Source organism: Phocoena sinus, chromosome X (genome assembly GCF_008692025.1).
Source record: "Phocoena sinus isolate mPhoSin1 chromosome X, mPhoSin1.pri, whole genome shotgun sequence".
NCBI classification, from domain to species: domain Eukaryota; kingdom Metazoa; phylum Chordata; class Mammalia; order Artiodactyla; family Phocoenidae; genus Phocoena; species Phocoena sinus.
Window position 1 is genome coordinate 101,088,544 of NC_045784.1, and position 71,433 is coordinate 101,159,976.

The window sequence follows — 71,433 nt, forward strand, 5'->3', positions numbered from 1 at the left end:
CCATCCCTCCTGCTGAGGAGATGCTGCAGCCCTGCCGGATCCTGGTCCCGGCTGAGCTGGCACCGACAAAGGCCCCTTTTCACTCACAGGCTCCCCTAGCTTGTGGGGTTTGAAGCAAGTATAATTTTGTCATCTCACGGTTGGGGTGCAGGGCCCTGCCACTCACAGACACTGCTCCTTTACCGTGTCCTCCATGCCTCAGGATAGGCATAGTGCATGGTGGGCTTTTTCCATAAACTGTAAATTCACCACCTTCATTCATTTTCCCTCTTCCTGCTGGTTTTATAACAGAAAATCGCACCTCCCCCCACCAAAAAAAAAGTCTTAGCAGTACAAGTGTCTGAGAGAAAACCAAACATACCCGTGCATTTTAGTCGGCAGTTTAAGTCCCTAATACCTATGAGCATCATATGGGGTCAGAAACTCACTTTACCAAACAGATTGACGAGAGAGTGGCTTTTCACAATTTGAATCCGAGTGACTATGCATTTGTTCGTTCTCTTCCCCTGAGTTTTCAGATATGAGTTTGTAGAAAGTGACTTGTTCTATCGCACAGCTAATAAGTGGCCAAGCCTAGGACTTGGGCTCACTCTTTCTGAGCCCCGGACTCTTCATTTGAGCCTCCCTGGGATGGAAAGGTTTGCTTCCAGATTGCTGTTTAAACACTAAGTGGAAGGGGAAGGGTAAACTGGGACAAAGTGAGAGAGTGGCATGGTCATATATACACTACCAAATGTAAAATAGATAGTGGGAAGCAGCCGCATAGCACAGGGAGATCAGCTCGGTGCTTTGTGACCACCTAGAGGGGTGGGATACGGAGGGTGGCAGGGAGACGCAAGAGGGAGGAGGTATGGGGACATATGTATATGTATAGCTGATTCACTTTGTTATACAGCAGAAACTAACACACCATTGTAAAGCAATTATACTCCAACAAAGATATTTAAAAAATAAATAAATAAAAGATCTGTGCAGAAAAAAAAAACACTAAGTGGAATGGAAGGAAAAGAATATCTTTTTTTTCCCTTTTTTTGGGAAAAGAATATCTTGAAGCTCAAAGGTGTAAAGCCTTAGGACAATGACAACCAATTAAAACTCAGATAAACTAAGGCTTCACACCTTTACATGCTGCAAAGCAGTCAATGGAGAAACAGGATTTGAATTCCTGAAAGGGGATTTACACATAAAGATCAAGGAACTCAGCTAACAGCATACTCGGGAGGAGTGAACAGGAGATGTCAGGGTGGAAAGACAGAGTCCTGATCAGATTCTTTCCGGCTCTGGGACCTCGTACAAATCATTTAACCTTCTTCAGCCTCTGTGGCTCATCTCAAATGAAGGAATGATGCTAATACCTGAGTTATTCCCAAATAGTCAACTGAGGTCATCCGATCAGTCCCCATATCTGTTCCATTTTATCCTAAATGTCTCTTGAACCCTCCACTTCTCTCTGTCCTCATGGTTCCTTCTTTAGTTCATCTTTCTACCTCATCTGCCCCAGGCTGTGTCCTTCTCATTCCACTCTACACATTGATCCAAAGAGATCTTTCTAGAAGGCAAAGCCGGTTACATGGTGAATCTGCTTAAAACCCTTCAATAGCTTCTCATTACTCTCAGGATAAGATCCAAACCCTTGCCCTGGTGTACAAGGCCCTTCATGGTCTGGCACCTGTCTGCCTCTCCAGGCTTATCTCACTCTGCTCCTCTCTCAGGTTCCAGCCATAATAAACTAGTAGCTGTTCCCCAATGAGCCAGCCTCTCTCACCTCCAGCCTTTGCAGTAGCTTTTTCCTCTAGCTAGAACACTCAGCCCCTCCCCACACCCCATCCTCCCCCTAACCCTGTAATCCTGTAGACGAAGTGGTCCTGGAGTCTGACCTCCTCCTCTTCAGTGCACCCCAGCATCCCATGCTTCTGACATCTTAGCACTCATCACCCTGATTGAAATGGCCTTTTGCCTTGTTGGTTTCTCCCACTCAGTTCTGCAGAACTGTCTTACTCATCATTATGTTTCCAGCGGAGCCTGTTGAATGAATGGTGAATGTTTAAATCATCAAGAAAAAAAGGGAGAGGATGCAAATCATTAAAGTTAGAAATGAAAAAGGAGACATCACAACTGACACTGCAGAAATACAAAGGATTATAAGAGACTACTACAAACAACTATATGCCAGTAAAATGGACAACCACAAAGAAATGGACAAATTCTTGGAAAGGTACAATTTTCCAAGACTAAACCAGGAAGAATTAGAAAATATAGAAAATATAAATAGACCTGTTTAGAAAATATAAACAGACCGTCCCCCTAAAGGACCTGTGCTTTTCTAAGGGAGCCAAACAATGTCCAGATGGCTTCACAGGCGAATTCTATCAAACATTTAGAGTAGAGCTAACACCAGTCCTTCTCAAACTCTTCCAAAAAATTGCAGAGGGAGAGACACTCCCAAATTCATTCTACGAAGCCACCATCACCCTGATACCAAAACCAGACAAAGGACGTCACAAAGAAAGAAAACTACAGGTCAATATCACTGATGAACATAGATGCAAAAATCCTGAACAAAATACTGGCAAACAGAATCCAACAGCACATTTAAAGGATCATACACTATGATTAAGTGGGATTTATCCCAGGGATGCAAGGATTCTTCAATATATGCAAATCAATCAATGTGATACACCATATTAACAAATTGAAGAAGAAAAACCATATGATCATCTCAACAGATGCAGAAAAAGCTTTTGACAAAATTCAACACCCATTTATGATAAAAACTCTCCAGAAAATGGGCATAGAGGGAACCTACCTCAACATAATAAAGGCCATATATGACAAACCCACAGCAAACATCATTCTCAATGGTGAAAAACTGAAAGCATTTCCACTAAGATAAGGAACAAGACAAGGATGTCCACTTTCGCCACTCTTATTCAACATAGTTTTGGACGTCCTAGCCACGGCAATCAGAGAAGAAAAAGAAATAAAAGGAATACAAATTGGAAAAGAAGAAGTAAAACTGTCACTCTTTGCAGATGGCATGATGCTATGCATAGAAAATCCTAAAGATGCCACCAGAAAACTATTAGAACTAATCAAAGAATTTGGTAAGTTTGCAGGATACAAAATTAATGCACAGAAATCTCTGGCATTCCTATACACCAACAATGAAAAATCAGAAAGAGAAATTAAGGAAGCACTCCCATTTACCATTGCAACAAAAAGAATAAAATACCTAGGAATAAACCTGCCTAAGGAGGAGAAAGACTTGTATTCAGAAAACTATAAAACACTAATGAAAGAAATCAAAGATGACAAACAGATGGAGAAATATACCATGTTCTTGGATTGGAAGAATCAATACTGTGAAAATGACTATACTACCCAAAGCAATCTACAGATTCAATGCAATCCCTATCAAACTACCAATGGCATTCTTCACAGAATTAGAACAAAAAATTTCACAATTCATATGGAAACACAGAAGACCCTGAATAGCCAAAGCAATCTTGAGAAAGAAAAACGGAGTTGGAGGAATCAGGCTCCCTGACTTCAAACTATACCACAAAGCTATAGTAATCAAGACAGTATGGTACTGGCATAAAAACAGAAATATAGATCAATGGAACAGGATAGAAAGCCCAGAGATAAACCCACGCACATGTGGTCACCTTATCTTTGATAAAGGAGGCAGGAATGTACAGTGGAGAAAAAACAGCCTCTTCAATAAGTGGTGCTGGGAAAACTGGACAGCTACATGTAAAAGAATGAAATTAGAACACTACCTAACACCATACACAAAAATAAACTCTTAGAGGAAAACACAGGAAAAACACTCTTTGACATAAACCACAGCAAGATCTTTTTTGACCCACCTCCTAGAGTAATGGAAATAAAAACAAAAATAAACAAATTGGACTTAATTAAACTTAAAAGCTTTTGAACAGCAAAGGAAACCATAAATAAGGCCAAAAGACAACCCTCAGGCAAAGGATTAATCTCCAAAATATACAGACAGCACATGGAGCTCAATATCAAAAAAACAAACAATCCAGTCAAAAAATGGGCAGAAGACCTAAATAGCCATTTCACCAAAGAAGACATACAGATGGCCAAGAGGCACATGAAAAGATGCTCAACATCACTAAGTATTAGAGAAATGCAAATCAAAACTACAGTGAGGTATCACCTCACACTGGTCAGAATGGCCATTATCAAAAAATCTACAAACAATAAATGCTGGAGAGGGTGTGGAGAAAAGGGAACGCTCTTGCACTGTTGGTTGGAATGTAAATTGATACAGCCACTATGGAGAACAGTATGGAGGTTCCTCAAACAACTAAAAAGAGAACTACCATACAACCCAGCAGTCCCACTACTGGGCATATACCCTGAGAAAACCATAATTCAAAAAGAGTCATGGACCACAATGTTCACTGCACCTCTATTTACAATAGCCAGGACATGGAAGCAACCTAAGTGTCCATTGACAGATGAATGGATAAAGAAGATGTGGCACATATATACAATGGAATATTACTCAGCCATAAAAAGAAACGAAATTGAGTTATTTATAGTGAGGTGGATGGACCTAGAGTCTGTCATACAGAGTGAAGTAAGTCAGAAAGACAAAAACAAATACTGTATGCTAATGCATATATATGGAATCTAAAAAAACAATGGTACTGATGAACCTAGTTGCAGGACAGGAATAAAGATGTAGACATAGAGAATGGACTTGAGGACACCAGGTGGGAGGGGGGAGCTGGGGCAAAGTGAGAGTAGCATCGACATATATACACTACCGAATGTAAAATAGTTAGCTAGTGGGAAGCAGCCGCATAGCACAGGGAGATCAGCTCGGTGCTTTGTGACCACCTGGAGGGGTGGGATAGGGAGGGTGGGAGGGAGACACAAGAGGGAGGGGATATGGGGACATGTGTATGCATATGGCTGATTCACTTTGTTGTACAACAGAAACTAACACAGTATTGTGAAGCAATTATACTCCAATAAAGATCTATTTTTAAAAAAAGCAAAAGGGAAAAAAAATAAATGCTTTGTAAACTGTAACTTGTTACACCAGCGTTAATAAGTATTATGTAATATTACTGTGCTCAGGTCGGTTATTTAATATTGTTGGCCTACTCACCCATTTGATCATAACTAATATCACATTTCAATTACATCATTCTGGTTCCTTATTATGCCCAATACTAATAAAGGCTACCACTTATTGAGCATTTAACCTGGGCTAGATTCTGTGGTGAGATTTTACATGTGTGATCTCATTTATTCCTCATTATAGCAAGCTAGGTATTATTATAAGCATTATCCCCATTTTTCAGATGAAAAAAGTAAGGCAAGCTCAAAGAGGTTAATTAGCTTTCCCAATAGCAAATAGCCAGATTTTGAATCCAGAAACTTCGAGTTTATGATCCAAACCCTGATTCTAATCATCTCCCACTTCTGCCAGAGTCTTCAGATAAGGACACTATCAACAGAGTGAAAAGCAACACACAGAATGGGAGAAAATATTTGCAAATCACATATTTGATAGGGTATTAATATCCAGAATATATAGAAAACTCAACAAAAAAACAACAAACAACCCGATTTTTAAAATTTTTGTTTATTGAAATATAACTGATGTACAATATTATATGTTACAGGTGTACAATATAGTGATTCACAAGTTTTAAAGGTTATTCTCCATTTATAATTATTATAAAATATTGGCTATATTTCCTGTGTTGTACTATATATGTTCTTGTAGCTTATTTTATACCTAATAGTTTGTGCCTCTTAGTCCCCTACCCGTATGTTGCCCCTCCTCCCTTCCCTTTCCCCACTGGAAAGGGAGCTAGTTTGTTCTCTATATCTGTGAGTCTGCTTTTTTTGGTTAAATTCACTAGTTTGTTGTATTTTTTAGATTCCACATAGAAGTGAGATCATACAGTACTTGTCTTTCTCTGTCTGACTTATTTCACTTAGCATAATATCCTCCAAGTCCATCCATGCTGTTGCAGATGGAAAAATTTCATTCAGCCACAAACAATCCTTTTTTTAAATGGGCAAAAGACTTTCTCCTAAGAAGATGTACAGGGCTTCCCTGGTGGCACAGTGGTTGAGAGTCCGCCTGCAGAAGCAGGGGACACGGGTTCGTGCCCCAGTCCGGGAAAATGGCACATGCCGCAGAGCAGCTGGCCCCGTGAGCCATGGCCGCTGAGCCTGCGTGTCCGGACCCTGTGCTCCACAGTGGGAGAGGCCACAGCAGTGAGGGCCCACGTACCACAAAAAAAAAAAGAAGATGTACAAATGGCCAATAAGCATATGAAAAGATGCTCAAATCACTAGTCACTAGGTAAATGCAAATCAAAACCGCAATGGTATGCCACCTCACACCCATTAGGATGGCTATTATAAAAAGAAACAACAGAAAATAACAAGTGTTGGCAAGGCTGTGGAGCAATTGGAACCCTTATGCATTGCTGGTAGGAATGTAAATTGGTGCAGCCACTGTGGAAAACAGTATGGTGGTTCCTCAACATTAAAAATAGAATTACCAGGGCTTCCCTGGTGGCGCAGTGGTTGAGAGTCCGCCTGCCGATGCAGGGGACGCGGGTTCATGCCCCAGTCCGGGAAGATCCCACGTGCCACGGAGCAGCTGGGCCCGTGAGCCATGGCTGCTGAGCCTGCGCCTCCGGAGCCTGTGCTCCGCAACGGGAGAGGCCACAACAGTGAGAGGCCCGCGTACCGCAAAAACAAACAAACAAACAAAAACAAAAATAGAATTACCAGGACTTCCCTAGTGGTCCAGTGGTTAAGACTCCATGCTCCCAATACCCAGGGCCCGGGTTCGATATCTGGTCAGAGAACTAGATCCCACATGCATGCCGCAACTGAGGAGCCCGTGAGCCGCAACTAAGGAGCCCGCCTACTGCAACTAAGACTCAGTGCAACCTAATTAATTAATTAATTAATAGAATTACCATATATCTAGCAATTCCACTTCTGGGTATATATCCAAAGGAAGTAAAAGCAGGGTCTAGAAGAGATATTTGTATACTCATGTTTATAGCAGTATTATTTACAATAGCCAAAACGTGGAAGCAATCCAAGTGTCCACTGATGGATAAATGGATATGCCTACAAGAGAATATTATTCCGCCTTCAAAAGGAAAAAGTTTTGGCACATGCTACAACATGAATGAACATTTGAGGTCATTATACTAAGTGAAATACGCCAGTCACCAAAGGACAAATACCATATGATTCCACTTATTTGAGATGCCAATAGTTGTCAGATTCACAGAGACAGAAAATAGAAGGGTGATTGGCCAGGGCTGGAGTGGGTGAGGAACGGGGAGTTGTCATTTAATGGGTTCAGAGTTTCGGTTTTGCAAAATGAAAAGAAGTTCTGGAGATGGGTGGTGGTAATGGTTGCATAATAATGTGAATGACCTTAAGAGTAAACTGTACGCCTAAAAATAGCTAAAATGGTAAATTTTACATTTCGTATATTTTACCACAATTTATAAAAGAAGATCCAAGCCTTGATTTTACCCATTTCCCAGTCCTGCCAAAGTCTTCAGATAATTTCCTTCTGATGAATGTTTGCTGCTTTCCCTCCAGATAACCTGCCTTTTCTTTCTTTTTCCTCCTAAGACCAGACTGCTCTCTGCCAGGATCTCTAGAGCCTCGCATTGGTCAATGCCCCTGAAGAGGGCAGAGTCCAGCCTCAGGCCTCTAGCCCACCCTCTTCCTGGGAAGAAAATGCCTCTGCTCCGAAGGCAGCCAGCACATATTTTACTCACAACAGTTGGCAGATGGCTGTGGATCCCTTCTGTTCCCAGGAATCACATCGGAACTAACCGCGCTGTGCATTTTCCATCACTGGTAGCTATCCCAACGTGACGTGGGACATCGTTATTAATAGGTGAAGGACAAAGAGAGAGGGGAAGTGGCTTGGGCTGAGTCACACAGCAAAGTTAGAACTCTGATCTCCCAGCAACTAACGTCGCCCTGGGCTCTGTCCCACACACCTGGCAGCTCCAGAGACTGGGTCTCTAGCTAACCAAGCGGGTCTGACTTGTCTTACAGAGAAATGAAGCAAAATCTTCTTCGGGATGGTGTATTATGATCTTTCTGTTTCTACTGGTTGGCAAGAAACCGAGTCCCCACTACTTACTGAATGACCTGGAACACATCATCGAAAGTTTCTGGACCCTCAGTTTTCCCTTCAGTAAAACGTAGACAAGATTTATTGGTGCCTACCCCCAGAGAAGCTGGGTGAGCTAGGGAGAGGAGTGGGGTGCCCTTATCCAATCTATTCTGCATTACCCTTTACACGGATAAACTTCAAACCTGGCTGAGCATGACAATCACATGGTGGCCTTTAAAAATACAAATTCCTGGGCCTTGCCCAGCCTGGCTTACTTGGATTTCTTCTCCTTTCTCCCGGCCAAGTGGCCCCCAGGGTGAAGGGAACCCCCTTGATTTGAGCATCGGGGTGGTCTTTAACTTTTCTATGTAAATCCTCTCCAACTCAGCTTAAAGGAACCTTTGCTACGAGATGGGAAGCATTGTGTTCTATCTCCTTTGAGCTCTCCCTTGGACTCACTGTTCCCCCAATTTTGGCACTTCTCACATACTGCTTGTTATTTTTACTTAACTGTTTCAAATCTTTGCCTCTTGTTTCCTCAGTTAGCTACTGGAGGGTAAAAACCATGACCTACCCTTCTCTTATTGCCCCACAAATGCCAGCTCCATTAGCACCTAGTATCTCTTCAGTAAATATTTGTTGAATGGCAAATCTTGTAATTTGGAAATCTGAAATAATTTCTTATTTATTTGGGAGACGCTCTGTGTCCTTTGGAAGCTTTCTGGTCACATGGAAAGAACTTTAAACAAAGAGGCAAGAGCCCTAGCTTCCAATCTTGGCTCTGTCACAAACTCCCATTGTGACCTGCAGCAAGTCGCTTGCCTTCTCTAGCCCTCGGTTCCCTCACTTGTGAAACCGGGGCTGATCTGTAAAGTTTCTTTTAGCTTTGGATTTTTTGGCTACTCTAGATAGCAAGGGCAGCCTTTTTCATGTCAATGTCTTTAACGCCCACCATGCCTAATTTTTTTTCCTGTAAGGACTACATAATCGATGGATCACCTCCAGTTTATAAAATGAGAAACTCAAGTAAAGAACAAGTAAATGCTTTGGCCAAGCTTCCATGCTTAGTGTGAGTGTGTGTGTGTGTGTGTGTGTGTGTGTGTGTGTGTGTGAGAGAGAGAGAGAGAGAGAGAGAGTGGCGGTGTCGCTCATTCCTCACTGCAGCTCCCTGGCTTTGACTGGATTCTTCCATCCCAGAGCTGTTACCAGTCCTTCCCAAGTGTAGGACTGTTAACCCTTAATTATCTGCATGCCCTCTCTCTCTGTGAACAACCCAGGGCAAAGGTATGACATATTCTAGCTGGGTTTCCTCTTGTCCCTCTGCACACTCCCATGTAGGGTCAGAATGTCCACTGCAGTGTTCAGTACGGTCTGTTCAAATACTGTCCCCTGAGGAGGAAATGAAAGACATAAGACACTAGTCCTTGCCCTCTAGTTGGCCTGGGAGGCCGGGACAAGAATGTGTGGGGAAAAGCTGCCACCATATATAAGGGAGGACCTGGGAGCGAAGTGCTGCTTTGATATATCTCCAATACCTAGAACAGTGCCTGGTACATAGAAGATGCTCAGCAAATATGTTAAAAGAGGTGAAAACTGCCACAGTTTTCAAACTTTTTAATTTTAAGGAAGGGAAAGCCTTTCTTCAATGAAATCATCCCCAAAGCTCACTACATGAAACAGGTGGACGCAAGGTTGCCCTGGTTGAGGGGAGCTAGAGTCAAACCCTGCCTGCTCTCTCCTCTGGGCCCCAGAGAGAATCCTCAGGGCCCAGTTGGAAAACTTGCTGTAAGTCAGTTGAAAAGGAGGAGCGGATCAACTCTTGCTCTTTTTCTTGGTTAACCTTAGCCAGGAGGGGATGCTGGCAAAAGTAGTGGAGGTTTGAAGGACCCAGCCCTTTAAGGGGAATATTTGCATCTGAAAAAGCGTTCTCAATTTCTCCTCTCCCCTCAGCGTCAAGTTCTAGGGAACTTCAATCATTAAGGGCAGAGGAGAAGAAGTTTTGAGTAGGAGATTTGTGAGTTGGTCCACAAATGAATACCAATGGAATGTTTGTTTAAAGAAAGAAGGAAAGACAAGCATTGTGGTAATGTTCTCCAGTATTCAATAGAAACCCACTGGGTGTTATCCTACAGGCAGTCCTGATTTGAAAATGCAATGTAAAACTCTCACGTGGCCTGGTCAGTGAGTGGATGGTGCTGCCTTTTGCACCATTGCACCCTGCAACACCCTGGCAGCTTTCAACCTTCCTAAGTTCCTGGTTAGCCATGGCACACACAGCTGTCCGGAGGGGCTACCTGATGAGAGCAACTCTACTCGAAGTCTGCAGGACTGAATGAAACCCGCTGCCTGACTTGGCCTTCTCCTTGCCTCCTTGCCATGGCGGGTAAGGGAGGGAAGCCAACCCAGGGAATGCTTACTTGTCAAGGTGGTCCAGGGAGCAAAGGCACAGCCCAAATCTGCATCTGGAAGACAATTTTGGATAACCAATATCTATTTTTACAACTTGTCAAAGGGATAAAATTTTTGAATTAAGAGGTCATTATTTTCCATCTCATGGCCCTTTCATATAAATCTCTTTACCTGCCCCACAGATTATCCCTCCTCACAGGCGCCAGAAGGGACAGGCAGATAATTAATGCCTGGAACCCTGCTACAGACTGTGTCCCCCCCCCCCCGCCAAAATTCATATGTTGAAACCTAACCCCAATGTGATGGTATTTGGAGGTGGGGCCTTTGGGAGGTGATTAAGTCATGAGGGTTCCCTCATGAATGGGATTCATGCCTTTATAAAAGACCTCACAGAGATCCCTTGCCCCTTTCCACCATGTGAGGCTACAGAAAAGAGACAGCTGTCTTGAGCCAGGAAGAGGGTTCTTACCAGACACTGGATCTGCCAGCACTTTGATCTTGGACTTCCCAGTCTCCAGAAATAAATTTCTCTGTAAGAAATAAATGTTTGTTGTTTATAAGCCACCCAGTCTATGATGTTTTGTTATAGCAGCCTGAACGGACTGATAGACCCCATTCAATTAACAGGGGAAACTGAAGGTGAAAGGAGCTCCCCTTAGACAGCAAGTCAACAGGAGCTCCAGCTTCTCCCCAACTGCCCAGCATAGTCTTCTCCTCCACCTCTTGGCCTCCTGACTCCCCCAGCTTCAAACTCTAGCTCAAGCCTGACCTTGAAGAAGAGGACAGCCATCTAGCCAACCCTGCCCTTCCACTACTACTGCTGACCTCACCCCCTTGTCCAAGACACCATCTCCCACAGCATCTGGACTAGACTTTTGTACTTAAGTAGTTGAGTTGGGTATCATGACATCTAGTCTTAGGATAGAAGGCTGTCAAGGTTCAAGCTGGAGGGAACCTTGGGCATTAGGACAAGACCTTGTCAAACTAAGACCTTGTGGGAGGACTCGCCCAAAGTCTCACAGCAAGTTATGACAAAGCCAGGGCTGCAAGCCAGGTTTTCCGATGTGTGCCTTCTTCCCTACATCCTGAGTTCCTCTGGTTTCTTTTCTTGGTCCCTTTCCCCTATGTGCCCGTGTCCCTTCTCCCTTCTGACCCTCCCCCCATCCTGTCTCAGAGGGAGGCTCTAAGGATAGCTGCACAGTACCTGTTCTCTGGGACCTTGGCGTTGACTCAAGGGGGATTAATGACCTAAAGAGACAGCCCGGATGGAGCCTGTGGTTCCCAGCTCTGAAACATAACAAGTCATCCTTGACACTGGTTCAGAAGCCAAAACGATGGCTCCCAGAGTTTTAGATCACTTGCCCAAGGTCACTCAGCTAAGAAATGGCCAGAGCAGGCGCCCATTGTAGGTCCTCAGGCCTCTGCGGCGGCATTCCACCTCGGCCGTGGCTCCAGGCAGTACCGAGAACCTGCCGACTCCGCAGGCCCACTGAGCCGGAGACAAGTCCAGACCCCACCGCCCTGCTTGGAGCAGCAGGACCCTTATTTGAGCGAGTGGCTCCCGTCCGAAGTGTGGGGGTGGGAGGGAGACGTGGGGTGGGCGGTTCACTCTGGCCTTCTGGAAGTAAGCGGGGCACCCTTGAGACCCCTAGCCGTTGTGAGCCAAGTATCGCGGCTTGGGCGCAGCCCCCCACTGTGACACGCCGGCGTCGGAAGTCTCCGCTCTGGAGCGGCGGACCGGCAGAAGGCGGGGCCGGCCGCTGGAGTGCGCAGGGACTCGCAGACTTTCTCCCGAGCAGCGCTCTGGGTTCCCGCCTTCCGCCCGCCGTTCTCCCACGCCCCCGGAGTGCCCACGGACCCCAGCAGGCCTTGTGCTCACGGCCGCGCCCATCCTGCCAGTGGCCCCCGGGGCCGGGGCGCCGGCCTCCCGCCCCAGCGCAGGTTCCAGCGTTGGAGGAGAGAGAGGTGAGGAGGCGGGGCACGCGGGGGGCCTCCTCCGGGCGCTAGCCGGCGAGCGCATCTTCTCCGCATGTCCCTCTCCGCTCAGCGAGCGCCGCCAAACTGCTGAGCCCGCCGGGCCCGCTGCTCCGAGTCTCCCGGCACAGGAGATCAAGCGCCCTCAGATAACCGCACTCACTACCTTTGGGGGACTCCTTGGGGAAGGTGGCCAGGGACCCCGGGTGTGAGGAGCCGGGGCCGGTACCCGAGTAGGGGCTGCCCGGGGACCCTCCCAACCCGCTTCCCTTCGCAGACAGCCGCCGTCGCCCCTGGGAGGGCAAGCCTCCGGCGTCCCTGAAGACCTGGCGGACTGCGTGCCTCGAGGTACCGGCCTCTTGAGGGGAGAGGGGACCGCTAGCAGGCGGCTGGCAGAGAGGACCTGTTTGCTGACGGGTTTGGAGGAGGGATGGGGTAGGGTTTGGAGACGGAGAAGCCCAGGAGAAGACGCTGGGGTTTTTCTTTCTCTCCCCGTCTTCCGAAAAGGAACCACATTGCGAGGGGGAACTAAGACAGAGTGTAAACACAAACAACAGCAAAAAGAAGCCAAGAAAAGGTAAGCCCACAGAAGCAAGCACAACACTGTTACAAAACTGTCTGGTTTTGTAACAATCGCCCCGCCGCCGGCCAATGAGCGGCTTGGCGGCGCGTCACGTGGTGTCGTTTTATATAACACTTTGCTGAGACAAGACAGTTATTAGGCGGCGCGGGGCGGCCGGCATGGAGCTCGCGGAGGCATTGCAGGGACCGGCGAGCGGCAGAGCGGCGGCCGTGGCAGCCCCGATTCCCTCCAGCCGCCGCTCCCTGCTCCGCGTCCCCGGCCCCTAGACGCCTCTTCCCCACGCATGTCCCTCTCCCTATGGATTCATTTCAGACTGAACAGATGCTGAGCTTGCCCGCCGAGCTCTGCAGCAACAACTTAGAGCTGGCGGAGCCGGCGGCATCACCGGCCCGCGGAGACACGGGCCCCCACCCAGAGGCGGCTACAGAAGGCCCCGCACCTCTACCGACTCGGCCGCCGCCGCAGGAGCGTCCTCCGAGGGCTTCGACGCCGGAGTGCAAAGTCCTGCTCACGCAGGCTGACGCCCTGGCGTCTGGGGGGCGCCTCCGTGAAGCCCTCGAGGTGTACCGACAGCTCTCGGAGCGGCAGCAGCTGGTGGCCGAGCAGCTGGAACAGCTGGTGCGCTGCCTGGCCGAGAAAGTCCCTCAAGGCGAGGAGCCGGCGCCGGAGCCCCCGGACGGGAGCCGCGGGGCGAGCTGCGCGCTGGCGGCGGAAGAGGCAGGGGCGGCGACGGCCGCCGAGGCCACCGAGGTGTGGGACGGCTTCAAGTGCCGGAAGTGCCATGGATTTCTCTCAGACCCCGTGTCCTTGTCCTGCGGACACACCTTTTGTAAACTGTGCCTGGAACGCGGGCGGGCAGCCGACCGGCGCTGTGCGCTGTGCGGGGTCAAACTCTCCGCTTTGATGGTGGCCACCGGGCGGGCGCGCGGGGCTCGGCGAGCTGGGCAGCAGGCGCCGCCGCCACTGCGGGTCAACGTGGTGCTCAGCGGCCTCCTCGGGAAGTTGTTCCCGGGCCCGGCAAGGGCGTCGCAACTCCGGCACGAGGGCAACCGGCTGTACCGCGAGCGCCAGGTGGAGGCGGCGCTGCTCAAGTACAACGAGGCAGTTAGGCTGGGTAAGGCCACCGTGCCGCCGGGGCCGGGGCGGGTGGGGGCACGAGCCCGGCGGGGAGCTGCGGGGTGGACCCGGGCGGAGGAGGGCGCGCGGACCTTGGGATGGACCGCGACCGGAGTGGGGGAGGGGGGCTCTGGAGTTCCGTCTCCGACTTTTTCTCTGTCTCTACTGGTTCATGGCCCTTTCTCTGGGTCTCTGTCTACCTCCTTGCTCTTTGTCTTCTTCTATGTCTCCTGTTAGCTTGTGTGTTTCTGCGTGTCTCAGTCCCTGCTTCTGTTTGTGTCGCTCTGTTTCTCCGTCTTTTTCTTTCCGTATCTTTGTCACTCTGGCTCTTGCTCGGTGTCACCGTCTGTTTCTCGGGCTCGCCTTCTCCTTCTGTCGTTGCGCGCACGGGCCCCTCTTAACACCTGTCCGTAGCTTTCGGGCCAGCAGGGGAACTTCGCACCCTTCCCACTCGCGCGCCGGGGCCTCTGGGCTCCCGCCAGCCTGGGATGTTCGGTCGGCGCCTGCGTCTGCCGCTCCCTCCCGGCCTGGGGCCGCCGTGGCTGCCGGGAGTTGTCCCTTCCGGGGCCGCGGCTCCCGGTGGGGTGGGTCCGGCGTGGAATTAGGTCAGGAGAGCACTGGTTGCATAAGGGCCGCGAGCGGCCGGGGCCGGGCGGCCCCTCCTCCGCGCGGGCGGGCGGGATTGTGTAACGGCTGAGGTAGCTGAAGTGGGCCACGCTCGCCTCGGAAACCATCCCGGGAGCGTGTGCGGGCGGGGTGGGGGGAGCGCTCGCGCCCCGTCGCCCTGTGACTCATTGTCACCGCTTCCTATCACACGATCCTCGGCTGAAATAGATGCCCCCCCCCCGCGCCCGACCGCCCGCAGCCTGCGCTCTCGCCTCGAACACCAGCCCGACAGACCAGAGGGCGACCGGCCAGGCGACGGCTCGGGGATCCTCGGGGACCGTGGGCTGGCTGCCAAGGGGGCCTCCTCTGTCCCGCTTTCCCGTTCCGCCTGAGGAGGGATGGGTGGTCTTTGCGGCCTCAAGGGCGATGTGGGCAGTCCCGCGCCTCGGGCCGCACTAGGGCGCCCGAGTTCCCTCAGGGAACGACTCCCCCCTCCCCGACCCCCCGCGTCTGGACCCAGGAAGTGGACGCCAAGCCGCGGGTATTGCCCAGCTCAGGCCGGCTGCCAGGAGCTCGGCGGCGGGGCGCGGTGTCTGGCGAAGCGTGCCGGGGAGGAGGCGACAGGGCTGGGCAGACAGGGCTCTGGGATCCCAGGGTGCCCTGAGCCCCGCTCGGATGGGTGGAGGAGGGGGTGGGCTGGCGCCTCCACGTGTTGCATCTCCACCCGAGCTTGCAACAGGTAGTGGGGGAGGGGGAGGAACGAGACCCCGTGTGCCCAAGCAAAGCACAGTGTGTGCTGCAAGGAAAGGGACAGAGGAGACTGCAAACTCTTGACTGATGTCTTAAGAGCAAGTAATGGGCACCCAGGCGAACCCTCTGCACACCCCTGGGGGAAAAACCCCAACAAAGCCTGTTCCCGCAGCAGAAGGTGGAGCCCAGTCCCTGGGGAAGAGCAGGGCAGTATGACGTAGACAGGTGGCAGCCGCTTAAGCCCAGGTCTCCAAGGGAGGTTCCATTCCTTTCAGCCGACCCCCAAGGGCCACGAAAGCCCCTTCCTGCCCCCCTCCTCCTCCCCCTTTGTTGCTGTCACCACTTTCCCCTGGGGGTTCTTCCTTGCACCACTAGAGGAGTCAAAGTGAAAAATGTCAAGACCTCTTCACCCTTCTAAGAGGAAAGGGACCTCCGCAACAAAGAGTATCTTGGTGCCGGAAGATGGCCAGTCTCTCTTCCTTACTATTCGAAGTACTACACTCCCCTTCGGAAAAAAAGGAACCTGTCTCCCACCCCAGATTCAAAGTCTGGCAAGTTAGTAATGAGTCTGGCCAGCTAGCTAGACTTGAGCAGGTGCCTTCCCCTCTCTGGGCTTGATTTTCCTTGAAGAATGGGTTGATTGAGCCAGATGATCTCTAAAGGCCTTTCCATCCCTGGCATCTAGTGGTTCAGAGTATTGATGAGAGACAACCTCACTTTATTCCCAGAAGTCTTGTCCATTCACATCTGCCTATCTGTAATGAGAGGATGGAGGCTTGCAGATGCATTTCTGTTTTCTTCAGAAGAACTTCATGTATGCTGGGGTTTGTAGACAGAGATATCGCTGATATCACCGGGAGACTAACTTGGACTTGTCTTCCTGGTGGCAAGGATGGGGGTCACATCTGGCCATCCCCTTCTCCTTCCTCCCTGGCCTGTTTCCTTGTGGGCAATACCTCACCCAGAAGCCAGGCTGCCAGTTGCTAGCCACGGCCATGAAGCAGGGTGCGAGAGTTCCAGGGTGCGAGAGTCAAAGTTGCTAATGCATCACTGACACCACAGGCCCTCTAAGGAACTGCTTGAGAGAAGGGGAAAAATGACTTCTTTACAGTTGGGGAAGCTCAGACCCAGAGTGGCTGGGGGGTGTGGTAGGCAGGGCAATATTAGGGCTGGAGATCCAGCTTACCCCTTTGGGTCTCTAGCAGAAAAGTCCTAGATAACTTGCCATTTTGCTCAAGGTTTTTTTGTTGTTTGTTTGTTTTTTCTCATTTTGGCAGCTCCAAATGACCACTTGCTTTACAGCAACCGGTCTCAAATTTATTTCACCTTGGAGTCTCATGAGGATGCACTGCATGATGCGGAAATAGCATGTAAGCTCCGCCCCATGGGTTTTAAGGTGAGTGTGGGATGGGAGGGACGGGAAGGAATTGTACTGTGGACACAAACTGGCAGGAAGGACTGCCTCCCTCACTCAGAGCAGGGAGAAGGCTCTTCAGAGGAGCCGGGGGGTCCCTTGACAAAGGGTGACTTAGGGATCTGCAAGGGAGCTGGATTCCTCCCCAACCTGATCTTCCACTGATGACCCGCACGCAGAGCAGCCTGGGCCTTGTGACTCTCTAGAGCATGGACTTGGGAGCCAGACTGCCTGAGTTTATGTCCCAGCTCTGCTACTTTTACTAGCTGTGCGGCCTTGGCAAATTACCTAACCTCCCTGTACCTCATCTCCTCATCTATAAAATGAGGATATTCAAAGCATCTACTTCACAGGGTTTGTTGTGAGGATTACATGAGCTAATGCATGCAGATACTTAGAACAGTGCCTGGCACATAGCGTTGTATGTGTCTGCCATCAACAGCGTCGTTCTTTTCCCAGGACAGTAGAAACAGGAGGGAGAGAGAAGTATTGCTGGCTTGTTCTGCCATCTCAAGTCCTTAATGTAGTCAGTCAGCCTGCCGGTTCCCCTAAACATGTGGGTCACATGGAGGGGTGGGGAGAAAGACAGGTTCAGCATCTCTCAAGATGCCAGGGTGCGAAGTGTCACTTTCTGCATCTCTGTCAGGCCTCAGGACTGGCCCTCAGCCACATTTCAATATTTTGTTTAGAAGATTAGATTTGAGCCTGGTCTCTACTACCCGCAAGCTAAGTGACCATGCGGAAGTCGCTTTACTCTCTGAACCCTAAGTGTCCTAGTTTGCAAAAGGAAGATCTTGCTGTCTGCCCTGATCGCCTCACAGGGATGCAGTGAGGGTTACAGGTGAGCATGGCCAAGAGACCATTCTGTGAGCTGTAACGCTGGCTCTTGGTGTGGTGCTCTCTCTACACAACCCCAACTCATCCAAGGCTGGGATCCCTTATCTGAATCCCGTGGGGCCAGATATGTTCAGAATCCAGAATGTTCCCAACCTCACAAAGCCCAGGTTTGAGCTCTGGACAGCGCCCCATAGTCACACACGCTATTTCTGCAGGATATTACACGAAAATACACACGAAGTGGGACAAAGACTGTAACACACATCGTTTTAGGTCAGGTTTTGCCACCTGATGATTCTGATGTCAAGCTTATGAAAATACTGGATTATCAGACTGTTTTCAAGATCTGGGAACTTCAGATAAAACATTGTGGAGCTGCATACTGGGCCATTAATGTCAGAGTGAATCTCGTATGTTCTTTCATGAGAAGGTTTTCATGAATGATGACGGATTAGTATATTCTCTTTCCCAAGGAGCACAATTACAGTTTATTCAAAGTCACCAAAGTCTTAACCCACAGGAGCTTCAGTGGGAGCTATTTCAGGCCTTGTAGTGGTGCAGGCCAGTGAGCTGCCTGGGCGTAAGAGGACTTCTCTTGCAACTCTTTCTGCTTAGGCCCCCTAAGGGTTGGGGCCTCGACAGTGCAGTGGGAAACAAGGCTGAGTAAGCAGTGGACCATCTTGGATGAAACAGGAAAAGTGACTTCCCCAGTGAAGGAAGAGTTGGTGGAAATATTAAACAGGAGTTCATTTCCCCAAAGTGCTGGCGTAAGCAGAGAGGCAGTGATGAGAGAACTCTGCTGACTTGGGGGTCGAGAGAAGACTTGAACGTTGCTTCTGATTCAGAGCCGCCTCACACCCTGATTTGCATATTTCCCACCGTTTCCATATGAAACGCCCTTGTGGGAGGAGTTCACCGCGTGCAGCCCTATTCCAGCCACGTGGCACCAGCCACGTGCTTCTCAAATTCTCCTGCAGGCGGTGCAGCTCCAGGAGGGTGAGCTGGCGGCCCTGAGCAGCTGGAGTATATACGGGTGGCTGCTTGGTATGATTGGTCAGATCCAAAAGCCTCTCGAGGCTGCCAGCACTTATCCCCTCTAGCCGCCCTGAAATGTCACACAAGCCTTTCTCCTGAGGGCCCCCGGAGCACTGCTGGGAAGATGCAACAAGCCATGCATCCGGCTCCAGAAGGAGGGGGAGTTCTTGGGGAGGCCCCCAAGAGGCTTGGAGCAGGGGCCACTGTTCAGGAAGGCAGATCCCGGCTGGCCCTTGTAGCCAGGCCCGAGCCGGAGGGCACCGCGGCCTGCAGAGGCGTGTCGGAAGGGGAGGCCCCGCATATTAGAGTGCCCAGCAGCTGCACCCTGCATTATTTCCTTCACTAAGTTACACTCGGGCTCAGCCGTGGAGCTGAGGGAGTGGGGAGCAGGCCCCTGAGGGGCAGCCTCCAAGCCAAGCTGCCAGGAGCACCTGTCCTAAGGCACGGAGAGGAGGCAGCCCTCCTCCCACCTCTTTTCGTTTTCCTCCCTCTTCCCCAGGATGCACCTCTCCTACCCCTTAGGGTTTCTCTCCCAGGGCAGTTGGGCTTGGACCCTGAGGAGCCCTAAAACTTCTTATGCTGTTTCAAGACGTGGCGAGGGGGCTGAGCCCACCGGAGCCAAAGCGTTTGCGCAGGCCCTGGTTAGCCCTCCAAAGGGCGGTCTGCTTCGCGGGGAGGGGCACGGTTCTAGTTCCAGCTTTGCTACTAGCTACCTTTGAGGTCTTGGAGAGATCACATGCCTTGGCTCACTTGGGCCTCTTCTGATGAATGATCAGTGAGTGTAGGTGGTCGCTCAGCAGGTAAGATGGACTAGGTCTCTGCTTGACAGGCCAGTTACCAGGAAGGTCCATCCAGGCAGGTCCTGAAACCTGGTTAGTATGTGCTCAAATGGGGGTTCTTGCTACATTTGGTACCTCCTCCAATACAGTGGTGGGGCTGGGAGAGAGGGAGGCAGAGGCACAGTGGTTGAGAATTTGGGCTTCGGTATCAGTCAGTCCCAGGCTCAAAACTTGATTCCACAATCTCTTATTATTTTGGGCGAGTCATTTCTCTGGATCTCAGTTTTATCTCCTTGAAAATGGGCTTCAGAACAGTTGCCTACCTAGTAGGGCTATAGATAAGATAGTCCTTTTAAAACCCTTCACACGACAATGAAAACCCACGAAGCAGTTAGCTGGTGTTACGAACGATAGCAGCATCAAGAGGTGGATAAGAATGGGATTGAATGCTCATGTTTTCTTCCAGGCACACTTCAGAAAAGCGCAAGCCTTAGCCACCCTAGGCAAGGTGGAGGAAGCACTAAGGGAGTTTCTATATTGTGTGTCCCTCGATGGAAAGAACAAAAGAGCAAGAGCTGAAGCCCAGAGGGTGAGTTGAGATGACGTCAGGTCCAGCTGCCCAGTGGGCCCCCACCCCTCTGTCTTCTCCGGGGTGGGGGGAGTGAGGGAACTGCCCTTCCTGGGATTGGGGGTCCTGAGTGGGTGGCTCCCTGGGTTGAGGGGACAGGAGCGAGACACAAGTGCCAACTGATGGCCCGGAAGCACCATCCTTTTGGCGTGTACAATCAGATCGAGCGGTTCCTGCATTTCCATAGGAGCTGGTGAGGGATGTTCTTGCTTCTTTGACTCGGGGTTTGGGTTGTCAGTGGGAAACAAACAAAACAAAATAAAACCAAATAAGTTAACATGGGGATGGAGGCCCCCTGAGGAGATTCTGGCTGTTGGCAAGAGGTCCTGTGTGTGAGGCTGCCCGCAGTTGTAGAACTTTTCTTTAGCTAAGTCACAGCTTCACCAGTCACACAGGGCAGCCAGCTCCTCAGAAGGGATGTTGGGTCCCATCTGCCCTGCCGTATGCAGAACTCCAACCTTCAGCTCCTTTGCTAGAAATAAAACACATACAGAATATAAGTCAAGGGCTATTACAATACATGCGAACAGTCATTCCAACTCTCGAGTCCTGGGAGAATGTGGATGTTACTGTTTAAATACTGGGCGCATTAGTGAAGGCTCAAGCATCCTCAATTCGTGGACTTCGTTGCTTACTGTTCTGCAATGTATTCTCATGGTCTGGCTAACTGGCCTGGAAGTTGGATGTTAACAATCAGTGGTGGCCTCTGCTCTCCCACTCCCTATTCACCGCCACGCCCCAAGTGCCTCTGTCCCGGTACAGTTTGGCAGAGCTGTGGATGAAGAAAGGGCGCAAGACACAGGAGTGGTTTCCGAAGGCCCCAGAAAGGAATCTTTAGCAAAATCAATGAACTAGGGGAAGCTGAGCTCTGGACGCTATGCCTGTCACAGAAGGTTTCTTTTCCGGGAAGTTGCTTTGGCCTGGTTAGTCAGAGCGCTGGTGGCAGAGAATTGCTCCAAGCTGTGGACCCTTTCCCAAATCTTAACTGCACTCCATAGTGTGAGTAATAATAATAATAGTAGCTAACATTTATTGAGCATTTCCTGTGCACCCCACACTGTGCTATGGGCTTTATGGGGAAGATATAATTTAATTTCCCCAATGGCCCTATGAGGGTAGGTACTATTATTTATGCCCATGTTACAGATGAGACAGATGAGGAAGCTGAGGCTTGGTGACTTTCCTGAGGTCACACACCTAGTGATTGGTGAAAGAGCAAGGAGGCCTTGTCAGGAGTCTCAGCACCCACTGCTGGGGCTGGGGGGAGAGCAGCAATGGGATTATCCGGGTCTGGGATGGATGGACAAAGGCGATTAGAAGAGCCTTGACTTTTGGGGACAGAGTGTGCAAAGGCCAAAAGAGGCAGGTGTTGGGCTCAGGAGTGAGTGGTTCCTTTATTCTCATTTGTCCATTTCCCAGTTGGCCTGAGAGGCTCTGGTATCATCAGTTGGGTTGATCTCTCCTTACAGCCCGATTTTACAGACCACCTAGTGTCATTTCCACAGCTGCCTTAGCGGGGCAGGGGAACACACTGTGCTAAGCTCTGAGACCCAAAGAGGCATAAGCCACAGTGTCAGTCCTCAAGGACCTACCTTACAATCTTGCACTTGTTATATAGTGTAATATAAATTTCAGACAATACAAGCGAGCATTTGCCTGTGACGAGTGTTCCAGAGTTCTGAAGCTGGGGTGAGTATTTAGAGGCGAATTTCCGCTGAGTGTGGCGAGGGCATGGCAGTTACTTAAGAACACTGAGGACCTCCGCTGTGCTTATTTACTGGATTGTTCCCATTCCAGGGATAAAGGTATGACAGAGATGGTCCAGGCTCACTTGGGATTAATTAGCTGCCTTAGCCACTCACAGGCCTGGGTTTCTTTTTAATGTTTGTATTTACCTCAGATTCTTTTTTGCCTTCTTGAGCCATTTGGGCCTTTCACAGGCAGACACCGAAGTGTCTTTGTTTTCCAAAGCCACTGAGAAGGCCTAGTCTATCTTAGGTATTAAAGGAAGAAGGTCAGAGCTGCTGTTACTTCTGCTTTGTTTCCTTCGAGTTCCCCCTCCGCCTCTCTTTCCCTCTCACCGCACTCTATACCCTTTTATCCCTGTACCTTGGGATGCCCTATGGCTGATACTGTTCTTTTTGGGAGAATTCCAGGGAGATTGCTTCAGAAGTGGGTTGGTCCTGGTGGGCCACTCGGGAGGAGCCTCTGAAAGGTGGCATTTATGGCCCTGGTCGCTGTGAGTACCTCCCCACCTCATTCCTTTACCAACTCCTAGCTGGGAGGAGATAGAGGCATCTGTCTGAAGACCTTGGGTCTGAACCCTAGGCCTCTCCCTGGGCCCTGGGATGGCTAGTGTCTTAATTCAGTTCCATCCAGTGTGATGAGTATTTATTGGACATCTGTCACGTGCCCTCCAGAAGGTGACCATCTGGTTAGAGAGAAAGACTTACATCTGCAACGCATTTTGAGGCTAACACAAGACTGTGTAGTGTAAGGTGCTATCTTATAGTGCAGTCGAGAACACGGAAGGACAGGAGAGATCAGGGAGGCTGGGGGAGTAGGGGAAGGTAGTGCTGGAGCTGAGCCTTGAGGGATGAGCAGGGCTTGGCTATGTGGAAAGTGCTGGCAGAGAGAGTTTGGTCAGAGTTTCGGTCAGATTCTTCTGATGAGTTAATACCCTATTACCCAGAACAAAGGGTGGAGCGCCCTTTAGTGGGTCTCAGTGGCAAACTTGTGAATATGCTTTAGAAGTGAGTGACCTGCCTTCCTGTGTTGTGTTACACATGATAGATACATATGTATGCTGATAATTGGCGCTTTCACAGGGGAGAACTGAAACAAGGATGTGGGCAGCTGATGGCGCAGCGTCCGCGCGACCGCACATCTTTGTCTCGCGGTCCCTTCTGGGTCTTCTACCTGCCCCCGCACCACTGCCCCCAGCTTATCCATTGCAAAGGAAGCCAGCCATAGACTGGAACCGGCCTGCCCCCGGTCCTTGAAGATACCTGACATTCTCTGGAAAGTGAAGGCCAGAAACGGGGAGGAGAGACTAGGAGAAGAGGAAGGAAGGTTGGGTTCTGCTTTTCCGGACATTTCACTGTCGAAGGGATTCATGATCCGGGGCTGATGGAGGAGGGAGCAAAACGGGCAGGGTGGGAAGAAGTAGCGAGGAACCTCGATGACATTTGTCACCTTCTACCCATGGGGGTGTCGCCGACACGACTCCAGGTCCCCCAGCTGATGTTTCTCTCCCGTCTTCACCTCTGCCTCTTTCCTCCTAGGTAGGTTTTGAAATCCCCCTGCAGATATTTCTATGGAATGGCAGCAGCGGAGTGGTGGTTTGTACCTCTGGCTAGGGTGACAAAGGCATCTGTAGTACCTTTTCAACATCCAGATTCTCGGGCCACACTTCAGACCTGGGGGAGCCGGGCATGGGAACTTAGAACCTGGACTTTCCCTAAGCTCCCCAGGCAATTCCGATGCGCTGAAGTGAGGACCCCTACCCCACTGTGTCGGGGTCTCTGGTCCAAGGCTTCCTCCCTAGAGTTTGGCCCTGCAAGCTGTGCCCTTTGCCCCTTCCTCCCCCCACCCTTCACCCAAGCACCTGTAGAAACTTAAGTAGTGAAGTCTTCTGTTTTATGTCACAGCTTCTCCTTAGTTTCTTTTCACCATCATTCCCGGGGGCTTCTCAGGAACATTCTCCCGATATCCTGAAGCTGTTGGCACCTCACCCTAGATTAAAGGAACACGTAGAGTCATTGGCTACTGAAGGCACCAGCCATAATCTACCAAAGTTGTCACAGGTAAAACTCCACTCACCCAGCTCGCTCGTGACTCTTCGTTTGGCTGTTTTGTGGGCAAACATGGGGAGTGAGCCCTCACTCTCCTACCTCATTCGGTTCCCGAGAAAGAAGAAATGGAGTCGCTCATGGCTGCGTTCTGTGCTAGAAGGCTATTTCCTAAAGATGAAATTGGATTTTAGGCGGGGGCCCGGGGTTGATGATTTATTACGTTCAGTTTTCAGTTCTTGGTCGGATCCAGCTGAAAGAGAGAGTTGACAGAACTAGAAAGGATCTGGCCCACTTCCCCTGGAACCCTTCAGTCGGGGTGGCTTTATCAGCTTAGGGGCGGAGCCTGGGAAGAGGGCCTGACAGCCCCTCCTTTCCTGCTTTTTGTTTGTGCAAGCTGCTCCCAGCTAAGTTCCTTGTGCAAAGACAACTCCATTTGATCCCCAAGGGGAGGTAATTTCATATTCCTGCACCGTGTCTTACACGTAAGTAGACTTCCAGTACATATTTGGAGCGGGGGAGAGGGAAGCGACCTAGGAAGTCGCAGGTATTTGAGTCTTTGAAAACGATGGTCTCCAGGCCCTAGCTTTCCCAGCAGAGGGCGAGTGGGCAGAGGCTGGGACTCAGAAGGGCAGACGTGAAGGCAGAGTTGAGCTCCGAAGGTCTAGGCACCGCGGGACCTCTGCCTGCCCACCATCTGTGATCCGTGTTCCTCCCCTGTATGTGAGCCCTGGGGTCTCCGTGGCTTCTTGGATTCTCTGACCGGTGAGAATCTCACATCTCCCTGACTTCTTTCCCCACTCTGGAGAATGAATAAAATGCAGGTGCACCTGACTCAAAAAAGGGTGGGGGCAGAACTTAGGGTATCTCCTGAAATCAAGGCACCCCTAGTGCATCTCAGTACGTGTTTGAGATCATCACTACAGGATTGAGAGCCCTAACGCTGAACCAAAGTCCCTGGAGTGACTTCTAATGGCAGCTCAATCTGAAATGAAGAAAAGTAGCACCCCTGGCTTTCCCATGTGAGCCCGCTGGGGAGCAGGGATTGGGCTTCCACCCAAACTTTGCCTTGCAAAGCGGTGTACCGTGTAGACTATGCCTGGGGCTCGTGGAAAGGATGCGGCAGTGCCATAGTGCTGAAAAAACCCCTGAACTCCCCAGGTTAGGGACTCAGAAAACCCACATCCTTTTTCTCCGTACCTCATCATTTTCTCCCAGCTGTGCACTGCCCATTTTTCATCTATCTACCAATTTTTTTGGTTGGAGTTGGAGGGGAGAAAACAGCATGAGCGTTTTGACCCATGTGCTGTGGCTGTGGAGTAGAGAGGGGTTCTCCAGGTAAACCTGCATGAACACCTTGTCATTGGATTTGTTTTTTTCTAGATCCTTCTCCTGGACAAAAATTCTTTAAAAGTCTAGAGACATTATGGATCGTTTTGCCAAATGATCTTGTCTCTTTTTCAGACTTCTCACCCAAAATCTAGTGAAAAGACTAATTTGTCCCTAGTTTGTTTGAGCAGTATAACACATAGCTCTGGAGCGTGAGGGCACTCGGCAGGCCTGTGAACACACCTGTGCCAGAGCCTTCCCGAAAGTTCTTTGGGAGCTGGGTGTGGGGCTCGAGGAGGGCCCGGAATGGCAGTGAGGGTGAGAGGAAGTACTGAGTGGCTGGATGTACCCTGGCTGTACTGCATGCCTTGGTTTCCCCCAGGTAGTGACTGGGGACTGATTTGGAGGGGAGCAGGGCCTGGCACTGCACTTGCCATTCCCCCCTTCAGCGCGGCCCAAAGACTCTCTCCCCACACGCCTTTCTGTCCTTGCCTCGGACAGAGGTTCCTCCGCTCCGCCCCAGCTGGGCCTGCCTGTGCCCTGTGACCGCCCATCAGTTAAGCTACACGTCCTCTAGATGATCAACACTGTGCGGTATCTTCTCATTGTGCCCCTGGGGAGAAGTATCAGAGGATGACGTTGGTCGTGAGTAGATCCTGATGTTCGGCTCTTCCTTTCCAGGAAACGCTGGAGCGCCCACATTGTTCTGGTCAGGAGACGGCAGCAGCCGGGGGGCACAGAGGCAGCCCGGTGAACCTCGTGCCGGTGCAAGGGGACAGGCAGCAACACGGCCCCGAAGACCAGGACGGAGCGGAGGAGGCGGGGGCCACTGCCTCTGCCCGAGCTGCCTCCAGCAAGACCGGCAAATGCCAGGGGAAGAAAAGGAAGCGCTGCCAAATCGAACCCCAAGACCCCGAGGTGCCTAGGAAAGCGTCTAAGGCAGGTGCGGACTCTCCCCGGGGGGCAAGCGGCTTGGAGGAGGGCCCGGCTCACCAGTATGTGGAGGTCCCTCACCCTCCACGGGAGGGCTCCGCGGCTCTGCACGGGGCCCAGCTCTCAGCTCTGCCGCCTCCGGGGTGCCTGTGGGGCTTCTGTGAGAGCACAGCGTCCAGTAGTGACATCTCATGCCCTCGATGGTGTCACCTCCTTCCAGGCCAGCCTCTGGCTACCCCCATCCCCATTCCGGGAACGTAGGACGAGGGCAGCGCGATCAGGCCTCACTCCGCTCCTTCCCAGTCGTGTTCCCGTAGGCAGGCATCTGAGAAGCGGCAGCCACAGCTTGATACCTTTCCCAGAGCGGCTGGCAGTGCCAAGATTCAGTGTCAGCTCTGAAGGCCTGGCTCAGTCCGCGGAGTTGCTGCCGCCGCCGCTTGTTGAGTGAGGCACCTGTTGCATTTGAAGGAAGCCCGCAGGGCTCCGGACGGTCCCTGACTTGCGCGTCTCTTTATGGGACTGTTGGAAGCCCGTGAGCGCCTGTTTCAGGGGACCCCATTCTCAGTGGCTCACGTGGCCACTAAATCAATTCTCTGGGAGGTGGTGAGAGTGGCAGGCTGAAAAAATAATTGGGTTCTTTTGCCTCAGAAGTGCTGTTTGTGAAACCAAGGTTGGTTCAGCTCTGACTTCTGCTCTCTAAACCACAGATCCTCCCACTGCTCCAGGGGCCAAACCTGCTCTCAGTGTTCCACTCGCATCTTTTGACGCCTCTGACCTTGAATGCTCCCTCTGTATGAGGTATGTGATGTGTACTGTCACTGCCTGAGTGTTCTTCCCCTCTGGTGTCGGGACTTGTCTGCTAGTGAACTACTGCTTGGTCGGTTAGCACGGAAAAGCGTGGTTCTAACAAAATGGAAGTCACGCCGTTAACTGTCACACGGGCTAGCTTGTGTCCCTTGCTTACAGAATGCATTCCCCGCACTCCTGACTTGGAAACACCTAGAGAGTGGGAAGGAAACGGTCTACTCAGAGGTCACAGACTGATGGCACACAGGCTGGATGTCTTTTGTTCGGCCTTCACGGGATTTGGGGGCTTGTGAATGTTTTGAGACAGGACACGCACTCCAGTTGGTCACGGCCCCCCTCCCATGGCCACTGCCTTATACCTGCCTTCCTCTCACATTTGCTTTGCTTTCCGGGCGCCTTGTAGGCGTTTAAGTTTGTGACCCTGGAACTAATCTCAACTGGCTACTTGATCAAGGTCTCAAAGCTCAAGGGCCAGTGTCAGCACCACAGGCCTATTGTTTGGAAGCCAAGAGAGGGCCTGACTAGTTTTTGTTCTGTGCCCTGCACAGCAGTCAGTAGTGGGCATGTACCACTTGGCCAAGCGTCTCTCCTCCACCCACTGCCACGTCATCTCTACTTTCTCAGACCTCTGGACACACAAATTATCCACATGCCTGCCCACCCTCCAACATACACAAAAAGGAAACTGCAACAGTAGTGGTCTGTGCAAAGAAATGACTTTCACTTGTTTCATTTCACAGCTGTGGCTTTGTGGCTAAGAGGAGCTGCTCCAAAGCCAGGGTGCCTGGGTTTCAACCGAGGCTCTGCCACTTACTGGCTGTTTGACCTGGAGCAGGTGACTTTCTCTGCCACTGTTTTCTCATGAGTAAAATAGAGAACAGTAGTACCTGCTCTATGGGCTTGTTATGATTGAGAAAATCTATTTAAGACACTTAGAATAGTGCTTGACATATAGTAAGTACTCAATAAACGTTAACTTTTTTTCCTAGACCAGAGGTTCTTTAACTTTAGGTCCATGGGCCCCTGAGGGGGTTCTATCTATGGATTCTAATAGATCTAAGAATTCCCTGCAGTTATATGTAAAAGTGTGTGTGTGTGTGTGTGTCTGTGTGCGTGTGTGTGAGTTTTCCAGGACGAGGTCCACAGCTTTCAGTAGATTCTCAAGTGTGCCTTATTCCCCCCAAAAGAGCTTTAAAAGGAGGCTGAGATATTTGCACAAAAGTTGTTAAAATGGTTGAACCAAGAGAAGAGAGGTCAAGAAAAATCTTTCGGTCCACCACACAGATGGATCCAGCCAGCGGAGGCTCCTCAGAGGTTTTCTTGCCCTTTACAAGCACATATGCCTTCCATGTCAATCCCAGGCATACTCGGAATGACTTTTCTTGTCCTCTGGATAAAAATGAGTAAGGTAGCCATTACCCGAATACATACTTTTTCTCTCTCTTAAAAAAATTAGAGTTGTCAGATTTGCTCATAAGCTCAGACAGACTCGATAAAGAAGGTAGCAGCAAGCCTTCCATATACTGTCTGAGTTTAGGTGGAGTGGGCGAGGGTAGGATGGGCTGTATAACCAGTTCCCCCTCCCCCTCACAACAACATAGCAGGTGGGTCGTGCCATTTGTCTGCTTGTCTTCCAAGCAGACAAATGGGCCTCCACAGGTAATAACGCCTTTGTGGCTCTCAGCCCGCGATGTGAGCCGTGGTCCTTCAGATGTCAGACTTTGATAGACTTGATTCAGCTCACTCAGAAAGCCTGGGTCTTTGGTGTACTTATCCTCCTTAACACTCCTCCCGGCATCCCGGGGACGCAGAATCAAACACGCAGACTCATCCTGTTTGTGTTTTCCCTGAGGGCTAAGACCTGAGGTTGAAGTTCTTTTGTTCCCTTTCCTCTGCTTTTCTCCCTTTCATCTTGTTTGTCCCTGATCTCAACAGGGAGCTTCAGAGAAGGGTTAGAAATTTGGTCCAAGAAATAAACACCAAGAGGATAAGACCCCCTTCTAGTTGGCTCGCTCTGAGTTTAAAAGCCATTATTTCCCTTATCCTGCCCCTCTGTTCTAAATGAGACTTCAAAGCAAAAACCCATCTTTGCCTGGAGAAGTTATTGTATGGGCTGGTAAGTTACCGCGGCCGGGGGTGGGGTGGGTGGGACTCTAGCTGCTTTATGGTGAAAAGAAGCCTGCCAGGTCTAGAGAACGTTTCTGATCGCAAGGCTCTTACAACTGTAGCCCTAGTTCAAAAGCATGTAGATCCCCTTCCAACAGGGCTTGTCTCCAAGTCAGAAATCACATATTGACAGAGGCCATTTCAAATATATGCTTTAGCTTGAATTATTGCAGTCTTGGAAAAGCTCCTGTTTCTATCTCTCTTCAGTGTTTTTCTTTTTTAAATTGTTATTAGGATTATTATTACGTTCCGTTATGACCCTCATGTGTCTTTGGTGGAGAGGGTTTAAGGGTAGATATTTTCAAACAATCTGCCGGGTCATGAAACTATAGACATTTGTACCTCCTGTGCAGGTTTCTAGAATGAAATCCAGTGGCCGTGGTGCTGCGTTGGTAGAAGACAAGTTAGAGTGTGAATTTATTTGTTCTGATTCTAGAGGGAAAGTCCAGAGGGGCTTATAAATTCCTCAGGGAGAATGGTGGAGAGAGTGAATGGAACAGCTGTTGGAGGGTGAGCTAATGAGAAACTTTCCAGTCTCCATTCCGAGTTTCCCTTGCTGGATCCCTTGCTGGACGGGGAGAGCTGTGCTGAGGGAAGTCACTCTCTCTGCCCCTCAGTCTTTAGTGAGTGCAGATCCTCCCTTGGGATTTACCTGCTCCAGATATCCTAGCCCTGGGGGCCACCTCTGGGGCTGCTGTGGAGCAGGACTTTTGGGGTGACAAGGATATTTTGAGATGTGGAGCAAGAATGTTTGATATTTGAACCAGTTACCTAATGGCCCAGTGACCTCTTTGTCAATTGAAATGAAAAGCTTTATATTTAACCTAGTTTTAGCTGCTCAGTTCACTTTCTCTCTCTCTCTCTCTCTCTCTCTCTCTCTCTCTCTCTCTCTCTCTCTCTCTCTCTCCCTCCCCCTCCCCCTGCCCCTCCCTCCTCCTCATTCCCTCTTTGCTCTCATTTGATAGCAGCAAAAGAGCACAATACAAGGATGTAACTGGTGGGAAAAGATAGCTATTTCCAGACAAGCCAAACATCTTATCCGGGCTGACATCTAACTGAAAGCATTTATTATTACTGTTGTTTACTCCATCACTGTGACAATGTAAAATGCTTTCTTGTGAGAAAATCTGGCCCTACTCTGATTTATAAATGCCCCCCTGAAGTGTTTTCCGAAATCATTACCTAAACTGGTAAATAAAAGGGAGAGGGATTTGAGTATATATCTATTTCTAGCTCTATCTACACAGAGAGAGTTTCTCTCTCTCTGGCAGTGGGGAGAAGGAAGGGAGAGAGACAGAGGGAGAGAGGAAAGGGTGTGTGTGTGAGTGTGTACATCTACATGTACATGGATGGTATGTGTTCTAGATATAGATGAACACAACAGTTGTGGCTGTGTCAGGTAGTGGAGAAGGAAGATGGGCTTGTGACTCACATGTGACTTAGAATCCCAAGCCCTGCTGCTTATTAGCTAGCTGTGTGACCTTGCGCAAGTTCTTTAACTTGTCTGAGTCCTAATTTCCTCAACAGTAAAACGGAGCTAGTCCAATTATTGCCTGTGACTGTATAAAGTTAATTTATGTGAAAAACAGTATTGTACACATCCAGGATAGCGAGAGAAATATATTCCATCTGTCCCCAGTCACTTTACTCAGTCAGCCTGAATATAGAAGTGGGTTGAGTATTGAAAGATGATATATTCTAAGCATCTGAACCTTGAATTATTTCAAAGCAATAATTATGCAGCATCTGTGGCAGCATTCTTGTTTGTGACCACTGAGATCAGAAGCATTTTAATCATAGCTCTTGCTCAGAGTTGCTGTATCCTTCTGTGTCTGTTTCATTCATCTGCTCATTAATTGTCAGTATTTATTGCAATTAATTGGCCAGCTATATCATTATTATTTGTATGTGGATTACATTCTTCAATGAACAAAAGGCTTGAAATTCTCAAGAAAAATAGTTTTGCAGATACAGATTCATCAGTCAGTCTTCATCGTTAGCGTCGTCAAGTAATGTATAAAAAGCATTCAGATTCATAGGTCTCAAATTACTGAGGAAATGAGATCATCTGCTTTGGCTGCTTCTAGGAGTTAGATCACCGCAGTAGTTCCCAAAATCAGCCTGCAAATCTCAATTTTGAAAAACACTTTAAATTGTGAAATAGACACAGTGGGAAAGTATGTAAAAATATGAATATATTCTCTTAACAAAATATTGTAAAGAGGATACTCATGGAACCCCTCTCAGCCCAAGAAATAAAACATTGCCAGGACTCCAGAAGCTGCCCGTGTGCCCCTTCCAAATCATGACACCCCCCCGACACTGAAACCACTATCTTGACACCCTTGTATGTATCTCTAAACTGTGTAATTTCGTTTTTCCTATTTTTAAAAAAACTTCATATAAGTTGAATTATCCAGAACGGATTCTTTTTTTGTGGCTTCTTTTCCTCAGGATGAAGATTTATCCATGTTATTCCATGTAGGTGAAGTTCGTTCATTTTCATTAGTGTATAGTGTCCCATTGTATGAATCAACCAAAATCAGTTATATTCTGGATGGATATTTGGGTTGTTTCTAGTTTAGGACTATTATGGACAACGTTACTATGAAGAGTTTTTATGTCTGCTGGTGCGTATATAACTCTTTGCCCAGTTTTGATTGGGTTATCTCCCTTTTTCTTACTGACTTGTAGGAGCTCTATGTATGTTCTACATATAAGTCCTTTGTTAGTCACGTGTGCTGCAAATATCTTCTCCCGCTCTGGCTTGCCTTTTTGCTCTCTTAATGGCACCTTTCGACGTGCTAACAAGTTCTTAAGTTTAATGCAGTAACAATGATCAATCTTTTCATTTACAGTTAGCTTTCTCGTGTGTGTGTCCTGTTTAAGAAATCTTTTTTCCCCCCCCGAGGTCAGAAAGATGTTCTATCTTGTCTTCTAAAAGCTGTACTGTTTGCCTTTCACATTTATTTTTACAGCCCACATGGAATTGCTTTTTGTGTATGGTGTGAGAGGCAGTCCAACTTCTTTGCCCCCTATGGATAGCCAACTATCCCGGATAGCATTATTGAGAATGCTATTTATGTATTGAAAATCCTCCCTCTGCTTTGAAGTGCCACACTTGTCATAAATCAAGAATCTGGGTCTCGGTCTATTTCTGGGTTTTCTTTTCTATTCCACGGATCTATTTGTCCTTGTGCTAGTCTTACTCTGTTTTAATCACTATATAGTAAGTTCTGATGTCTGGTAGAGCATGTCCTCCTACATTGCTGCTATTCAAAAGTGTCTCAGCTCTTCTTGGCCCTTTGCCTTGCCTTATAAAGTTTAGAAATCAACTTGCCAAGTTCCACAAAAACAAACAAACAAGTAAAATAACCCATTGGGGTTTTTATTGGGACTCAGTTAGGTCTTCTTTACTTTCTTTCAATGAAATGTTTACAGTTTCTTTCAATAGACGTCTCATAAACTTTTGTTAGATTTATTCCTGGGCACTCAATTTTCAAAAGCAATTGTAAATGTCATCTTTTCAAAAATGTATTCTCTCATGCTTGTTGCTGGTATATAGAGCTACAATTGAATGGTGTGTGTGTGTGTGTGTGTGTGTGTGTGTGTGTGTATTTCTCTAGCTTCTTTGCTAATTCTATCAATTCTTATTAATTCTAATAATCATTCTATCGATTCTTTTAGATTTTCTAAGTTCATCATCATACCATTTGTGAATAACAACAGATTTGTTTTTTCCCCTTTTAAGTCCTCAAACTTTTTTCTCCTTGCCTTAGTACACTGGTTAGGACCTTCATCAAAGAGGTTTTCTGAAAATTAATTTTACTTTTTGACCAATTTAGTAACTAAAATTTATTAACTCGGTTAAACAAATTAACTGCTTTTTAAACAGGTTGATAACATTTTAAAAGTAGAAAACAGTAAATATATGAAAAATCTCTCTCCTAGCCCAGACCTTCATTGGCTTGTTAAAAATATCAAATCTCTGCTCCTCCCCTTGACCGCCTGAATTGTAAACTTTATCCAGTGAGACTTTGCCACGTCTGCGTTTTTAAAGTTCCACCTGGGACTCTGCTAATTAGGTTTGGAGACCGATAGACTAGATTCACCTACGCAGAGGTTAGTAGGATTGTGTAATACAGTGATTCCCAACCCTGGCTACACGTTAAAACCACCCCAGGAGCTCGACAAATCCTGATGCCTGGCCCTTACCCTAGACCAACTGATCTGCGTCTCTGTAGGCGAGATCCTGGGCCTCTGTAGTTTTTTAAAGTTCCCCAGGTGATGGTGGGAGGGCGGTGGTCTGGGGAGGAGCAAGAGGGAGGGTTTACTCAGGGGCACAAGGAGACACTTGGGGGTGACAAGCATGTTCATTATCTTGGTTGTGGAGGTGGCCCCGTGGGTGTGTACGTGTGTCAGAACTTCTCAAGCTGTACGCTTAAAGTATGTGCAGTCTATACCTCTATGTCAATAATACATCTATAAAGCTATTTAAAGAAAAAGCAACACACGTTGTTCTCACACACAGCCGGGGTTGAGAATCACTGTTCTGACAGAAAAGGCACACTACTGGAAGGGGAAGTCGTGTACCTTTTCTTTTTCCATGTCATCTGCCAACAGTTGGCTGTGTACTCTTAGATCAACCACTTCATCCCCTCTGGATCTCAGTTTCATTCTGATGGGCGGGTTCGATTTTTTTCTCAAGCACTTTTCAGCTCTGACGCTGTGATTCCTCTGTTCAGCCTGGCTGTGCGGGCCAGGCTGCTGATGCACCTCCTGGCCACACGAGGGGGCTGCGCAGCCTGCAGCCTCTTCCTCTCGACTGAACACTCTTGTGAGGTCAAAATAGGCTGGTCAGGCGTCTTTCCCTTCTTTCTGTCCTCTTGGTGAGTGCGAGCTCCGCTTCTGAAGCATCATCTTCAGCTGCCCCCATCCAGTGGTCCTGCTGCAGGTGAGCCTTTCTTTAAGCAAAATAAATCCATGAATCTCTGAATGTACAGAACCGCTTTTTTTTTTTTTTTTTTTTTTTTTTTTTTTTTTTTTTTTTTTTTTTTTTGTGGTACGCGGGCCTCTCACTATTGTGGCCTCTCCCGTTGCGGAGCACAAGCTCCGGACGCACAGGCTCAGCGGCCATGGCTCACAGGCCCAGCCGCTCCGCGGCATGTGGGATCTTCCCGGACCGGGGCAAGAACCTGTGTCCTCTGCATCGGCAGGCGGACTCTCAACCACTGCGCCACCAGGGAAGCCCCCAGAACCGCTTTTTAAGAGCTCCTCAGATTGCTTTGAAAAAATAGCTCCTGCAAAACAATTAAAATAGGATCTAATTAAAGTATGTGTATACATACACATGTATATATGTATGTGTCTGTCTGTCTATCCATCAGTAAGCACGTTAATAATATTACTCTGTTGTCCCTAGGAAAATGATCCATCCATGTAAAAGGCAGTTATGTTTGTTACAGGTGCAATTTTGAGATCCTTCAGGCTGTAAACATTGCTTAGGTGAAAAATGGAATCACGGTTAGCAAATAAGCCTAGTCTTTGTCCAGTGTAATATGATAGAAAGTACTTAAATATGGGAGTGTGTGTTTGTTTATCTATGTGTTTACATATATTCGGGTGAACAGGTTGGCTAAGTATTTCAGAATGGAATCTATTCAAGACACTCTGGGCATTCATCTTCATTTCTCTAGGACCTGACAGGGAAAAAAGTGCGGATGCCCTGGAAGAGACTGACTAGAACTAATGTTACAAAATGATCTAGCTATGTCCTAAATTTTAATAAATGCGTAATTTAATGCATTTAAATCCAGCTCAGAAATAAAAAGCAAATGCTTTTCTGAACTGCAACAACAGCAGGGTTTTTTTTTTTTTTAAAAAAAAGGAAAAAGAACCCCCTCCCACCCCGGCACATAGAATTTCCCAAATAATACTATAACACCTGAACATTGAATAGCTCTGTCTTTCATGTTTGGTCTGATTGCAGTTTTCTTGCCTTCTGATTCCTAAATTTCAGATTATTCTATGAGCCAGTCACAACACCTTGTGGACACACCTTTTGCTTAAAATGCCTTGAAAGATGCCTAGATCACAATGCGAAATGCCCACTGTGCAAAGATGGTCTTTCACAGGTAAAACGTTCTTTCTTTCTTGATTGGGTTAGCTTATTGGGAATTGGGTACGAAGATAGCATCCTATTGGATCCCAAGCCACTGCACTGTGCTAGAGCAAAACACCCCCTCAGACCATTTATTTCTCCTGTCTTAGAGCCACCCCTCCCCTCTCCACAAAGTCCTCCAGGGAAATGAGGCAACATCTAGCTTTATATGAACTGTCAGTAGTGAAATTAATTTGTGTTGGAAACAAAAGTATCAAAATGATGATAAACATGGATTCTTGTTCTAATCCCATCATGGCACCTGATTCACTGTCATGTTGGGTGAATCTTTTGTCCTCCCTGGGCTTGGACTAGATGAGCTCCGATGTCTCCTTATCATCAATGTTTATTCTGCGGTTTGAAGAGATCACTCCCAGGTCCCCAGGAAAACCTCACAGAACTTCATTGTGGTCCTTGCCCCACTCCTCAGCTGCCACTGTACTTATTAGCAGACATTTGTCTGCTGGAAAATCTCTGGGTCTTCCAGATTCTCTAAAATGAATCACCCAAACTGCCACCTTTGTCTTTCAAATGGACTTGCTGTAATTTTCTATAGCACAAGCAGATCTGGGCATCCATCTTGTCCCCCCACCCCAGGGACTTGTGTGCCATATTTTACAATCAGTATAAATGTTCCTTGACCCCTGTCGTCCCTGAGGAGAGGTTGGAGATGATGCAAGACTATCTCTAGGTGAATGTAGATCCAGAGGAGTCATGTGTCAATCTTTCCCAACACCCCAACATTTAAAATAAGGGAAGGGAGTGAAATAATCATCCAGGATAGCCCTGAGGCTGTGTATTGGGCTGCGGGGCAGGGTCAACGTCATATCTGGCCTAGGTGAAGACGTGGTATTTGCTGTCCTGATTGTAGGTGAGAAGCCCATGGTCCTTATACTTCAATAATACATTGGTGTTGTGGCAACACTACAACATTCAGATTAACAGAAAGAAGGAAAAGCTGCCGTTAAAATTTTAGTATGTACGTTTACTGGGTTTTTGTTTCAGCATCAGCGGAGGAGTCACCTCCTTCTTGGAGAGGCTACCTCCTGAGTCATTGCTTTTCCCCAAAGACTGGGACTGGTCAAAGCAGCCGGTTTTTCTGCAGCCAGGCAATGGCAGTGGCTGAGAAGGCATCGTGGAGGCAGAGGCTGTGAGGTCCTGGACTTAGGGGCTAGAAGATATTCCCATCTATCTCTGTGTCTTCGCACAGGGTCACACTTGCACCATTTTCCAGAGAGAGAAATATCTTATTCCGATCATGTTCACTGCGGAATAGGCAGACGTAGCCCGTACTGGGAAAGGAAAAAATGTCTGAAGCCTGCCGTTTTATACTCAGGAGCTCCCCCTGCTGGGTCTGTGTGGCTGGTTTCCATAGCCAGCAGTTCTCTGCAGATGTTTTCGTTCCCATTGCCTGGTTCACACAAACCCACTCCTTACAGATCCCTGGATATGCACGGACTAGGGGTGTTTGGGAGGAGAGTAATAGTGACAATTGACAACTGAGCCCGAGTTAGGTTATGAAATCAGGGTTTATAACATAAATCCAGTGATACCTAGACGGTATTATAAAAAAAAAATAGGCAAATGAAATCACCAGTATAGCTTTTCTTTTTAAAACTAAAGTTAGAGGAGAAAAAACTATATAATATATAGACTTGAAATATCCCGAAGCCCAAGCATTGGGGTGGGGTTGGGAGTGGGGCACAGCAGGAAAGGATCAATAATTGAAAATTGCTTTTTAGTTCCCTGAACCTTTTGACCACGGACTTTCAGCGTATCCCAGATGGAGACCATTTCTGGGAGCTTATAAACGCAATAATCAGGAAAAGGAAAGGAAAGGAAAGGATTTTCTCCCTTTTTTGACAAGAATATGATCTCAATCAATTTCAGCGTTGTAGGAAAGCTATGACATTTTTAAAACTCCATTGCAGGTCTTTTCCCCTTTTTAAAAATAATTTTTCTAATTATAAAAGTAATTCATTGCATGTGGGGTTTTTTTAAGCTAAACTCTAACCTCCAGAGAATATATACACTATGATAGTATCAGCTGCCAATGTGTGGGTCTAAATTACTCCAGTATGTGGGACGTTTAACTGTTCTACTGATTACATCAGAAGTGCTTTGTGTTTTTCTGATGACTGCATAATATCTAATTGCTTTGTTCCCCGTATAGTGCTTGGCATCAAGAAAATACAGTAAAAATGTCATAATGGAAGAGCTAATAGCTAAATTCCTTCCAGAAGAACTCAAGGAACGAAGAAGGCTTTATGAAGAGGAAATGGAAGAACTTTCTAAGTATGCATATGCACATTGCTGTACATTCCCTCCTAACTCCTCATTTAGTGATACCATGTTGGTAGCTTGAAATTGGCCACAGTGAGAGTATTTACACCGCAGAAATCGGCAAACGCTGTAACAAGGGCTTACCCGCTCCATCCCCAGAAAGCCAGTTGTTCATTTACCAGCACCCACTGAAGAAGCCTAAGCTGAACCACTGACCAGGTCACATATTGGCACTAGTAACTGGGTATCACGGATACCAAATTATTGGAGCAGTTTAATCAGGGGGGCTTAATGAAGTGCAGTTGACCCTTAAACAACATGGATTTGAACTGCGCGGTTCCACTTATACGTGGATCTTTTTCAGTAGTAAATATTATAGTCCTACACTATCCGATCCGTGGTTGGTTGAATCCACGAATGCAGAACCGCGGATACAGAGGAACTTCGGATACCGAGGGCGACTCTTAAGTTATATGCTGATTTTCAACCGGGCAGAGGGTTGGCACCCCTAACCTCCGTGTTGTTCAAGGGTCAGCTGTATCCAGAAGACGGTTTTCAGGTACATAAGGAGGTTCTATGAGGTTAAGAACTTTGATATCAGCCAGACCTGGGCTTATGACGCAGTTTTGCCACAAAGTGAGTATACTTCATGACCCTAGGCAGGTCACTTAACGTCTCTGGGCCTCAGTCTCCTCATCTGTAACTTGGGGATAATAATAGACTTGTTACGAAGGTCGGATGAGCTAGTGCGTAGTAAGCACTTAATAAAAGCAATAGTAGGAATGCTGCTTGTTACTATGCTTCCTCTTCCATCACAGGTATTGTGAGAGGTAGAGAGTGGGGGTGGAGAAAGAAGCAAGGCTCCAAGCTCTCTGCCTGGCTGGAAGAACAACTCACCTAGCAGAAAAAGCAGGAAGGAAATCACTAATTTCTGTCTCTCATACTGCTGACCCCCCATCTCCCCATCCCTGGTGGAATTCTCACAGCATTCTGGGGGCAGAGTTCCCGATGGCAAAAGCTGTTCTGGTTTTGTGCTCACCCTGTAGAGAACATTTCTAAACTGCCACCGGTTTGTTTGTGCCTCTCACTTTGAATAACACGCTGTGCTGGGGAGCCAGAAATGAAATCGTTCTTTGCTCATTAACATATTAGATCTACTCAAGGCACCTTTATCTTTATTTCTGATTCTTAAGTTCACCTTGAGTCTCTCTGGGCCCTCTTCTCAAATACCATTTAATGTCTGATTGGCAAACACTGGAATATACTAGGTGGATTTCTCTTAAAAGGAATCCTAAATTTAATCCTTTTGAGATTTGGGCAAGTGATCTTATATATCTATTGGTAAGTTTATGTTCAGATGTCCCTGTATTGGATTTACTAGACAAATAAAATAACAGTGATCCAGCAGGAGCTGGCCCGGTTGGTGGTTCCCCATCAGGCCACGTGTCTGAGTCTTCGTGGGCACATGTTGAGAGGCAGACTCGTAGGTGTGGATTTCAGAGCTGCTGCACCAGTGTCTCTGGGGGGGGGTGCAGTGGCCTGTTGTCTGTGTTTAAGGGCCTCCGGTGATTCTGCTGCACACGCAGGAGTGTTTGAACATCACTGGGCTAGATGACTCTTGCCCTCTACTGCTCCCTCCTCCTCCCAGCTGGGCCTGCCATGCAGATCCTCTGGGGGCTTTGCAAATATGTGAGATGTTCACAGGGGTCTTGCAGAGATTTTCCTACCGTTCCTTTGGAGAGCTGGGTCCACTTTTACCACCCTTCCCCATACTGCCAGCAAGACACCTGGAGAGATTGTTTGGAGTGGAGAGCATGAAAGAAAGAAAGAAAAGTATGAGGTATAACTATCACCGACAATGTTAAGGTACTAGAGAACTTCATTACCCAAATTAGAATGTGTAGAAGGTCAATTTTAATCGTAGCCCTTAGGCTAACCTGTGCACCGGATAATGGGATTCAGCCCACTGCACCAGATGCATTTTGGTATTTTTTTATCAGCCTCAACTTGATGTCTCCTTGCCTTCCTGCGGGGGAACCACATGGTGAAATTTGGCCAACCTTTCTGTGTTCTGCTTCAATGCTGTGAGATGCATGTCCTTTGCTCTTCCTGACAGCTTAAATAAGAATGTGCCTATTTTCGTGTGTACCATGGCATATCCCACGGTTCCTTGTCCCCTGCACATCTTTGAGCCTTGTTACCGTCTGATGATTCGTAGATGCATTGAGACAGGCACACGACAGTTTGGCATGTGCCTTGGAGATCCTGTCAAAAGGTAAGTGAGGAGCTATGCAAGTAAAGGGAGGTTGGGTGGAAAGGGTTTTTTGTTTTACTTTGGGGCCCTCCCAGGAGCATTTGTAAGGATCAGGGTCCCTCTGGCCCCTAGTTTACCGTGTGAGAGGCTGCCTGTTTAAAGGAACCCCAGGATCAACCTTTTGTTAAACAGGTGGTATATAGTCTAAAACGTGTTTTATAGGAGTGTGGTCCCTGGAGTCAAACTGCCTGGGTTCATATTCTGGCTCCATCCTTGGAGCAAGTTTGACTTCGGGCAAGTTACTGAACCTTCGGTGACTCAGTTTCCTTATCTGTAAAGTGGGTACAATAATAGTGCCTACCTCGTTGGGTTTGTTGGGAGGATTGGTGAGTTAATAATGCACATAAAGTACTGAGCACAGTACAATAAATGGTAGCAGTTACACATTAAAATTTTTTCTCATACAGGCACTGCCTGTGGTGTTATTGCAGCTATAGACTCTGGGACAGGCAAGGAGGCGGAAGTCCCTCAAGGCCCAGCATGGGGTTATAAAAATGGGGGGAGGTGCGCAGGCCAGGGAAACAGCTCATCAAGAATTTACTTTCTTGAGTCCATTCCCCATAAACAGGTTTGCAGAATATGGCTGCATCCTAGAGATCAGAAATGTTCAATTCTTTGCTGATGGCCGCTCAGTGGTCGACAGCATAGGCAAGAGGCGCTTCAAGGTCCTCCATCAGGGCCAGCGGGATGGTTACAACACAGCTGACATCGAGTACATTGAAGACCAAAAGGTGAGGGTGGCCAGTGCCACGAATCCTGAAGCCAAGCTAGCCCTGTAGCTTGGCAGACCAAGATGATCGCAAAAGGATTTCTGGGCATGGGTGGGGGCCTTGGGATTTCTCACCGATTTGCTGCTGCCACATTGAGTGCTGCCAGGTTGCTGTTCGATTGTGGAATGGCAGTGATTGCGCCCCTTGTCTGGGCTTTCCCTGCTTAGTTGCCGATTTATATTCATGCATAAGAGATGCCAAGCCAGGCCAACCCTGGGGCCCATTCAGCATAGGAGTTAGGTCTCTGCCAGGGATGCCAAGATCCGGAGCTGGATCTATACATATGTATTTTATTTTTTGCTTTATTTATATTTTAAACCTTTTTCTTTTGAGATAATTGTAGATTCACATGCACGTGTCTGTTTTTAAATGTGCAGCCTGGCCAAGAGCCCTTCCCAATAATGCATCATCCCGTAAGGCAGAAAGATGACATGTCCAGTTAATCCTTGGTTTTCTGAACTAACGGGTAGAAGGAGAGGTAAATGATCCCATAAGCGTTTATATTTACATTCACTACATAGTACACGATTAATAAACATTTGCTCAACGAATAAATGTATTTGACTTGGAAGATAAAGTTACATACGGAGACACAGACACTGCTCCCTCTCTTCCCGGGGAGCAGCGGGAAAGCAGATGTTTAAAAAATGAAAAGGAGAGAGGCGTGAACAAGCACAACCTAGTTTAACAGCACGCCTCCACTCAGGCCAGTTAGCATCACTGGTTTTCTATATGTCTGGCTGTTTCAGCTCATTTGCCCAGCTGAACCTTTCTGTGTCCTCCACCCTCAGCAATATTTACACACAGTCCACCCTCTGGCTGAGGAGCCTTTCGCATACTACACAGGAGAAAGCCAAGAAGGGCAGGTCTTCCCGTAGGATGACAGGATGGATGCTCAAATAGGCAGGTGTCAAAAGGGGCTCTAGGCATGAGGGAGAAGGTACAGAATGCTTCACTTCCACTTTGATACTTTCAGGTTCAAGGAGAGGATTGTGCTGAGCTCATGGGATTACATAACTGTGTCTATGAGCAAGCGTCATCATGGTTTCATTCACTCAAATCATCTCTGAAGAATCGGATACTCAATCATTTTGGTCCAATGCCAGAGAAAGATGCTGATCCCCAGGTATATGAAAATGTCTCTTTGTAATCAGTCACCCCCACCAGATGAGAGAGCCTAGGGTTTGTGATTAGATGCTTGTGTGGTTTCCACCCAGCAAACTTAGCGTAGAGAGGAAGATGGATCCGAATCGGTCTTGTTTGGCCGGGCAGTAGGCATCATGGGTAAGAACAAAAGGACCCCAAATCAGAACTGGAGGAACTAAAGTAAAGCAGTAGGAACTTGGATCCAAGACAGGTTTTAAGAGATTAGTTAAGTGAGAGGATGGGAACACAGGCACCATCAACAGAAGAACCTTTAATTGTGAGTCCAGATTCCCACCATGATGATGCGTTAGGGTGACAAGATTCACAAAAGGCCAGGCTTAAGAGAAGGGTACCTAGGGAGCTGAGACCAAAGGCTGCCACTTCCTGGAGGCTTCATAACTCTCTCCCTGATTGCTGCAGGAGCAAGGAGTGAGGAGCTAGGGCCAGCCGCCTTACAGGCTTCCAACTGCAGGATCACAGAAACCTTTCACCCCCAGGTCCCTCCACGCTTAGCCCTGCAGGTCCAGACCCCTGCCATTGTCCTCATCAGGGATGAACAAGTTTTCCTGAGAAAACTGACCCAATCCTTAAATTTACCCTTGGCTGAGTTATACTAGAAAAGAGTTCATTAGATTCTACTGGATCAGTCTATTTCCCGGAGGGACAGGTCCATTTGAGAGATCAAGCTGTAGATCTGAAGCTCTCCAGGAAAGTGGAGATAGTTAAGTTTCACCAAGCTTTGTTTGCCTGGTGTACATCGGGGAATACTCTCTCTAGGACAAGGCTGGAGATATCTTAGTCAAATATTTTCCCACCATCACCTTTCCACATTCTGACCTGGTTCCTACATAATCGCCTCCATAACTTCCTTGATTCTTTCCCTGTACTCATTCCTGACTTTATCACAATAGTAAAATAGAATATGTGTATTCTGACTTCCATGCCAAAAAACTGGTCCTACTTACTTCTCTAGCTGTGTGACCTCGGCTAAGTCCTTTCCCCTTTCTGACTTTTTCGCCCATCTCTGAAATGAGGGAGGTAGACGAGGAGGTGTCTAAAGTCCCTTCTTCCTCTTGCGTTCCGAGGCTGTAAAACACCAGTCTGTTCCCTAATGCGCTGCATCGTGAATGTTGGAGGGAGAAAGGCCATTGCTTCCAGATGATCCAGCTCCTGGCTCTGGGCCACTGTGACTCAGGACTACGGCAGAGCTCTGAGAAACCTCATGGTCAAGCTGAATGTTCCCCTTCATCTTCTGGAAAGCATTCTCCCCTAGTCAGGCAGAAGATAGCGATCGGCAATGGTAACAGCATCTTCCACAGGACAAAACACAGGTGCCACCGTGTGATTCCTAAGGGCTCGGTGACACAGAAAGCCGAAATCTTGGGTTTCATTTCACTTCTTATTAGGACTGTTGCTTTGGCAACAGCAGCAGCAGAAAAAATAAAACCCATCCAGTTTGATGGAGTCAGTGCTGTAGCCCCAGCGGTCCCGTCAATAAGAATGTTCTAAGCCTCCGCAAGAGGTTTCTTAGGAACCACCACGTGTATTCACATCAGCTTAAACATCTTTGTTAATGATCCTGGGAAATACAGTTCAGGATATGGCGATCTAACGTTCAGAACTCATCATAGGAGGGATAACACGTTACAGACTGCAGTGAGGGACAAAAAGAATCCAAATGGAGCTAGAGGCACAGAGAAGCAAAGAGGCAGTGAAGGTTGTGGGAGAATCAGGTGACCAGTTTGGAAGCAAACAATCCCGCGTGTAGAATGTGGTTCTCTGCAGTCCTAAAGCCAACCTTCTGAAGGGTGTGGGCAGAAAGCTCATTTGGGGCTTAGCAGGAAATTAAGTCACCAGTGTCTGCAATGTGTACCTGGGACGCTGCTGACAAACAATTTTGGTGCAGGATCACTGTAGGATAGGGAAGCTCTTTATTAGAGGAAACCTGGGATGGAATATATTTCTATGTGACTGTGTTTTCCAATTGGGATTTTTGCGAAGTGGGATTGCTGTGCTTTGGGGCTGTGAATCATAGGCTCTGGTTTTAGGGGAGAAGCTAGCCGTGGCCCCGTTTAGTGAGCTGGCATATGTGGACTCTGTTGCCTTCAGCCAGAAACAGGGAAATGGAGGTAAGAGACATGCAAAAGCCTAAGGGGTCATGAGAACTGCAGACCCATATGCTCTACGCCTCAGGCCAGAGGGCCTAAACAGAATCTAAGAGGTGGAAGAGGCTGAGTAGCTGTCTCTCAGTATCCATGGGGGTTTGTTTCTAGGAGGCCCCATGGATACCAAAATCCCTTCTGTACAATTATGTAGTGCTATGAGTACAGTCAGCCCTCTGCGTCTACAGGCTTCACATCTACAGATTCAACCAACCAGTTTTGATCCATAGTTGGTTGAATCCACAGATATGGAGGGCCGACGGTAGTAGACAGTTCAGCTTGTAAAATCACACTGGCTAGAAGGTGTGGTGTATTTGTTAGGAAATTGATGTGTTTGCTTTAACCACTACCCAAAATAACTGTAGCTTAAACTAGATAGAGAGTGTAAGTCATAGAGATGGAGGGCTGGGGCATCCCTGTTCCGTGAGATCACTCGGACCCAGGCTCCTTCCTGACAAAGCCCTTTGAGTGTTGCCCTCATCCTCCTGATTGAAGAAGGCTGATCATCAGTATGTCTGTGTTCTAGCTAGGGGAAGGGGAGAGAAAGAGGAAAGTGAGGGTGCATGCCCCTTTCCCAGAGCATGGCCTAGAAGTTCCACTTATCACTGCCTTTTACATCTCCTTAGCCAGGACTTCGTCTTATGGCCTCACCTAGCTGCAAGGGAGGCTGAGAAACGTAGCCTTCCCACCCCCACCCCCTGGGTGGCTGTATGCCCAGCTAAGATAAAGGGAAATAGAGATGGGGGGTAATTAGCAGTCCCTGCCACACACGGAAGCAGTTTTCCACCTGGGATGTTTCCTGGCAACTTTGGAAGCCTACAGGCTAGGATCACTTGCACAGGAATAAGACGAACCCATTGCATTTCTCTTGCAGATCAACCCCAATGGCCCGGCCTGGTGCTGGTGGACATTAGCGGTTCTTCCGTTGGAAAGCCGAGCTCAGCTCCCGTTCCTAGCCATGAGGTCCCTAAAGGATAGACTGAACGGTATTCGGCGAGTCCTGGCCTTTATATCCCGAAACCAAAACTAGTGAGTGGATTGCTGAGAAGGAGCTCCCATGCTCCCCTCCCCACCGTGGGGGAGTCATCTTGTAAATATACCTAATCGCAATAACATCTTAGAAGGGAGTATCAAACAGAGGCATTAGCCTGCTATTGATCAGAAGGAAATTAAGTGGAAAGGCCAAAAGAATGTGACCTGTTTGAAACTTTCTTTCTTAAGATGCTTCTTGACATGCTGCACAGCTACATGCACAGCAGAGGTTGTGTCTACGAGCCCAGAAGAAAAAAAATTTTCTCAAAGTTTAAAGTGATCTTGCATTAATTTTCTGTCTTTCATAGACGAATGACTGTGTGGTTGAAATGTGATGCCCAGTTACTAATCATGTTGCTGCGTTATTTCACTGACTTTTGAGGTGTCATTCCAAATGGTTCATACTTTATATAGCATCGTGTAAAATAGTGTTCATACTTTCTTCTGTGTTAATAATTTATTTTCTGCGCTACCGTATCCTTCTTTGCTACATGTATGTTTGTAACGATTCAAGTGGGCATCACTGAAAACTACTGCTTTATTTATTGATGTGGTTTACCATGTACCTAGGGGGAAGTAACAATACCAGAAATGTGCAATTTCTGCTTTAACGGTTTTTGCTACATTTGATCCCAGTTCTTGAACCATCTTTGTATCTATCCCATTGGATGCTTAAAGGAAGTTCAGAATCATGCCAAGATCATCTATCCTTACAGATTCTATTCTGCTTTCAGTTTGAATCCAACAATATAAAAGACTTAAGGGATTTGGCATAGGTTGTGGAATAAGCCAGGGTACAATAAAAGTAATCCATTTTCTATGTGTCATACAGAGCCAGGATGAAGGAATTATTTTCCTGGAATCAAGAGAGGAATTAGAGGAGTGTCTTCTATTACAATCTCTTATAGGCATTTATTTCAGCAATCTAATTACATCTTAATTTCTCCCCAGGGCAGTTAGTAATGGGACTTTCAGGCAGGATAATATTTAACCCTTCAGAGGTTTTCAGTCTGGCGTGTCACAGCCATGCCCAGCTAGCCTCCATACATCACCTCTTCTCAGGGTTCTGAGGATCAGGGCCTGGCTAGCGTGTGTGCAAACACTTGATGAAGGACGGTTCATTATTAAAAGTGTAAAGAAGCCAGGAAAGAGGGTAGAACCCTTTAAGAAACCCTCAAACTATCTTTTTGGCTTTTAAATCTTTTCAAAGGAAGCCATTAATCCATGATTTTACCTAAACACGGTCTTTCCTCCTCACTGAGATGGGCCAAAGATTTCAATACAGGGGAAGAATAGTGGTAAAGGGGGTAAGAGTGAGGTCTTGTTTAGCTTGCTTAGTGCCAGTTTGATTTCTTTAGTGCCAGGACAACCTGAAAACAGGAGTGTTATAATGACAGAGTGAAAAGATTAGGACAGCGAAGAAGTGAATCGTGTTGTTCCTACCTTCATGCAAATTATCCTCCCCCCATGTGACTCTGGACAGCTGCAGTGCGAGACTCACACACAGCCCATCCACTCTGTTCCCGCTAGAGGTTAATGCCTCAAGTAATCAGTCTGACTTCTTCCATCACCACCTGTGGCCAGAAACAGAAAAGGGAGAATGAGATGATCCAGGCAACAAAAAAGAGATTCATGTAAGCAGAAACCAAATAACCTTTTCTGCACTTTCTTAATGAACACCGTGTTGTCAGAACACTATGTTACCAGGTTTGATGTTTGGAGCCCAACTGGGCTGGTAAAGAATGGAAGCATAGGCGTGGTTACTGCCTAAGCAAACTCTGCAAGGCTCAGGTAGGAGGAGATGAAAGGCTCCCTCTCCCACCTGGTGCCCAACCATGTGGTCATAACGCAGTCCTAGGACAGTAATTTCCTACTGTCTAGTGTAAATGCAAGAAAGAAAAGGGTCATAAGTGTCTTGGATTGCTAGATGTGTTACTTTTGTGATTTCACTTTTTCTGAGCACCAGTTTGTCAACTAGCAAGTGGTGGGGATAAATACTGCACGTAGGGTTCTTATAACATCACATGAGATAATATATATACATCACTTAGCATAGTGCCTAGCACATAGGAGTCATTCAACAAATAGTAGCTATGATTAGATTATTCATAGTTACAGAATATCATCAGGGGACTACATTGGCGTAAAACCCTGCCTTTACACACAATACCCATTTCCAATTCCTTTAACCTTGGTTGGGGGAATCCACACCTCTGATTTTCAGACCATAACTTGATGAAATATTTACATGTAATGCCTTTGGGGGCCAAGTCTGTTTGGGAAAATGAAAAGACTGGAAGACAAATTAGGGTCAGAGGTAAGGGAGAATCCCATACCAGCAAATTTTTCCTCTTTCAAGAGGGCTAAAAATTAGTGTTGTTTGGAGGTCTAGAATTTCTGATATAACGAAAGCCTTAAGTTCTAGCTCCATTAGAATAACCATCTCATCACTTCCTGCTCTCCAAAATGTATAAAATTCCACATCATAGAATATTTCACGTTGATAAGAGAGGACCTAACTCCAGCAAATGTAGCTTGGCTAGGCAGAATTGCACTTTTCTCTCAGTAGCCTGGATACACATTTGGACTGTTTCACATGTTTTACAGCAAGCTTTTGTTTCAGTAGTGGTGGGAGGCAAAGTGCAAGGCTAAGCCTTGGCTTTCTTTGATATGTACTTGAATGGGGTAATCAATTGGACATGACTATTTCACTGCTTGTAAATTGATTTTGCTGCAAAGCTTGGGAATAAAGAGTATACACAGGAAAAAAATAAAGTTAAATCTAGGCCAGAAGGACAAGACTTCCCCCTTGGTAGTTAGTGCCATTTATTCAGCTAATTTTCCTGTTTATTGTGATTTACCTAGTCTTTTCCTAGTAGGTTATTTTCTGTGTGTGTGTGTGTGTGTATATAGGTGTATGTGTGTATGTATATAGATGTGTGTGTGTGTGTGTGTGTGTGTATATATATATATATATATATGAGTGTGTTTGTGTATATATGTACATGTGTGTATATATATTAGGTACCAAGCAGACATTACGCCTTTCTGCTTTGTACTGTACTATTGCTGCTAGCTAATAACCAGCAAAACGTAGAAAATGAAAAATGATAAAACTAATTTTCTGTAGACAACTTGGAGAAAAGAGTGCTTGCTCCTTACTCAGTGGGGTAGAGAACTGACTGTGTCAACAGTTTGCCTTTTCTGAAGGCCGACTGCTTCTAGCCCCTTGCTGCTGCAGCATGCTGGGACTCATGGAATCACTGCACATGTGGCCCTTCCAGTTCTGCCTGTGGAGCCGGACTGGGCTCAGATAGTCCCCTGTGGCTGGCTGTTGGAGCAGTGGAGCTCTGAGGCTGGTTCACAGCACTCAGAAGTCTCTTACTGTCAATAGATCGCATACTGTTGATGGACTGGAACCCGCTGGGGCCTGTGTTTCCCCTCACCAACTCCATTTCCAAGATGGGAGTTTTATTCAGGGACTCATTCCTTGAGTTCCCAACATGTTGACTTTGCATCCATTTCTGTTTCCTAAGGCAGAATCATAGCAGAGATATGTAATCAAGATGCAAATAGAAGGCAGCCCAAATAAGGGGAAAGGACAGATTTTCAGCCCATTCTTGGGCTTGAGGAATGAGGTTTTGATTTGATAGAAGACAGTTCTGAGAAGCAGCCAGCTGCATGGGCTGCAACTTGTGGCCTTTCCTGAGTGCAGAAAGAAGGAAAAGGAGCCAAGTAAAATGTACACGTTTGGTTCCTCTTAGAATGATAGCTCCCACTGTCCGACTATTTAATAATCTGGATTATGCACATCCAGAGGTGAAATGAAGACATTTTCCTTTACAAATGGGTATTTTCAAATGAGCTAAATTAACCTTGAGAGAGAAGTGCCTGTAATCTCTGTTCCTGGTGTCATTTTCAAGCTTTTGCTTCGTGACTGTGTTAGCCATTTAAAGTTTACAAAGCAACACTGTAGCTTATGCATCATTTTAAAACTTGCTTGACATTTATCTATAGTCAAAGCAAAAATAATAAACAACAACAAAATCAAAGGAGAGCAAATAGTTCGATGTGGCATCGTAAGCTTATTAGATAAACTAGTTCCGTCATTTTATGCAGCTCTCAGTAATGCCAGGATTAAAATATCCAGCAAGCCATTTAAACAGTGGCAAATGTGTCTTTGTGTTTGTAATTCCAGTTGTTTGTTAAGCAGCCATTTTACTCTTGCACTGTAATGAGCTGAAAGGGGAATTAAGATAATGCCTTTTTTTCCTTCCCATATTGCTATTCAACTACCTCTATATGCTTGATGTCTCTTTAGGGTCTTCTTTACTCTAAATCTGTACAAAAGAAGTTTCAGCTCATCTATGTTGTAATAACAATGTGATATAGACAGTCTCTGTGAAAGCTTGTTGTTCATTAAAAAATGTTTCCTGTTGTCTCACTTTGTATCTAACACAACTCTACCCATACTTTAGGGCAAGAATTGCCCAAATAACTTCAGTTTTTTTTGTTTTGTTTTTTTTTTTACGTGGGCATGTCACTGCTGTGGCCTCTCCCGTTGCGGAGCACAGGCTCCGGACGCACAGGCTCAGCGGCCATGGCTCACGGGCCCAGCCGCTCCGCGGCATGTGGGATCTTCCCGGGCCGGGACACGAACCCGTGTCCCCTGCATCGGCAGGCAGAGTCTCAACCACTGCGCCACCAGGGAAGCCCGGTATCTTTTTGATGGAAGCTGAATAGAAAGGAAAGGGATCAGAACATCTATTTTGTTCTTGTTCCTATTGGCTGTAATACATTTGACCAGGAGATCTTCCGAGGAAATAGACCTGCACTCAGAAAGCAAGCTCTTACGTATGTGACAGTGAGGCAGGTGTGAACTGATTAAACTAATTGTTTAAAAATGCACCAGGAAAGCTTGTTGTTACTAATTATATTGAACCTTTTTGCTAATAATCTGCCCCTACTTTATTTGTCAATCCATTCATATATTGAGTTTGCTTAAAGCAGAGCGCACTACCTACTCTGTTTTCTTTGGCATGATAAAATGTTCATGAAAGCAAATTACACGTTTTATTTCAATTAAATGGTTTCTCGACAATAGGCTAAAGCTAAGGCCCACAGCATGAACCCTTTGACAGGAAAATTGGTAAAATTGACTAGGGCAATGAGCAATGTCGACTGAGCTGACTGTGGCACGAGAGCTTCAGCAACATCTCACCTCCTTTACAGTACAGATGTTAGTCTCGTGCCATTGAGGACTTTACACAGGTTCTATTTTACCACTGAAGAAAAAAAGACATAGGAGTAAAACAATTTAAAAACAAAATGATAGAACACTCCACTTGGGCCTGACCTTGTTCTTTGTAACAGGATCTTTCGGGTAGTTGAGAAAAATCAGAACTCCTGCCAACCAGGGCCCAGAGGGGATGCTTGGCTCTGTTGGACTTCGCCCTTCTGTGCCTCGTCTGCTACTGTCTGGTTCTCATGAGATAGAGCACACGCTGGCCAAAGGCACAATCTTCCCTCCGAGGCAGTTCTTCTGCCCAGAATGCCTGCCTAATCCTTTCTGGAGAACTGGATTGGATCATCGAAAAAGAAGGTCTTGTTTGAGCAAAGCCAAAGCCAACACTTGCTGCTTCCTCTCCTCTGGGATCCACCCTTTGAGTTCTCCAGGGCCAAAGATGCCTCCCTAGAAGGAACTCCCAGTCTCAAAATAAGATAGGAGCAAGAGAAGGGAAGGACAAATGCCCTAAATCCACAGGCTCTCAGATGTTTAAACATTTCCTTCCCCTCTTATGTTTTATGAGTTCTTAACTCCAGGAGGGGCTGAGGTGGGATGATGGGAAGGGGGTGGTGTCAATACTTTCCATATTGGCTTCTTCCAGGCAGTGCAGAAGCTTCCCAGCCAGACTTGTCCATGGTCAGCCCAGTGCAGAGCCATGCCTTGGTCAAGGCAGAAGAGCGGAGGCCCCAAGGAGCCCTGCTTCTGGATCTCGGAGCCCACCTCTCCCACCCTTTGTAGTTTTCTGCCGATTTCCCCATTTCAACTGATCCTCCCATTGACTGGCCACCCACGTTTACTGTCCACTTATACACATGTATTAGCCAGTGTCATTGTTGCATTAGAAAGCCCTGAAAAACCCTTTCCTCTGCTTATTGAAGTGTTGCCCTCTAGCCCTCCTGCAGAACACCACCTACCTCCCAGTAAGGCAATATCAACAATTTCTGGATACCACAAGGGCAATGAAATTAAGTCCCCAAATAGCTTACTTAACAGAAGTCCAGTTTCGCTATAAAAATCTTGCTTCTCTTGGATATTAGAGGTGCGTTACGGAAATACTCAGCACGGTCTCGGGAACAGGGGAGATCACTGCCCCCTTTGACCCATCAGGACGCCCATTGCCACACCTGGCGTGCAACTGCATCCTCAGGACCACGTACTCCTCCTGCAAGCCCGTGAGCACTTTCATAAGAGGACCAGGGAGGAGGGCTAGGGAAGCATGAAGTCCACAAATGGAGTTAAGCTCTTCAGTTCCGGCAGTCTACAGGGATGAGTTCCAACTGGTGGGAGGGAAGGAGGGAGGGAAAGAAGGGTGTGGAAATGGTTAATCATGACAAATGAAGTGACTTCCTTTTCACCGCCTTCTAGACAGAACTTCAGGCATCCTCTTCTCATGGTGACTGGATTTGATCTTCCATCCTGATTGGGGATGCCACTTGTGTCCAAACCAAGACTGCAGTCATGTCTTCAGGAAGCAATGACTGTCACGTTCTTAAACCCTTAGGCATTCAAAGACCCTGCTAACGTGCACTGAGTGTCTCCTGCATGCCACGCTCTTTTCTAGGTTTTTAAGTATTTAGCTTCTTGTGGGATCCTCCCTATGACCTAGGAAGTAGCTCTCTAGTTCCATGTTACAGGGGAGTAAACTGAAGCACATGACTTACCTAGGGTCATAGAGACTAAAACCTGGGCAGTGTGATTCCAGAGCCCACAACCTTAACCAGTATTATGGGCTGCCCACCATGCGGTGCTACGGACCCAGGAGAACAACTCAGCCGGTGGATACTCGGCTGGGGAACCTGCAGTAAGGGGGACAGTAAAAGAGCAGTTCCCACTTACCAAATGTGAGCAATGTGATGGGTGCTGTGCTTCACATTATCTTGTTGGTCCTGAGGTAGGTGCTGTTATCACCCTGAAAAATAAAGCAACTTGTTGAAGGCCACGCAGCTGGGAGGCAGGGAGGCTGGGCTTGGGATCCAGGCTGTCTCACTCCACAGTCGTTAGACTGCGTCTCATGAAGCCCACCGCTCTCACTTCTCGGGCCTTGGGTTTGCTGTATTCCCACCACTGCCTCCCCACCCCCACCAACAGACATTTATCTACCTGAACAGGAAGACCAGAAGCAAGAGATTTCAAGGTTGGTTCGTAGGTCCAGTAATCCCATCGAGTGCCTGGTCCACTTCCATCTTTCCTGAATGTTTTTAAAGCCTCATTATTAATGAAACAGCTTCACAAAGAAAAGAAGGCTGTCTACCTAATCCTTCCCACTGGGGGCCAGATGCCTGAAGCAGGGGGGTTTGTTGGCCATCAGCAATACAGGGCTATAAATCCACAGATGAAGGGATTTTTTAAGTAGAATAAGGTACTTTGAATTCTCCCTAGAACAGGTTGTGACATCTTACTGGTTCCCTCATTAATTATGAATTAAATAAAATCTTTGACGTGTGTTCAAAAATAAGTGGAAAAGGGGGGTCTTCTGATGCTCACCTCTACTTCAAAGTTCAGATGGGAGGGTGTTCACCAGAGGCCTTTCTGCCTATAGGAACTGGCAGCAAAATAGAGGCTCAGCGACAGTGGTGATTCTTAGTCCAGGCCCTGCAAGGGCAGTAGCACCTCCGACTCGTTCACTTGTTAATGGAACAAGTATTTACAGGACACATTATATGCTAGGCACTGGGCTACAGAGAAGAACACAACATGTCTTGTTTCCTTGAGAGGCTCACAGCCTAGGGAAGAAAACACAGAGCATCATACAGAGCATTACTTTCCTCAAAGGAAAATCACCTAATCTTGCTTGGGGAGGTATTCAGGGAAGGCTTCCTGGAGGAGATGGTGCAGAAGCTGAATCCTGAAGGACGAGAAATTTTCCAGATGAAAGAGTGGAGGGGTTGAAGAACATTCCAGGCAGAAGAAACACATGAAAAAATCTAGTGGTCCATCAGCCAATCGTGTGGAATATTGTGAGCAGTTCAGCCCGGCAGAGCACAGGGTTCAAGGCACGGTGGTTCCTGACAGGGAAGCAGGGCCCAGTGCCTCACACTTTTGTTTTATCCTGATTGAAACCACGAGCTGCTCTCTTGCAGGGCTAGCGTGTGAGAGCCCAGCCTGCCAGCCAAGTCAGGGTTTGTGGGGTAACCGCCACGGGAGTCCTCTCGGCACAGCCTGACTTCTGCTGCTGAGCCCAGGAGCCCCATTAGGGTTTGGACGAGAGAAAGAGAAGTGAGGGTTTGTGGGTTGGACATGCTTTGCGGAGTGATTGGAACCTTCAGAAGGGGGAGGCCAGGGTGGAGTGGGGAAAGAAAGGAATTGGCAGGGCTGGAGTGGAGGGTTGTGATTTATAAGGCCTGACGGCTTTGGGACAATGGGCCCAGATGAATCTCTTCACCTTGATCAACCAAACATAAGCCAGGGCCCTGGCTGTGGGCCGCTGGAGCTGGCTCATCCTGGCTCACAAAAGCCAACTGTTAAGATTTCAGAAATTTTACAAGGCGGTTGTTAAACACGGCCATTATTTTAAAACGAGTTATGTAAACTTACAATTAAATACATTACGTTAAAAACAAAGCAATGGATACTCAAAGTTTATCACTTCCTAATTGTACTACTTTTCATTCTCATCAGTGACGTCAGGTTGGTAGCCAAAACTAGGCATGGTGTGTGCTGTACAGCACACTGGAAACTAGGGGTCCTCTCCCAGGGAGCCGTTTGCTACATTTTTACCAGCACAGCACTGGCTCTGGGTCTTTTTCCTTTCTCCAACTCTCAGCTTACCCCCAATGCCAATAGCTGTTTTCAGGAAAATGCAATCCTAAAAAACTAATTCATGTGGACATGCAAAGTTCTAGGAGTCCAGATTTCTGGTTTGGGCTCTTAGATAATTTATTCGTGCTTTAACAGAGTCTTCTGGGGACGCCAAGATGGTGTGATCGACAAGACATTTTCAGACCAACCTTTTCAGCGGCTGTTGAAATGGACGTAATAGACAACAATCCCCTCTATGCTTTTGTTTGAGGTCATGCCTCCACACTCACCCCCTTCAAACCACAAGCCTGAAACTATTCCCCCGGCCTAGGATTTCTGTGGAATTAAGCAGCTGAATCCTCATCATTCATCCCACTAAGGTCATGACAAAATGGACTGACAGGTCCTCAGCCCAGGAGATCCCAGCTAGAGAGATTCACTTTTACCACCACTACACAAGGGTAAATAATAATAATAATAGCAGAAGCAGGTAATATATATTGAGTGCTTACTATGTACCAGGCAGTGCACTTTAGTGCTCACAAGAGTTCTGGAAGGCAAATACCATTACCATCCCCATTTTATAGAAGAGGAAACTGAGGCTCAGAGAGGTTAAGGAACCTGCTCAAAGGCACAGAGCAATCAAGCTGTGGAGGGAGATAGGAATCCAGGCAGTCTGCTTCCAGAGTGCTGCTTTCTCACCATGGCAGGGAGATTACTCCCATCAAAGGTGTCCTCATGGCTCTTCCCCTGGCTTGGCTGGGACTCATCCTCTCCTCTCTCTGACCAGCTTATTCTCTCTCCCTGCCCACTACAGGATGGCACACCTAGGGGCTTAGATGTATGGCTGAACTTGACCATTAAGTGAGAAAATCACAGAAGCTGAGAAAGTCCCAGACCACTACCATTTTATGATCCTTCCAATGTATTAAAACAAACAAAAATATGAGGAAATGCCAAAGATAAGGTTACAAAATTTGTGGTAACACATTCACACATTTAATACAGAGCTTAATGCAATATAATTTTGCTATTCACAAGAGAAGTGGGGAGTTTGTTCAATGAGGATAGAGTTTATTTTGCAAGATTAAAAAGTTCTAAGAATCCGTTGCACGACGATATGAATAGAGTGAACACACCTGAACTTTACACTTAAAGTTGATTAAGATGGTATATTTTATGTTATGTGCTTTTTACCACAATTTAAAAAAAAATTTTATAGTGAGTATACAGAAAAAAAAAAAAAACAAGGAAACCCCAAAGATAAGGTTACAAAATTTGTGGTAACACATTCACATATTTAATTACAGAGCAGTTTAATACAGCATGACTTTACTGTTCACAAGATAAGTCCAGTATTTATATAAAAATTAATTTGTGTTGCACTATATGTAGTGTCGTCTGAAAATGGGACACAAGCTTTAAGTCGTATGATGAATGGTGTCTTTGTCCAGACCTATCAGTGAAACTCTGTGGATGTATGAAAAATAGCCTCGTTGTGAGATAACCTCGAACCCTGAAGTCGGTCGTGAATGTAAGGCCTTGATCAAATGACTTTCCTAGCTGCCCCGGCCATGTTTTGCCCTGACCTGACATAAGGCTTCTGGCAGCAGAGGGCCTCTCACAAGTACTGTCAATTTCATCCTCGGTTTCACAGCTCTGACCCGCACTGTAGTTTCCAGAGGGACTGCGCAAGCTTGAAAACCCTTCCAGGCTGGAACAACCTTGTCCCGACTTTTTTGGTCATTCAAACAGATCGTTTAACCTTATTTCGTCATTCTTTTGTTGTAACTTTTAAAAATTGACGTATAGTTGATTTACAGTATTGTGTTAGTTTCTGGTGTACAGCAAAGTGATTCAGCTATATATATATATATTTTTCTTTTTCATTGTAGTTTATGACAAGTCGTTGAATATAGTTTCCTGTGCTATACAGTAGGACCTTGTTGTTTCATCATTCTTTATATTGCTGTATCTCACTAGTTATCACCTTTATTGTGTCACACACAAATGCAGAACTTTATGTATCTGCTCTCTGGAAAAAGGCATACACACTATTTTGAATACACTTTGCATATATACAGTTTACAGACCTCCTCGGAATCAATGAAGCCCATTCATGTGCTCTCTGTCTAAGAACTTTCTACACACTAAAGTCCACACTCTTTTTTTTTTTAGTTTTTGGCATTTTACTAATTTTCCACATGTGAAAACCATAGTTATAATGTTTTGATTTTATCAATATAAAGGAATAGTTGTCAAGGTAGGAGAATATTATTTTATTTAACGTTTTGTTAGCTTTATCTGCAACTTTTCAATATGTATAAACATGATACACATACTTCTGTTGGTACGCTTGCTCTGGAACCTGAAGATTTAGGGATAGGCCTGGCTTTCACTATGAGTGTGAATGTAAAGTCCACACTCTTTAATAGGAAGTTCTAAGCCGTAATTGTTTGAGGTCACCAAGAGCCCCATAATATACCAGTGATTTGGTGGTGGTTCAGCATATCAGGACCACATGCTAAATTTGAACTTGACCCAAACTCCCAACTTTCCCAGTCTTGACCAGTTTGAGGACTGCACCCCACACCTCCCTCTGACTTGGTCTCCCCAGCATGCTGACTATTTGGCTACAGCCTAGAATTGACCCAGAAAACAAACAAATGTAAATACTCACTGAATCTCTCTGGGGCCATTCTGTGTAAATAGAAAATGTATATAAGTCGTTCTGCCTTTGAGAATGTGCTAAAAGCCATATACATAGGTACATATATTTGGGGGCTCTTAGAGCCCCCTGACATGCATTTATGGACCATCCTGCCTAGAGGACCATAGGCAGCTCTATTTACTCTCTGTCTTCTGACCTGGGCCCTTCTTGAAATAGTCTTTCTCTGACTCTGAGGTCTAAGCTAAAGCCAATTGGACATTCACCTCCTGGTTTCCCCCCTGTTTTATTCGTCTGGTAGTCTCTGTCCTTGCCCCACCACACCTGAGCTCTCCCATCTTGGATCCATAGTTATATTTCCACCCGGTTTCCCTCCTTTACACCTTTAGCCCTTATTTTCTGAGGCTCGCATTACACCATTCTGGTCTTTTGGTCTCAGCGTCCCTTTTTCCCCATTAGCCTCCGAACACCGCGTGCCTCGTCATCCTCTGCCTGGCCCAGCTCATGGTTCCCAGCATCTCCCACAAACAGGCTTTGCCTTATTCTCCTGAAGAGCTTCCTTATGGCTTCCCAATATACATTTGCATTTTGATTATGGTCCCCATAGATTTTGGCTTTGCCAAAAGAGAAACAAAACCCACACCTCAGGAAGCCATGTTATATATTTTTTAAAAGTCTCATTCTGACTCTTCTTCTATCCTCTACTGGCTTCCACCATTCAAAAACCCTCCTTTTCCAGGAGTAGCCTTACACCTCTCCCCACCCCTCCCATCCCTTAGCTGTGGAGCTAAATGGTAGAACATTCTGTCTATATGGCTAAAGAAAAGTGGGCATCACATCGAGTCCAGAGATGTATATGTGGGGCTCACAAATAAAACCAGCTCATTTTACTCTTTTCAAACAGAATTTTAGCTAGGTCACTTCTAATAATAGCCATCCATTGGGGAAAATGAATGACTACCAATTTACAAAATGGGATTATGGGATTTTTCAAAATGAGCACTAGATAGACAAGCTCTTGGGTTAACACTCCTCGTTGACCTAGAAGTGCATTGCAAAAAGAAGATAGTGTATTTCTGATAATGAAAACATTGCCCCCGTACCTAACTTTTTTTACGTTAACAGTGGTGCACATACACTGTGAACCCTCTAAGGGCAGTGGGACCACATTCTAAATCATTTTCTTCAGAGCTTATCTTGAGGAACATGATAGTCATATCTTCCTGGATATCCCCACCCATCTGGTCCTTGGGACATGAGTTGATACCTTATATAGGAACCAACTGCTGTTAGAGGAAGGAGTTTGAAGTTCAATGGTTCATCTAGAAGAATATCAGATCAGGAGATTTAAGAACTCCAGATGTATTCATTTGGGTAAGTGCAGCCACAAAACTTGCTGGGACCTCAATAGAGGACTGGTAGAAAAGGAAAAGTAGCTGGTATTAGATAAGATTGCGGGAGGGGAAGACAACCTGGTTTGCCCCCAGAAGGGTCAAGGGGATGGAGTAGTGAGTCCTCCCAAAGTAATGGTGCGGGGTGGCAAACTTGGGGAAATAAACATTTGTCCCTGTTGTGGGCTGAACTGTGTCCCCTGCAAAATTCATATGTTGAAGCCATAACCCAACCCCACCCCCGCCCAGTACCTCAGAATGTGACTGTATTTGGAAATACTGCCTTTAAAGAGTTAAATAAGTTAAAATTAGGCCACTAGGATGGGTCCCAGTCCCATCTGACCAGTGTCCTTGCAAGTAAAGGAAGGGGCACATGAGAATACAGTGAGAAGGTGGCCATCTGCAAGCCAAGGAGAGAAGCCTCAGGAGAACCAGACCTGTCGGCACTTGATCTTGGACTTCTAGCCTCCAGAACTGTGAGAGAATAAATTTCTGTTGTTTAAGCCACCAATCTGTGTTATTTTGCTATGGCAGCCTTAGTGAATGAATTCCACCCCCTTTCTTTTGAACTTCCCAGACTCTAAACCCCCTTCCAATATTTGAGGAAGTCCCCACTGATGAATACTGGGGGAGGCAGAGCCTCTCTAGCAGCAGCAATGGTTGCATCAAGATGGAATTCAACGTTGAGAGCATTAATAGGTCAGGCTGCCGTGTCTAGTGCCCACTGAAGGCAACTGTAGGAATGTCCTGGGTGGGCTAGCTCCACAGCTAGCTTGCTTCCTAGCTCTCCCAGGGATTCTGTGAGCTACCAAGAACCTTTAAATCAATACATTTTCTCCCTATATCAGTTAGAGACGGCTTCTGTGGCTTATGATTAAGACCACTGACCGCTATGATTCAGGTCTGCATCTGTAACCTGAGAGTAATTCAACTGCAGAAGTTTCTAGGTGTCAGGCACATTCAAAGTTGGATGGGTGATGGCCTCAGAGTTCCCAGGATTGAGGTAATTTTGAGCAGTGCTCCAGCCATCGGAGGTGCTCTCAAGAGGAACACCTGACCTGAGGTGCTCCTTTCTTTTCTCTTTCCCACTTCCTTTTGTTCCTTCCTTTTCATTCCTCATCCTTAGCTAATGCTTTGGCTAGCCCACAGACGTTGTTCGGTCCTAAGTGGGGCCCTTGGGAGAAGGAAGCTGTGAGCCCTGCTTAGTCTGGGCTGTCTTGGGAATGAAAGCTGCCTTAGAATGCGTCCCCCTCTGCCCTATCCCAGCCCTTCTTGGACTCAGCCATGAAGACTGGTAAATAAGGAAAATGCGACATTATTTTTGTGTAACCTTTGATTCTCTATTACTTGGAAACCAAGGGTCATCCTGAGACCAAGCGGTAGCTCTAAAATATCTATAAAGAAAGAATAACTATATATCTATTAAGGGCAACAAATAGTTACTAGTGGGAGGTGGGGAGTTGGGCCAAGAAGCAGGGGCACTCCGTGTGGCCGGGGGCTGGCTTGAAGCTGAGTTTATATAACTAGCACACTACTTCTATTTAGGTGGTACATAGTGGGGGAGTAGGAAAACCAGAAGTCTCCAAATATGGTCCTTCGGAACTTTTACCCAATATTTTAAAATATAGGTTGTCCTCATCAAAGAAGGCTTTTAATATTTTTATTTGAGGGTAACTTTGGGAGACGGATATGAGGGGGTCTATATAGCTCTCCCAAGCTACTAGTTGGTGCCACCACTCCTGGACAGGAGGCATCTATGGTCCCCAACATTATATCAGAAGGCAGTTATTCAGCCCCGAGTTCGTTTTTGCTCTTAGGGACTTACACTGTTCCTCAGCCACCTGCCTGGGGCCTGACTTCCGGTTGCCTGGGCCCCTACCTCTGCTCATTGGTCTCCCAGGCACAGGACTCAGGGCTTTTGTGGCCTAATCCCTTGGGCCTAGAACATAGTTTTAGCTGATCATTTTGCGGTGTGACCTCAGGCTTGCCAGACTTCGATACCTCCAACTCTTCTTTGCCATATCTTATAAATGCCCTGGTCTTTCCTTCTCCATTCCAGCCTATGGAGTCTAGGCATGACATTGAAGACAGTCCTTTGGCAAGAGCATACACAATTAAGGGTAATTTTCAGGTTATTATTTCTCCTTTGGGGGAACTCAATAGGATTATTTGATTGAAAATGTAAAAACACAAAACAAAACAAAAAACCCAGGAGACAAATTGAATTTGTCTGAGGTAAAAGGCTTTCAAGCATTCAGCGGTGTGGAAGAGCACATTATACTTAAAATATACCCAATTCCTTATTGGATAGTTGATTTAACTTTGTTTTAACATTTTATTAGGGGGGAAGAAAAAGGTCAGTGGAGCAAAAGTTTCTATAGCAACCTGGCAGCCACACCTCTTGTAACCTATGAAATCATTAAATTAGGAGGTGCAACTAAGTCTGAGATGGGCCTTGTGGGAATTGGCTGACCAATGGTTATATAACTGGAATGAGTGAAGGTTTCAGCCCATTTATCAAGGAGGAGCCTGAGGCTGTGTAATACGGCCCTATTGTCAGGAAGGCCTTCAACCTGGGGTGGGGATTGGGGGTTGGGAGTATATATGTTGTGTACACGTCTTCAGGAATGGGGGGCGGTGGGGAGTGCCCTAAAGAGTGGGAGGACAAAACCTGAGAAAACAGAAAGCCTAAGGCTTCATTCTGAAAAGCTTGGTACTACTCAGACTAGGTAATCCCTGCTGGTCTGGTTCCCTGGCAAGAATGGGCAGGCCTCCTTTTTGGGGGGGAAGGGTGGGTGGAGATGAGTACAAGCCAAATGTACTTGAGAGTAAAGTGATGTGTGGGCAAGAAAACACAGGAAGACCAGGATTGCATGCTGGCGGGTACCAAAAAAACAAATAAAAAACAACAAAAAACCTAGGCCTGGGAACCTGAGGATTTACCAAGGCTAAAACATTGCCCAGTAGACACGTCCCGCGCAGCCCTCAGTCTCCCCCATCCCAAACCTATGACAACAACCGGAAATTCCCATTTATGCTCAGGTAGAAAATTGATGATAAGTATAGAGACTGCTGGAAATGAATACCCGCCATTAGTTTCTTTTATCTCAGCCACACCTCTGCAAACCAGATGTAAATAGATGAATCAACCCACTTTCGCTAAATGTGGGGAATTGCAGAGCCTCATATAAGGCAGCTACTTTATTTTGCACCTGTGGATGAGAATGGTGTTTGACTTAGAGAAATTTGTTCCCAGTCTGGGTAATAGGATGAAGGAGAGAGAGAAGGAGATGCATTCTATTTTCTCAGCATCCTGTGGGAGGAAAGTCTGTCATCTGATCAACACCAGCCCCACCAGAGGGGCCAAAGTCCCCATTCTCACCAGCTACGTGAACGTTGAGAGACCGGTCTGGGGGGCTGCCCAATTCTTGGACCCTGGAAATTGCTTCTGTGTCAACCTCCCTTGTGTCTCAGAACCCACCTCTGCCCTCCCCACCCCCCCAAACAGCACAATCAGACACCTTATTTGTGTCTTTGATCACGTTTGTCTGAGAGAAGGCAGGCGTGGGAGACGGAAGAATGTTTAATTCCGTGGGAGTGGTAGCGAGGGAGGTCAGTTTGGGATAACAACCAGTGCCACAGCACTCATGTGTTGGCTCTAATACTGAAGTCCAGGTCATTTCCAAGTTGCTGAGTGACCTTCAGTCTTCTGTGAGTCACAGCTGCAGCTGAGTCACAGACACAAGGAGAGAGGGTGTGCTTGCTTCTTATAAGCCTTCTTCCTTACCCCCCCCCCCCACATTCTTCCTAGGTCTTCTTCGAGGAAGGGGCTGTGTCTTCTATTACTATTATGACAGAAGTCGTGATGGCTTTGGAGTCACAGAGATCTGTCATTTACTACCTATAGATGACTTCCTCTGTCTGAGGCTTAATTTCCTTGGCTACAATATGGGGGGGAAATAGTACCTCATGGTGTATATCAGAGGATTACTGTGAAGTTTAAACAAGATCAATCATATAAAGAAATTTTCAGAGTCCCTGTCACACATAAGTACTGAATGAGTGTGAGTCATTATTAAGTCATTCCCCCAAATCATTTTGGAAATATTTTTGGAAGTTTCTCTATTATGAGCTTGGTTGTTGAGAATCATTTCCTCAAAGCCTCATCACCCTGGAGGAAGAGGCAGTGATCCAATCTAACTTCTCAAGCGAAGGGCTGACCCTAAGCATGTGTTGACCACACCAAAGGGCACATACCCCACAAAGTTGTGCATGAAACATCACATGGGCTTCTCCCTGTACCTCTCTTGTACACGATAAGGAGTGGATTATGCAGTAACTACCTCCCGCTTGTTACACTTCTGTGAGGGCAAGTGGTGTCCCAGGTTTCTCCATGTTTATGCCTTTCCTCACTGTCAGTAGAACCTGTCCTTTGGCCACCTGGGTGCCCCCTGGGTTCCCTCTGGGCTCCCTGCACACTTGACATCCCTTATAGGTATCCCTTGGGTGCCCTGACATCACACTCAACCAATGGAACTGACCAACCCTCGAACTGAAAGCTATTTTGCTAGTTTCTTTCTCTGGAAACAGCACATTACAGTAATTGAGATGTTTACCTCTGAACTTCTACATTTACCTTTTTTTTTCTTTATTTTTTTCCTCCAGAGAAAGGGAAGTCTGCAAGTGAGCTTCTATGAAATGTCGCTTAGTCTTTTCTACAACAGGTGCAGAGAGACAATTTCAGGACTGGGCGTGCTTTTAATATCCTCCCCCCAAATCAATAAGGACCAATTTTCCACACAGCCTTTCAATTCCGGATTGTAGTCATGAGAAATCGACAGGCTTCCAGGCTCTGGAGAGAGCTTTTTTCTTTCAGGAACAAATTTTCGGTAATGGTTCATACGCACAAGGCCAAAGGCTAGATCAGTGCGATGTTTTAATTGTTCCAGACACAGTCATCAAAGAACTATTATGGGGGTGCCTCTGAAGCACCCCCATGTGTTCCACATGCGAAGGGTAGAGGCACATAAATGTCGATGATAAGGTGCGAGTTCCTCAGCCTCGTTTGGTGTGCTCATGACGCACCCCTGGACTGTGCCAACCTTCTCCTGCAGGTTCCTGCAGGGCTCCCGCTGTCATCCATCCCTCACGACAGACTACAGCCATGGGCAGAAAAGGCCTGCAGTGCTACTGAGGAGCCTGTGCAACTTTGCCTCTGATCGTCTCATGGATATATTCTTAAATCCAGTAATTTACGCATTTTAGTTTTTCTTACCTTTGGGCTAGTAGGGAGCAGAGGGAGTGGACTTTTTCTGTCATAGGGGACTTATGGAATTATTGTGGAATGATATTTAAAATTGGGCAGGTCCTTAGAAACCATCTAGTCCAAGGTCTTCATTTTTCACAAGTGAATAAAGTCCAGAGAGATTTTTGTCATTTACCCAAGGCCATTATGGCAATTTAGTAGCAGAATCAGAGCTAGAATCCAGTTCGGTGCTCTTTCTGGGACAACATGTACTTTCCACTGTATTGGCATTTGTTTTACCTTAGATAATAACAGCTAATATTTTTTGACCCCTCTCTACGTGCCAGGAATTGTGTTAAGCACATTATTGGTTTCAATCCCCAAAACAACTCTAAGAAGTAGGGACTTATATTTTCCCCACTTTTATAGACAAAGAGATGGAGGCTTAGAAAGGTCAAGTAACTGAGCCAAGGTTACACATCACACCATACAACTCTCTTAATATTTAATTTACTAAACTAACTAATCCAATCCAAGGAGAAGAGTACTCAGACTAGAGGGGATATTTATGTTGACCAGACTCTATAAGGCAGAATGTCAGAATTGATTTGTACATTAGTTAATTTGTATCCTGAGAAGATGATTTCCTGCGTTAACATTTACAAAGCTATTTCTAGGAGGTTCTCTTCCCTTCTGAATGCTCTCATTGACATTCACCACTGTGATAAGCCCTTGCAAATGTGCACAGGTTGGAATTAAGAGGGGGAAGGCAAAAATTGAAGAATTAAAATATTGATTGAATAGGTATCCTGGGATGTTTGGAAAGGATAAATCCATTTATTCTATTTGTCTTTTCCAATTATTCATAAATCTCCTCCCACTGAATTTTGGTAGAATAAAGCCACTTGAGTAAAAGCCACTTGAGGTAATGGATCTATCCTCTGTGTTTGTACCTATTTGGTTTTTTCCCCCACAAAATGTCTTCATACACACTTCCCACCTTCCTTCTCCTCTGCAACTGAGCACTAGGTACCCTCTACAGCACCCAGATAAACCATAAAGCAACACTTTGAAGCAACTCATTTAATCCCTCATATGGGCAAAAAACCCACAAGAGAAACCATGCTAGGATGTACAGGTTATGAGGACCTATCTGATTATTTAGTGAATACCTCTTTCAGTTTCCATTCAAATCACTTGGGTCCCTATTATTTCCATGACATTGTCTAAACATTTTATTGTTCCTTGGAAGTAGAGTTTGAGCTGGTAGATGGAGTTGGTAATCTGGAGAGTTGGACTTTAGTCTCAGTTATCCTTTCAGAGGCTCAGTTTCCCCTAGGCTATTTAATACCTACCTTTCCGACATACAGAGTGGCTATTAAGTCAACGAGAAGAAATATGTGAATGTTCTTGAAAAGTTACAGGTTATGCAAATGCAAATTATCACTTGTGATGGTTAATTTTATGTGTCAACTTGACCAGGCCATATGGTGCCCAGATATTTGGACAAACATTATTCTGAGTGTGTCTGTGAAAGTGTTTCTGGATGAGATTAACATTTGAATTGGTAGACTGAGGAAAGCAGATTGCTCCACCCAGTGTGGGTGGGCCTCATCCAATCAGTTGAAGGCCTGAATAGACCAAAAAGGCTGACCCTTCCCTAAGTAAGAGAGAATTTCTCCTGCCTGACTGCCTGCAAGCATAGACATCAGCTTTTCCCTGCTTTTAGATTCAATTGAAACATTAGCTCTTCCTGGGTCTCAAGCCTTTGGCCTTCAGACTGCAATTACCCTATTGGCTGCCCTGAGACCATGATCTGATTTATGTTTTTAAAAGATAACTCTGGTATGGAGACTGGAGTGTGTGTGTGTGTGTGTGTGAAGGATTAAAGCAGAAAGACCAGGTTGGAGGCCATTGTAGTCATCTGGGAACAAAATAATAGTGGCTTAGCTTAACGTGGCGGTAGTTGAGATGGAGATAAGTGGATGGATTTGGAATATGTTTTGAAGGTAGAGGAAATAGGACTTGATAAGAGATTTCAGGTGAGAGGTAAAAGGATGGAAGGAATCAAAGATGACTTTTAGGTGTTGGGCTTGAGCAACTTGGTACTGAAGTGGGAAACACTGTAACTGGAGGTGGGGGGAAATCAAGAGTACAGTTTTGGACATATTAAGTTTGAGATGCCATACAAGTGGGAAGCTGGATACACATGTCTGGGGTTCATGGAAAAAGTCAGTCCTGGAGATAAACTTTTGAGAGTCATCAGTATTGACAGTATTTAAAGCCATGGGACTGGCTGAGATTGCTAGAGAGAGTGTATGGGAAACAAGAGTCCCAGGACAGGGCCCAACACTTAGAGATTTAGCAGACCAGTAGGATCCAAAAAAGGAAATATAAAATAAGGAGTTGGTGAGGTATGAAGAAAATCAGAAGAGCACTTTCCCAGAAGTGAAGAAAGGAGAGTGTTTCATGAAGGAGAGTGTGAGCAAATGTGTTAAGTGTTTCTAAAAGGTAATGGAAGAGGGGAGAATAAATGACCGCTAGGTTTGGCAATATATCAGATTTATGGTGTAAAAGATCACTCTAGTGTCAGCACGGAGAAGGCATTTGAGTGGATGGGAGATGGTGGCAAGACTGGAAACCGGGAGATTCCAGTTAGAAAATCACTGTTACCGAAATTTCGAGAGAAAGACCATAAGGGCCTGGATTAAGGTAGTGGTATTGAGGGAGACGAGGAGGAGATAGACAAGGAAAATCTCTTAAAAATAAAACAAAGTTCTCTCATAAACACTTCTTTCTCTCCATCTCAACTGTTCTTATTTCAAGACCTCATTAGCCCTAAAAGCACAGGGTTTAGAAAAACCCAGGGATTATCCAAACTAAGCTCTGATATCATGCTTCCTGAATTAAGCATTAAGAAGCCATTCCCCTGGGCAAAAGCTTTCCATAGCAGAAATAAAATTAATATACAAAAATCAGTTGTATTTATCTATACTAGCAATGAACATTTCAAAAATGAAATTAAGTAAACAATTCTAATTACAATAGCATAAAAATCATAAAATACTTAGGAGTAAATTTAACCAAGGAAGTAAGACTTGTACATTGAAAACTGCAAAACACTGTTGAAAGGAATTAAAGTAGATTCAAATAAATGGAAAGACATCCTATATTCATGGATTGGAAGACTTACTATTGTTCAATGGCATACTTCCCAAATTGATCTACAGATTCAAGGCAATCCATCTCAGAATCACAGCTGTATTTTTTAGACAAAATGGACAATCTGATTCTAAAATTCATATGGAAATGCAAGGGACCCTGAATAGCCAAGGCAATCTTTTAAAAGAAGAACAAAGTTGAAGGACTTTTCACTTCCAATTTCAAAGCTTACTACAAAGCTACAGTAATCTAGACAATGTGGTTCTAGCATAAGGATAGACATATAGGCCAATGGAATAGAATTGAGAGTCCAGAAAGGAGCCCATACGTCAATGGTTAATTGATTTTCCACAAAGGTACCAAGACAATTCAATGTAGAAAGAATACTCTCTTCAATAAATGGTGCTGGGACAACTAGATATCCACATGCAGAAAAACGAAGTTAGATCCTTACCACGTACTATACATAAAACTTGGCTCCAAAGAGTCCAAGACCTAAATGTAAGAGCTAAAACTCTTAGAAGAAAATATAGATGTAAATCTTTGTGACCTTGGTTAGACAATGGTTTCCTAGGTATGACACCAAATGCACAAGCAGCCAAAGAAAAAGTAGATAAATTGGGCATCACCACAATTAAAATAGTTTGCACTTTATTATGTATTAACTTGCTCTTATACAGATTAATTTTGTTTACTGACTTATTTTAGACTTTCTGTTGTCCCTTTTCTAAAAATTGAATACTAATATTGAACCCTGTGATTTCCTAATTTAGGAGACATGATCTCTAGCCATCTGATCAAGTTATACAGAAATATAACAATATACAGAAATAGAAAATGCCCATTTTATCATCAGTGGCTTCATCTGATCAGGCTTAAGAATGTTTTCACCAACAGGGGGTGAAATTTATACTTGAATATAGGCCACAGATGTTCTTAGAAATAAAGGGGACAAAAACATGGATTTCCTAATTCAGGAGTTATCCACTATTTACTTCTATTGAAGTCATATTTACTTACTTTCCTAAATTTACCATAAATAAAAGTTTAAAAATCCTAAAATAGCTTGATAATCACAACTTTCCTTATATTCTTGCAATTCTCTTTTGCTTTATTTGGCACTAACAAAAATGTTTGAGAAAGGGGGTCTAAATGGATAAAAGATGTTCTAGGAACATCAGTAAAAAAACACAGCGCAGGGAAACCAGCCACAAAAATGCCTGAGGGATCTGTATTCTGATTAACGGAGGGTTAGATAGAATGCATAATTTACTATGTTTTGACCCTTACAAAATTTCCTGCCCTTGTCCTAATATTGGTGCTCTTCTCAGCGAGGTTGTCCTTGGACCTCCTGTTTAAAAATCTCACCTCTACATTTCCTATACCTCTATTTTTCTTATTTTAATTTATTTTTTTCTTTTCTTTTCTTTTTAATTTTTATAACATCTTTATTGGAGTATAATTGCTTTACAATGGTGTGTTAGTTTCTGCTTTATAACAAAGTGAATCAGCTATACATATACATATATCTCCATATCTCCTCCCTCTTGCGTCTCCCTCCCACCCTCCTTATCCCACCCCTCAGGTGGCCACAAAGCATCAAGCTGATCTCCCTGTGCTATGTAGTTGCTTCCCACTAGCTATCTATTTTACATTTGGTAGTATATATAAGTACATGCCACTCTCTCACTTCATCCCAGATTACCCTTCCCCCTTCCTGTGTCCTCAGGTCCATTCTCTATGTCTGCATCTTTATTCCGGTCCTGCCCCTAGATTCTTCAGAACCATTTTTTTTTTTAGATTCCATATATATGTGTTAGCATATGGTATTTGTTTTTCTCTCTCTGACTTACTTCACTCTGTATGACAGTCTCTAGATCCATCCACCTCACTACAAATAACTCAGTTTCGTTTCTTTTTATGGCTGAGTAATATTCCATTGTATATATGTGCCACATCTTTATCCACTCATGTGTCGATGGACACTTAGGTTGCTTCCATGTCCTGGCTATTGTGAATACAGCTGCAATGAACATTGTGGTACATGACTCTTTTTGAATTATGGCTTTCTCAGGGTATATGCCCAGTAGTGGGATTGCTGGGTTGTATGGTAGTTCTATTTTTAGTTTTTTTAAGGAGCCTCCATACTGTTCTCCATAGTGGCTGTATCAATTTACATTCCCACCAACAGTGCAGGAGGGTTCCCTTTTCTCCACACCCTCTCCAGCATTTATTTTTTCTAGATTTTTTGATGATGGCCATTCTGACTCGTGTGAGGTGATACCTCATTGTTATTTTGATTTGCATTTCTCTGATTAGTGATGTTGAGCATCCTTTCACGTGTTTGTTGGCCATCTGTATATCTTCTTTGGAGAAGTGTCTATTTAGGTCTTCTGCCCATTTTTGGATTGGGTTGTTTGTTTTTTTGATATTGAGCTGCATGAGCTGTTTGTATATTTTGGAGATTAATCCATTGTCAGTTGCTTCATTTGCAAATATTTTCTCGCATTCTGAGGGCTGTCTTTTCATCTTATTTATGGTTTCCTTTGCTGCGCAAAGCTTTTAAGTCTCATTAGGTCCCTTTTGTTTATTTTTGTTTTATTTCCATTTCTCTAAGAGATGGGTGAAAAAGGGTCTTGCTGTGATTTATGTCATTGAGTGTTCTGCCTATTTTTTCCTCTAAGTGTTTTATAGTGTCTGGCCTTACATTTTGTTCTTTAATCCATTTTGAGTTTATTTTTGTTAGTCATCATCTAACATATTACGCAATTTTGTTCATTGCCTGTCCACCCTCACTAAAATGTCAGATCCATGAGCCAGGGATTTTTTTGTCATTTTATTCATTACTATGTTCCTCCCAGTGCCTAAACCACACTAAAAACAAAACATGTACTAAACATGCAATTACTATTTAAATAAACTTTTTATTTTAGAATCCTTTAAGGAAGTAGTCGTAAAGAGAATACAGAGTTCCTGTATACTTCACACACAGTTTCTCCTATTGCTAACATCTTACACTAGTATGATGTATTTGTTACAATTAGAGATTCAATATTGGTATTGAATACATTAATATTACCTGCAGTCCATACTTTATTCAGATGTCCATAGTTTTTACCTACTGTCCTTTTTCTGTTCTAGGATCCCATCAAGGACACTGCATTACATTTCGTTGTCATTTCTCCTTAGACTCCTTTTGCCTGTGACAGTTTCTCAGAGTTTCCTTGTTTTTGATGACCTTGATAGTTCTGAGGCCTACTAGTCAGGTATTTCATAAACTGTCCCTCACTGGGATATATCTGATGCTTTTTGTTTTTTAACGTTTTTATTGGAGTATAACTGCTTTACAATGGTGTGTTAGTTTCTGCTTTATAACAAAGTGAATCAGTTATACATATACATATATCCCCATATCTCTTCCCTCTTGCGTCTCCCTCCCACCCTCCCTATCCCACCCCTCTAGGTGGACACAAAGCACCGAGCTGATCTCCCTGTACTATGCGACTGCTTCCCACTAGCTATCTATTTTACATTTGGTAGTGTATATATGTCCATATATACACTACCACTCTCTCACTTTGTCCCAGCTTACCCCTCCCACCCCATGTCCTCAAGTCCATTCTCTAGTAGGTCTGCGTCTTTATTCCTTTCGTGCCCCTAGGTTCTTCATCACCATTTTTTGTTTGTTTTTTAGATTCCATATATATGTGTTAGCATATGGTATTTGTTTTTCTCTTTCTGACTTACTTCACTCTGTATGACAGACTCTAGGTCCATCCACCTCACTACAAATAACTCAATTTCGTTTCTTTTTATGGCTGAGTAATATTCCATTGTATATATGGGCCACATCTTCTTTATCCATTCATCTGTTGATGGACACTTAGGTTGCTTCCATGTCCTGGCTATTGTAAATAGAGCTGCAATGAACATTGGGGTACATGACTCTTTTTTAATTATGGTCTCCTCAGGGTAAATGCCCAGTAGTGGGATTGCTGGGTCATATGGTAATTCTATTATTAGTTTTTCAAGTAACCTCCATACTGTTCTCCATAGTGGCTGTATCAATTTACATTACCACCAACAGTGCAAGAGGGTTCTCTTTTCTCCACACCCTCTCCAGCATTTATTGTTTGTAGATTTTTTGATGAGGGCCTTTCTGACACTGTGAGATGATATCACATTGTAGTTTTGATTTGCATTTCTCTAATGATTAGTGATGTTGAGCATTTTTTCATGTGTTTGCTGGCAATCTGTATATCTTCTTTGGAGAAATGTCTATTTAGGTCTTCTGCCCATTTTTGGATTGGGTTGCTTGTTTTTTTTTTTTGATATTGAGCTGCATGAGCTGCTTTTAAATTTTGGAGATTAATCCTTTGTCAGTTGCTTCATTTGCAAATATTTTCTCCCATTCTGAGGGTTGTCTTTTTGTCTTGTTTATGGCTTCCTTTGCTGTGCAAAAGCTTTTAGTTCATTAGGTACCATTTGTTTTTTTTTGTTTTGTTTTTATTTCCATTTCTCTAGGAGGCGGGTCAAAAAGGATCTTGCTGTGATTTGTGTCATAGAGTGTCCTGCCAATGTTTGCCTCTAAGAGTTTGATAGTGTCTGGCCTTACATTTAGGTCTTTAATCCATTTTGAGTTTATTTTTGTGTATGGTGTTAGGGAGTGTTCTAATTTCCTACTTTTACATGTAGCTGTCCAGTTTTCCCAGCACCAGTTATTGAAGAGGCTGTCTTTTCTCCATTATATATTCTTG

The 71,433-nt window shown here is 45.9% G+C and overlaps 1 protein-coding gene across 5 annotated transcripts; it reads left to right on the plus strand.

Annotated features, from left to right (window-relative positions):
• Positions 1-13,024: 13,024 nt before the first annotated feature.
• Positions 13,025-49,629, plus strand: LONRF3 (LON peptidase N-terminal domain and ring finger 3). Of its 5 annotated transcripts, XM_032619796.1 has the most exons (13): positions 13,025-13,121; positions 13,440-14,241; positions 16,877-16,995; positions 20,131-20,253; positions 23,943-24,098; positions 26,094-26,355; positions 27,053-27,143; positions 35,338-35,452; positions 37,652-37,773; positions 39,878-40,036; positions 40,626-40,806; positions 41,822-41,971; positions 45,028-49,629. In XM_032619796.1, exons 2-13 carry the CDS (start codon positions 13,449-13,451, stop codon positions 45,181-45,183), a joined length of 2,427 nt encoding a protein of 808 aa, XP_032475687.1. In that variant the 5' UTR covers positions 13,025-13,121; positions 13,440-13,448; the 3' UTR covers positions 45,184-49,629. The 5 variants fall into 5 exon arrangements, with proteins under 5 accessions (XP_032475687.1, XP_032475684.1, XP_032475685.1 ...); XM_032619793.1 differs by lacking the exon at positions 13,025-13,121 and having other exon boundaries at positions 13,248-14,241; XM_032619794.1 differs by lacking the exon at positions 13,025-13,121 and having other exon boundaries at positions 13,248-14,241; positions 40,644-40,806.
• The last annotated feature ends 21,804 nt before the right edge of the window (positions 49,630-71,433 follow it).

What these genes read in the sequence shown, in the direction of transcription:
- LONRF3 (XM_032619793.1), top strand. Translation starts at nt 13,425, where the DNA reads ATGGATTCATTTCAGACTGAACAGATGCTGAGCTTGCCCGCCGAGCTC. An exon ending in CAAGAGCTGAAGCCCAGAGG is followed by an intron (nt 20,254 to 23,942) that starts GTGAGTTGAGAT and finishes TTTATGTCACAG; the next exon opens with CTTCTCCTTAGTTTCTTTTC. An exon ending in TAGGAAAGCGTCTAAGGCAG is followed by an intron (nt 26,356 to 27,052) that starts GTGCGGACTCTC and finishes TCTAAACCACAG; the next exon opens with ATCCTCCCACTGCTCCAGGG.